The sequence below is a fragment of the Electrona antarctica genome, assembly GCF_951216825.1.
Source record: "Electrona antarctica genome assembly, chromosome: 15".
NCBI lineage: Eukaryota > Metazoa > Chordata > Actinopteri > Myctophiformes > Myctophidae > Electrona > Electrona antarctica.
In genome coordinates, this window is record NC_136796.1 from 22,554,480 (window position 1) to 22,607,246 (window position 52,767).

The 52,767-nt window shown below is 43.0% G+C and overlaps 1 protein-coding gene across 3 annotated transcripts; it reads right to left on the minus strand.

Annotated features, from left to right (window-relative positions):
• Positions 1-1,185: 1,185 nt before the first annotated feature.
• On the minus strand, positions 1,186-51,053 carry cnot3b (CCR4-NOT transcription complex, subunit 3b). Of its 3 annotated transcripts, none has more exons than XM_079522825.1 (24): positions 50,743-51,039; positions 45,357-45,419; positions 39,441-39,508; positions 38,823-38,897; positions 37,428-37,517; positions 30,843-30,971; positions 30,555-30,650; positions 28,218-28,346; positions 27,907-27,997; positions 27,333-27,469; positions 24,519-24,575; positions 23,627-23,922; positions 23,201-23,339; positions 22,578-22,870; positions 21,485-21,696; positions 20,122-20,295; positions 18,113-18,224; positions 17,717-17,864; positions 16,626-16,722; positions 13,045-13,246; positions 12,335-12,383; positions 12,130-12,213; positions 9,211-9,336; positions 1,186-6,160 (listed from the first exon to the last, which is right to left on the minus strand). In XM_079522825.1, exons 2-24 carry the CDS (start codon positions 45,379-45,381, stop codon positions 6,062-6,064), a joined length of 2,928 nt encoding a protein of 975 aa, XP_079378951.1. In that variant the 5' UTR covers positions 45,382-45,419; positions 50,743-51,039; the 3' UTR covers positions 1,186-6,061. The 3 variants fall into 3 exon arrangements, with proteins under 3 accessions (XP_079378951.1, XP_079378952.1, XP_079378953.1); XM_079522826.1 differs by having other exon boundaries at positions 28,218-28,340; positions 50,743-51,036; XM_079522827.1 differs by lacking the exon at positions 20,122-20,295 and having other exon boundaries at positions 50,743-51,053.
• Positions 51,054-52,767: the final 1,714 nt, after the last annotated feature.

Consider the following 52,767-nt stretch of genomic DNA (forward strand, 5'->3'; position numbering starts at 1 on the left):
CTCCAGATCATGTCAGCATTCATATGAACGGTAGCTGGTCTCAGTTGCATCCCAGCCTGTCTGCTGTCTGTCTCCCTCTCCTTGTCTGTCTCATGGCTCTCTCTCTAAAACACTGACTCAGGGATGCAAACAGGTAAGGGCTAAAAAAAAAGGTGACAACATTGCATGGAAACAGCAAACCTACCACAACTACTTTGTATTTCTGTAGTATCTTGTTTTATTGTTACTTGTCAGGGACTGAGGAGGATGAAGATTTGAATTCTTGCTACTGTAACTCCTAGATAATTACGCTCAATATAACTTATACAATTGGGGTGGTTGAATTTAGTCTCCCTGCTCTTCTTAGATTGTGCCAAAGGTCACCTAGACACAGGATCTGACCTGAAGGTCAAGATTTAATTTAACCCGAGCAAGCAGGCCTGAATATAAGACTATGTTTTTTTCCAATGGAAATATCCTAAAAAACAGGGTTGTATTATAATCGGGGACTAGACTATTTGGCATTCAATGTTCGTTTTCCACAAATGAGTCTTGAAAAATAGGGATCGTCTTACTCTTATAATCCGAGTCGTCTTAGATTCGGGACAATACGGTAGTAGTTCAATGGTAAATCAATTCAACACTTGCACAGGTAAAAGAGGAAAGTTACATAGTTAAGTGAAACATCTGTGTGTTCTTCTCCCCCCACTGCTGTGTCTCCCTACAGAAGCAGGATCGCATCGAGGAGCTGAAGAGGTTCGTGAGCATCAACGAAAGTTACATAGTGCAGTTTATATATTATATATCAATAAATGAAAATAAATGGTCATTTATTTTCTGAAAAGTAATTATTTTATTAATATCTTACAATCTTTTATTCATGGTTATGTCAATATGTACTTTTCTTCGTCTCCCCCCCGCCCCTCCCCCCAGCTCCACTTTGCAAGTGTCAATTTAGTCACGCTGTCCCCGATGACGATGACAAATGAAAGAATGAGAGAGAGAGGGAGAGAGAGAGCGGAGAGGAGGGGATTGGTTTGAAAAACAAAACAAAAACAAAACAAAAAAACTGTACAACACTTTGTAAAAAGTTGGGCAGAGAGAGAGAGAGACATTCACATTTCGGCTTCTCCGGTGCCCTCTCGCCACCTTTCAGCTTCACCAAAATATGCTCAATGAAAATGAGAAAGAAAAGAAAAGCTGGACTGTCTTGTCAATGTGGAAAAGAGCTATTTTTTCATCACCATCATAGCAGAAACATTGTATATTCGTACTTCAAATTATGTTTTTTTTTGTAAATTATTGTCCTAGCGAAAATAACTGATCTACAAATTAATTTCCACCGTTTAATTATACAAGGTTTCCACCCGACAGCAAAGATTTGTCTGTCTGTCTGACTATCAAAACGCCACCTCCGACACCCCCACATTTTTTAAGAAAGAGTCAAACTCCTCAATGTGTTTTTCTCTTAAGAAAAAAATAATACACAAACACGTGTTCAAAAAACAACGAAATACAAAGTCTCTTCCGCGGTTGACGCTCCAAATGTTGGAGGATAAGACGTATTTGTTTTTTGTTTTTTTCTTACAAATAATAAGAACCTTATTTATGAAGGGCCATTGGGAATTATCAGATTTGATTGAATTGAGAAAAAAGAAATTAAGCATAAAAATAATTAATGGTAGTTTTGCTGTGAGTCTGCTTAATCTGAATGGGGGGGGGGGGGGGGGGGTATGTAATGATGATAAGTGTGGCTTTATTTCCTGGCTTTAAAATGGCCAATGAAACACTTCCTGAGAAAACGAAAAAAGAAATTAAGAAAACATAACTGTACAGGGAGGAGAATGGCGCTGGCTAGCTCGTTGCTTGAGAGAAGAGTGCCAAAGAAAGAGGAAGGGATGTAACGATTATTGTGACATTATCGTATCGTGACTTTTTTGGTATCGTTACACCCCTAGTAGAGGGAAGAGAGATGAGGAGGGTTACGACAGGGGAGCTACCCAGCTAGCTGCTCTATGCCAGTGGCTGTCAAAAGTCTCAAAGAGAGGGTTCCAGGGGGTCCCCAGACGGACCCTTTACAGGTCTGTAACTCAAGAGTTATGGTGGTACGTGGCCTTGCATACAAAACAGGAGATGCTTGTCTGAAATATTACACAAAGGAAGTTTAGAGAACCACTGTTTTCATGCAACACTTTGAAGGCAGGGGGGGGTAAAGCTAAGATCACAACATAATATCAACAATAACAATAGGGATATTTACTTAGGCAGTGAGTTAATTGTGGGCCCCCTGTTCGTTCTGGCTGGTTCAAGCCCTCTTTCATGTAAACATCCAGTGTTGAGAAGTAGAGACCAAAGAGGGGTCGGAGGAGGGGGGGGGGGGGGGGGCAGTGCTGGTAAGATGTCACTTGGTTCCTGCTGTTTCAGTACAACCAGAAGAGCGGAAGGAGGGCCCAAGAGGAGGAATGATGAAGGGTTCAAAGAAAGATTTTGTCGATTCAACTGCCGAAACAGCCTCACTTTTGTCAGGGCAGAAACCGCCTATCTCCATATTTTCTCCAACTTTTTTTTTTGGTAAATGAACGCCCTGCTTAACCATACTACAGCGTCACACACAAAAGCATAAGCTAACAGATCTGCACACTCGAAACTCAGAGATTGTGAGGTTTGCACCCGAATTCAGTTCAGATTGTAAAACCCTGAGTGGTTGGCGTGTATGGTTCTTTAGTGTTTTTTAAAGGAATGGGATTGTCACCTATGGTAGTGAGTGACGCTCAGCCCTGGTCCTTAGACCCAAGATGGCTGGCTTCTTTCCAAACGATACAAGGCCAGGCACTCATTTCATTATACCTGGGGGAAAAAACGTCAATATATCTGATAATAGTACCTAGCAGTCTGGGTCCTTGAGAAACCTAGGGTTTTATTGCAGTGGTTCTCAAATGTTTTAATTTCAAAGGACTCCCATAACTGTCAAGAGTTACAGGTCATTTGAGGGTTAAGGGTCCATTCGGGACACTCTCACCCCCCTCCTCAACCCTGAGGGTCCCTGATAAACACTGGTTTATTGGAATCTTCCTGAGAACTTCAGGGCCTTGAAACCAACAACTAAAAAGGCAGGGCTAGTGGTGAAATCCCATTTCCTTAAATAGGGCTTCCAAATATTCAACCAAGGTGGCTGGTGAGTTGGGTATAGTGATTGGTGATGAGGACAAAATGTAGCTGGCTGATTGATGGCTGCGTGTGCGGTTGGAAGGAAGGGTTTCTAAGGCCTATTAAATAACGGTCTTAGTTTTCTATAAGCCCTTGTGGCATGAAGCGACCTGGTGGCTCTCTAAGGAACAGGGTAGCGCATTTAGTGCAATACCGTACAATGGCTTCATTTTCATATGTTAACCAGTGTGTTAACCTGGAAAGTTATATACATTTAGAATTTGTATGGGCATTTATCTGACACTGTTAACGTAGAAGTGCAACTGTACGACATGTCCTTCAATTTCTGGAAGGTCAAGAGTGAAATGTCACATTATTGCATTATGAGGAAATTATTTTTGCAACTACATCGAAGTATGCATTACTTTGAATGTCGTCTCTGTCAGGCGGAAATGTCTTTACAAATTCCAAAATATCAAAAGTAGCAGATCGACGAGCTCAAAACGCGTCGCTTTGCACCGCGTTTCAAGCTGCCGGATCTGCTACTTTTGAGGCTTTCGTGTGACGTATGTAATATGATCAGGTAGGGCGTAAATTTACCTAAAAAATAAGTAAAATTAAACAATATGGAGATATGAGGTTTCTGGCCGACAGCAATTATATCATGCATTTGTCCTTGTGTATGTACTGTTAGGAGGTTAACTCACTGGTACTGTGTGTATGAGGCAACTGTAAACTGTAAAGCCAAGCCAAACCTTTAGGCCCACCCGCCACCAGCGACTGGCTCATCCCAAAATGTCGTCAGACACAGTGTATTACCAGCCAGCTGGATTTTATGAAAACAACAGGACCTCCAAAACAATGGTTGGTTTAGCTGCCAAAGGGGCTGGTAGTAGAGTAGACACTATCTTTACCAGCAACAGACAAAAGATTCACCAGGACACAACTGGTGGCTTGGTGGCCATTTGGCACCCTGCTCCTTTTTAGTGTTGCGCGTACAACCCCCGCTTTGGTGGCAACGAGTCCATTTGTAAGGAGTGAGATGATGATTTAAGGTCTAGAGTGTAGACCTTAAAACGCATACAAAGGGAACTTTTCACCCAATACTTGATCAGCCAGCGCCTAAGTCAGAACACTTTGGATTATACCGTCGGCGTATGATCAGAAAATGAACGTTTTGATACTCCTACTGGCAATTAAAAACATCTTATCAGAACTAAAATTTGCAATGTCATGATTTATGTCCAGGCATGTCATAATAAAGCCTGGCCAAAGTCTCAGTTAATTAAAGTCTTAATTGCAAGTACAAAAAGGTCTGATCAACACGCACAACAAGTGTGGCTTAAGAGACAATGGATGATGAGAGCGTCTCGTATTACGCGTGTACGCAACTTTGGATCTTCTGCCACGCAACCCAGGCGTGCAGAAGCTTTCTTTGATTATAGATTCATTCCACGTCTTCCGTTGCATTTCTGACGGCAGCGTGGCCACATGACGATGATTGTGCTGGCTAGTAGGCGGGGCTTGTACGCTGGCTACCACCATAATTCGTTCTCATTGCACTGCAACGCTGCCACTCAATATACAGCAGTATGACGACAACCAAACGTCTTTGGCTCGGAGAGTGGGGGATGAGGAAGGGGCAACGTGTGGGTTTAAAACACTGGTTCTCAATGTCGGGTCCAGGGGCTCACCAGTGGTTAAAATTGACCCTTTACGGGCCTGTAACTCTGAGAGTGTACATTAAAATGGAATCATCTTTGGGACCAAAGTCTACACTATAAAATTCTCCGGGGTAATTTTAATCTGAGAGTGTACCAAATTCGGTTTGGTTCCATTTGTACATTCTCAGAGTTAGAGACTCCTAACGGTCCTTGTGGACACCATGGTTTCTGATGAAATCATAAGCTGCTTGCTGTGCAGTTTGGAACTGTGACGGTGATGTTTCCTACTCCAATGATATAGCTTTGATCCCGCAGTGTGTCTTGTGTAGTTTGACATCTAATGCGGATGAGAACATTCTGGATGTCAAAGGTCACATTTCCGAACATACCTGAAACGGCTCTAGTCCGTTCAGAGAAAACATTAAGTAGTCAGCGATAATGTCATCACCAACTAAAATGGAAAGTATAGTTCACTTCAAATAAAGCTAGCTTCATGCCAGCCTCAACATTCTTTAGGTCGGAGGCAGCACTCCAGGTTTGTCCCAAAAGGTCTGACATAGGTTATATTTGGTTCACGGCCCACTCCCCGAACCAGACATTGAGAACCAGCGCTTTCAAACATAACAGAGAAAACTGAGCTTTTGATAGTCAGGATGTTGTGTGATTAAGTTATTCCTTTTTGTTTACATGATATTCCGCCAAAAGAAAAGAGAGAAAGAGTTGATGTCTTTAAAAGAGAGTTCCAGTTCTAATAAGAGAATAAAAACAGCTTCATTTGAAAAGAGAAAGAAAAGAAGGCATTGTTAGTGATGGAGGGATGGAGAGGACATGAAAGGAGAAGAGGAGAGGAAACACAGAAGGAAAAGGAGGGAATGGAAGGAGTCAAGTGTTGGAACGGTATTGGGGGGGTGGACACATGGGAGGTCAAGAGGGAGGAGCTTGGTTTGAAGTGCTTCGCCAGACGCTGCATCCGTGGACTTCCTTCGAACGCCCTCGGGGGGGTTCCCCATCTCTTTCCTTGGCTCCTTCCCTCTTCGCAAGTCAAGTGTCAAATCCAGGAATGTAAAGGGCCTTTTTTAAACGTCCACCCTTCTTTTGTTACTTTCCGTCGAAATCCCTCTCCTTTTTGCTTGTCTTTTTCACCTGCGCCTGCACCTCGCCCCTGCTCTCGTTGTTTCCTCCGTCAGTCCATCCGTCCGTCTGTCCATCCGTCAGTCAGTGTGTGTACGTGTGTGTGTGAGTCAGTTTTCTGCGTGTTGTGTCTATGCGTGTCACTGGAGGTCTCGATCTTCCAGGTACCTGTACTCGAATGTGAATCCTTCCTTCTTGCGCTGGCCCCATTTCTCATAGTCAAAGTAAATGTATGTTCCCTGAGGGAGAGAGAGAGAGAGGGGGCAGGTCAGTTGGACAACAATTTTCACAAACTGAGTGCAAACAAGGAACAAAAACAATGATTCATTCATTGGTTCTCAAACGTTTTCAAGTCAAGGAACCCGAAATTGATATGCATTTGGTCGTGGACCTCTGAAAATGTTTTGTGCCAGGAACCCCCTAAAGAGAAGAGATTTATGTTAAAAAAAACATTTTATATTTTTCAAAAATAGCAGATATACAAGATGGCAGCGCAGCACAAAGTGGCGCACTGTTAAATAATCTTAACAGTCTTATCGTGAACATGAGTGAATGAGGACCAATTATGTGAAGATACGGTTGAAAGTGGGTGAGGGGCAGCGAAAATATAGCCGACAGTTGAATTTTGAAAGACTTTGGCTGTAATACCGTGCCAAAAAATAGGTACAACACTACACCACTTATTGCGATTAAAACCCTCAAAATACCAAAATGTGTCACCTGCCATTAAAAAAAAAAAGGGTAGACATTTTGAGGACTGACTTCAACAAGATAAAACTCCTGCACATTTTTATTGTACTTGTCAAAATGATTCTAGTTGTGCCAGTGACCATTCAGACTCAGACACGCACACACACTAAATGACCTTAATTGCTCACTCAGTGTTGCACTGGATAAGAACGTCCACTAAATTACTTGAAAGTGAAACGTGAACTGAAACGTACACGCTCCAGTGAACCAGTGTTCCCTTCTAGAGCTTAAAGGAGCACTCCACTGTTTCCCAGCCTCGTGTACAGTACATGCCCTGTGGGCAGTAGGAGTAATGATCAATACATGGTGTCGAGTTTGGTCAGTTGCTCTCGGTATCGTCGAAACGAAAGCAGCTCAGATTGCAGGGATTAAAGCAGGGATTGTTGGGTCGTCCGAAACCTGTGAATTGTGAAACGGCGTCAAAGGAGTCCTCCACACTAGAGCTGTGTTTCCTAAACCAACAGTTGGTTGGGATCCAATTGTGGGTCGCAGACAGATCTTTTCTTTTTTAAATGTTTTTTTTGTGGCTTTTGCCTTTATTTTATATATTTTTATGGAGGGACAGACAGTAGGCTGACAGAAAATGGGGAGAGAGATGGGTGGGAAGACATGCAGTAAAGGCCGTCGGGATCAGGAGTCGAACCCGCGGCACACTGCCAGACTGGATTACCAGCCAAGGTGCCTGGACCACTGAGCCATGGCCCAGGCCGGTCGCAGACAGATTGTTGTGGGTCGCAAGTGAATATCCCTCTCCATTTTCATATATTAAAAAGATATTAAATAAAAACATTTCAAAAGAATTCCATAAATCCAAATTCCAAAGTGAAAATAGACGATCTAAAAGCCAAGATTATAGTTACAACTAAAATAAAATAAAACATATTCGTTAACTGAACTAGAAACCTCACGACGTGGTGCGAAGACTTTTGCGAAAGACTTTTCTTTTTTGGGTTACGGGCTAAAAAGTCTGGGAACCACTGTCTTAAACAACACAGCGTTAGTGTGTAACGGCACACAACACTTACAGCACACAACCGTAACAAGCAGGTCCTCCAAGGCTGTTCCAAAGCCTGGAGGCGGTGCGGCCTCAGCAAAAGCTTGGTCACTTATATATTTTTTTTACCTGGTCTTAGGTACGACCAGCAGCAGCCGGTCGGCTGACCTGAGAACTCTGGATAGGATGACGTTTGGATTCCAAACTTTAGAAGATCTACGAGGAAGGGGGAGCTCACCCATTTTTAACAAACATTAAGAAGCTTAAAATGGACCCCCAGGGGTCCTTTCCAGAGGGTCCCACTCCCCAGCAAAAGTAATTAATATAGCATTAAACTCATTTTATTTACTCTATCCATTTATATGTTAGAACTCAACTAATTGCTCTACGGCCTCTGAGCGAGGCCAGAACAGGAGAAATGTGAGCCCGCCTTCTTTTGCCAGTAAGGAGGCGGGCAGCTGCGTTCTGGATGAGCTGCAGACGCCTAAGCAACGACTGATCTATGCCGACGTACAGGGAGTTACAACAGTGGAGTCTGGTTGAGATGAAGACGTGGATAATCCTCTCTAGATCTATGGGGGAGAGAATTAGGCCTCGACCTTAGCTAATACTCGCATCTGGAAAAAGATACTTCCAACCACACTGCTGACTTGTTTGATCTGAAACTGGCATCAAAGGTGACTACAAGGTTTTATTTTATACGGTAGGGGTGGATGACAACCCAAAAAGATCACTTCCGTCTTACTTTAATTAGAAATGACGACTGACAATTTTAACCATGAGCTACTTTGTCCGTGCAGAGAAGACATAAAACACTACAGACATAAAACACTACTACCAAACTGTGGAAATCTGGGAATTGTAGGACAGCTAAACTCCATGTGCAGAACGGGACAGAAAAACAGAGTTTTCTCATTATAATGTTTTTTGCATTGATGAGTTATTGAGACAAATTGACTAAATGTCAACATATTTGATAGTGGGGTGTTCTCCTTCAACCTCTCGAAAAAATACGATCTACAATCTTACAATTTGTGAGCTTGTAGATTGGCTATTTTATAGCCAAAGGGATTTATCGTGGAGGTAAAAAAAAAAAAGGAGGGGGTCAAATAATTCCCTGGGAGAAGCCGGTCAACAAAGTATGTCGTCTCTGTCGGGTGGAAACCTCATATATCCAACCTTAACTTTTCGTGATAAAAAAAAATAACTGAACTGAGTGGTTCAACTCCAAATTTGCCCCTACTGGTACTCTAAACATAGGGACGGACATAGGGACAAACATAGGGACAGGTACGTGGACATAGGGACATAGCTGTTCCTTGGAGTGGTTGCACCACTAAAAAAAAGAACATATGCAGCAATGCTACAAGCTCAAACTGGAGCTTGTGGATGTGTTACATTTGATGCTTTTGTGTGACGCTGTAATAGTAGGGCGTTCATTTATGAAAAAAAACACAAAAAGTTAGAAGATGGAGATAGGAGGTTTATGCCCAACAGCAACGATATGGGGCTTCGAAGAGTAGTTAAGGAGGCAAAGTGACTGACCTGCTCAAACTCGTCAGTGATGGTCTTAGGCTCTTCGTGTCTCTGGAACCACATCATGTACTTGGTGTGGAACCTCCATGACTGCTTCTTCAACGCTTTGGCTGCCAGATACTGAGCTTTAGTGCCCTGCAGAGGAGAGGAGAGGAGGATGTGATGGTGGAAACGAGGAGAAGAGAAGGAGGGAAATGGCAGGAGACGAGGAGAGAAAAATCTTGTTAGATCAGAAGATGGCACTACAAAATTGGACGGTAGTTTTACAATCTTACTATCTTTGATTTTACTGTGGGAGGAGTATCGTTTCCAAAAAAAGGTTACTCTAGAAAGAATGGATGGGAATGTCCCTGGCAGTCAAAAAACTATTTTAACGTAAACTGCTGGTTCAATCAAACCTAAACACATAAAAACATATACCGTGGGACAGAAGTCATGAGCCGAGTGTGCTCTACTGTCAATTTATTAAGAGAAGGAAAGACGGGTCCAGACTGCAAAGTAACTAGTAACTAAAAGCTAGTGGAAAAAAGCACATTTTACTCTGAGATGCAGTTGAGTAATTGAAAGATGATTCAACACACTCAAGTAAAGTAAAACCTCTCGAAATTATACTTGGGTACAGTACTCGGGTACTCGGGCAAAAGTAGCTGATCAACAAGCTCTGCAAACGTTGTTGATGAAAAAACACAAAAAGTTACTTAAAAATATGGAGATAAGAGGTTTGTGCCTGACAGCAACAACATGTAATTAGTTTACGTTCCACCGCTGCACACAGAGAGACACACACACACACACAGACACAATGTGGCGTTCTGCGCCCTTAAGTGTTACCGCTACGTCACACGTTCCTTCCCACGCTCTACAGGAACTGAATGAATGGAACGGTGACGCGTGCTACGGGCGGCTGCTGTCAAACTGCCTGGTGGCGTCCGTGATCATTGTTGCTCTCGCCCCGCTAGCTACAGTAGCCTACCCCTGGCTCGCAGAAAACAGTCCGTGTTTGTAGCCCCGCTGCTGTGTAGTCGACGCGATCAGAGAATTGGATTGTGGTCGTTTCCCCGACGGAGCATGGCTGCTCGTTCTTCGCCCTGTTCCAGTCCTTGTTATGGAGGGTAACACCGCTTTAGGACAGCAGAGCTGTCAACGCTGTGTGGGTCCTCCTGGAGAGTTTTGATGAGGAAACGTCTAACCTGCACCAACTTTCCGTGAGGGGATTTACAGCGTCCTGACCGTGAGTGACTGACTGGTTTTGACTAGGGTTTAATGCCGGGATCCCGGGATTTCGGGCCTCCCGGGAATAGGGCACGCAATTTCCCGCCCGGAAATTTCTTCGGGACCCGTTGTCCCGGAGTTTTTTTTTTTCTTGTAGGGAAATTACACTAAAGGAGTTTTCACACAGTGCGCGTTCTTTCCCCTTATCTATGAGTGATCAAATGTCCAATCTGAACCCTCCCATCATTTTCAAACATGTTTGATGATATTTATATGGAATTATGGATTACACTCGAGGGCTGCAAGCCTGCAACAGGAACTGGAGCCAGCGGGACCCAACGTAAATGTTGGCGGCGCGGGCGGTATTTAAATAGCCTACCTGCGGGCGGGCAGGCACGGCCGCCGGCCGGTCAAGATGAAATCAGTGGGACCCCGCGAATCCTGCATCCTCCCGCAATTAATCAGATAGGCCTACAGAGTTTATACTTTAGCAAAATATGAATGTCTGACAGACATCTTCAGGCACGCTCCCAAAGCTGCTGCACCTGTCAATCATTAGCCTAATCAGTCACTCTGAGAATTGTGTGTATTACGGACGGAGCGAGGAGTTTCCTTTCCCTGTGATGGACATTGTCACTTCTAAACCCCTTTTTGCTTTTGCCTGCATGTGTGCAGCAATAACGTGAAACGGAACACAAACAAAGATGAGTAGGCTACAATTTGTTTTATAATAACCACCAGCACGCAGCGTCTCTCTCTCTCTCTCTCTCTCTCTCTCTCCCTCTCTCGCTCTCTCTCTCTAATAATCAGTGTGCTGTGCACTGGACGTGCAGGCTAATTTAACACCCAATCGGACTTTTCATAAAGTACAAAGCGGGATGATCACATTCTCTGCAGCGGAGAAGGGGACCCACTGCATGCTCAAAGGGTGAAAGACCATGGCTAAGGTATCTATGTGAAAGACGTGAGGTCGTTTTTTCCCCGTGGTTCGACAGTCACATTAGTGCAAACTCCTGTGTCCCTTTTTCTGAATAGCGTAGTAGGCCTATAACATTATTAATATTTTAATTTAATACTTTTATTGTAGGCTATATGTTCATATTTCGTTCAAATAAAACGTTTTAAACCAAAAAATATCACTATTCTATTGAACATATGAAGTATCTATACATATAAATGCATTTTGGTGGGCACTTATTTTCTTTTTTTTCTGACGGGAATTCCCGCGGGAGCCCGGGAAAAGGTCCGCAAATTCCCGGGAATTAAAATGAGCCAAATCCGGGAAAATATTAAACCCTAGTTTTGACTGACTGTTTTTTTTTTTTTTTTTTGCGGTGGGGATTATTTATAAATTGCTTTTGCTATTGTGTTACTGAATATTCATTGCATGCGTCATATTGATTGAACATTGTTGACCACTCTGAGTGACACTCTGGAACTGTGCAAAACATATGAACATTTATTTCATTTTGGGTTTGGTTTTCACTTCTGAATATAATACACTGCTGGTAAATTCTGTCTGTGTGTATTTTCTTTATGATTTTCTATGGCATTGTGTGTGTATTGTTTGCTTCAAGGATTGATATCATTATATGTCAATCCTGTGTACGGTGGTTGGGGGTATTATTATTGAACCCTATTTGTCAGACCCCGACACTTGCCCCAACAAACCGCACTCACTCACACACTCACACACTCACACACACACATACACACCTCCAGGTAGTAGAAGATGAAGAACAGGGTCTCTGTGGACAGTCTCTGGTAGAACTCTACAGAGTCTGAGTGAGGAGGGGGCACCTGGTGGGAGGGGAGAGTCTTTGTCAGCGTCACCAATGACATTTCACTGGATGATGATTCATGGTCATCATGCAAACAATAGAGATAATTGTGGTCAGTCAGGCCGTTACATAATCATTACCTGGTGGTGGAAAGGCAGCGTGGGGCACGGGTTCCGCATCAGGTACTGCCTAGTGTAGGGCACGCACACACACACACACACACACACACACACACACACACTTCAATATCCGTAACATATTTTTAAAATGAAAAATGTGTCATCTATATATATAAATAAAATACACACACTATATAACTTGGGGTGGTTGTATTTTGTCTTCCTGCTCTTCTATTGAGGCATATATATCGTGTCAAGCCTAGACAGGATCTAATCTGATACAAATTTTGACAAGATCTTTATCTTTTCACCTCATAATGACATGCCCTAAATAATGACATGACCTAAATCAGTGGTTCTCAAACCTAAGTGGGTAAATGCATGTTTTCTAATAAAAAATAATAATCTAAATCTAGAAAGTAACATCGAAAATTGACAAGCTTGTGGATTTGCTTCCTTTGATGCTTTTGTGTGACACTGCAGTATGATCAAGTAGGGTATTAATTTAGGAAAAAAACAATACAAGATAAGAGGTTTTCGGCCTCACGACAACAAAATATACTTTATTTACTTTCCACCACAGACTGTTTTGTCCAGGTGGGCGTGGTTATATGCCTAAACCCTAACCTCACAAACACTATGCCTAAACCGAACGTCAAAACCCCACCCACCTGGGCGAAACACCAGGAAAAGAGTGTGTCCGGTGGTTGTACTGGGAGTCTGGGACGTACCTGATCCTCTCAGAGTCGGAGGGGTGGGGCATGTGCGTCCAGGCTGACTCCTGCATGGCCGCCTGGTACAGCTGGTCTTTGGAGAGGGGCACCGGGCCCAGGGGACACACCCCCAGCGACGGGGGGATGCTCACCTCCGACAGGGAGTGCTGCTGGGGGAGCGACGGGGGCCCCGAGGGGACCGTAGTGCTAGGGAAGATGTCTGGAGAGTGAGAGTTAAATTAATCATTTTCAAAAAAAAAAAAAATCCTAGCATCGCACCGCCATTTCCTTCCTCTGATTGGCTACCGCAGATCACGTGACACGCGTGTCACGCGCGTATATCTTTTCTACGTCCGAGCATAGACATGGTAACGACCCGCCTGCCTCTGATTAGCCCACCGACACTGCCAGCCTTACCAGAGTTTCCTCCGAGGTGGAAGATACATGGTGGTCCTGGTGGATAGTCTGCCGCGAGGTTACTCCGTGGTGGGAAATAAATAAATAATACAAGTACGATATAAGAGAATGACAGCTTGGCACGCGCAACAGTAACTTAAGAGGCAAACTAATATTGTTCATGCCGTTGGCCTGTTTATTTGTATACATGTGTAAACTTGAAACATTATTGTACTGTACTGTCTCTTTTCCCTTGATCTTTATCCTTTTTAGTATAATAGTATTAGTTTACTATAATTAGATTAATACCTTGATCTTTATCTTTTTTAGTATAATAGTATTAGTTTACTATAATTAGATTAATACACGGTAATCAACACTAACACTTTAATTTAGAACCCAGCAAAATAAAATCATAGTACATCAATCAATTATTCAATCAAAGCAAACGGCACAAACAATATTAGTTTGCCTCTAATTAAAGTTAAAATGTACTGTCGCCGTCGCGTGTTGCCATTCTCTTGTACTTCTTGTTCCCACCACGGAGTACCCTTGCATGATTTGCATCTCGGAGGACAGGCAAGACAGGCAGTGTTGGTAGGCCAATCAGGCGGGGCGTTACCATGTCTATGCTCGGATGTAGAATAGGTATACGCGTGTCAAGCAGTGAAATGCACGTTGGGATACAGATGCATGATGGGAAGCAAGTAACTCATTTAATGGGTCACAGCTTTCTGTGAAACATCGCCAACATGTTATCACCAGCTAATTCTGCTGTCAGTAGTCAGTTCCCGCCTGATGTCGTGTGGGAGTTCCGACTGCTCCAGACCGTACTGAATAACTGCCAGCTTACATAACATCTTCAGACTAGGACTAAAGTCTAAGATGTACAGTCCATTGAGTGTTTCGGATCCTCCACAGAGGATGACACATGTGCGAGTATTGTGCATTGATGTTGTGGATGTTGTCTCCCTTGCTAGTCCCTAATATAGCGAACTGATCGTCGGCACAATCACGGTCCAGCCCAGGTTCTGGTAATCTCTGGTTTGGCCAATCGAGGAAGCCTATGACTGTTGATTTCCCTAATAATATAGCGATAAATTGAACGCCGGGCCAGAACCAGGCAGGTTTCTGGTAATCTCCCACGCTAGGCAACACAACAGGCAGTCTTGCAGGCAGTCAGTGTGTGTTGATGAATAATCTGAGTCAGTAATTTGCTCGTTTACATATGACGTACATTTTCCCTTCAATGTCAATGGCGTTTAATGTTTTGATGTTTAATTTATGTCATATTTAGCGGAATTCTGACATAATTTCTCCGTTCATCGCCAATGGCAAAACTTGAGGCGGGCGGGGACAAAATTTAGCGGACATTTGACCGGAATTCTCTTACCGTGGTCAATGGCAAATCATGAGACGTGTTTATGAGCTGTTTATAGAAGGGGCTAGCGTCCCTTAAAAATCACACTATGAAGTGAGGGGGGGCTCTTATCATCATACATCATCACATTCCGTGCTCAGCCAATCAAATCATCACATTCCGTAGTATACACAAACACACAACGCTGGGAATAGGAGGGGCTAGCGCCCCTCAAAAATATGTTATGGCGATTCAGGTCTGGTGACTTGGTCTATGGCGGGCCTAGTCTCGATCGAAAATCTGATCGCAGCAGCTGATTGGCCATTAGCACAGTCACTCGATGACATCAAACAACAAACATGTTGGCACAGTTGGTAGTGCTGTCGCCTCACAACTAGAAGGTCCTGGGTTGGCCATGTTCTCTCCTCCACGTCATCAGTGCCCATACCCAAGGAGGGGTTGGTGAAAAGGCCTTTAGTGAGCTATGATAAATAGTTTATTTACAGAAACGACAGGTTTTAGAAACATCATCATCCACCATATTTTACCGTGTTTGTTTACATGCTAGTATTGCACGTTGACTGTGTTTGTTTAGTTAGCAACCGTGTTAGCCACAATGATTGACAACGACATCATCTGCTTTGCTACTACCGGTATTTTGATTGGTTGGTGTGAACCAATCGGCAAAGACTGCAACTTTTGCAACACCCATCCCAGAAACCGCTGCCGTGGGAAGGGCTTTCAGTCTGAATAACGAAGTTAAACGAAATTTAAATTGTGCCAGACTATCTACCTTTTTGGCTTTTTGGCTGCACAATATGTGTGGAGCTCAACCGAGCGAGGGACAGCCAATGGACAGAAGAGCCGAGCACATCTGGCCGTTTGCCAATGAATGAAAGCCTGAGGGGATAGTGAGCTTGTAGAGCTGCTGATTTCCGGTATGCAAAACGAACACACAACGGAGTATATAAATACACAAGCATATAAGCGAAAGCGTTACAAGTCAGGGCTGAAAGTCAGTAATCAGCAGCTCTTGTACAGAAGGTGGTAGAGTGTAGGTGGTGACACCGTGCTCCATTATGCTGCTGCTCTTCTATTTCTGCTCTGCCTGGCAGCAAAGTGGGGCCACACAGTACCTTTTATCAAACACACTGAACTGGGCTGTGTGTGTGACTGTGTGTGTGTGTGTGTGTGTGTGTGTGTGTGTGTGTGTGTGTGTGTGTGTGTGTGTGTGTGTGTGTGTGTGTGTGTGTGTGTGTGTGTGTGTGTGTGAGACTGTGTGTGTGCGCGCGCGCGTGCGTGCGTGCGTGTGTGTGTGTGTGTGTGTGTGTGTCTGTGCGCGCGTGACTGTGCGTGCATGAGATCTCCACATGCATGCACTTTCCTTATCGTTGAAACGTCTTTACCTACACACACTCACTGCCTGAGTTTGTGCACAGTTAACAGCCTTAGCGCTCATTTGAATTAACACAGGATTTTCACCATCTGTATGTGGGCACTGGGCACGTTGTCAATTGCATGGGTGTTATGTGTGTACACAACATGTTGTTGGTGATTTTGCACGGCGGGCATTGAGTATTGTGGAGAGAGGGGCTCTGTGCTTCAACTGTAGCCCCCAGGTTTCCTGTTTCCTGTTCCACTACAACTTCCCATAGCTTCCTTTGATTGGCTCAGCCGCAGATTTGAACTGGAAATACATGTGGTGGCGTCAATGTTATGTTTCCGGTTCAAATCTGCTGCTGGGCCAACAACTATGTGTGTGTGTGTGTGTGTGTGTGTGTGTGTGTGTGTGTGCGTGCTAGAAGGAAGCATATGAATGATGACGAAATGATGAAATGTGTACCTGTGGTTAGATGCAGGGAGGACATGTCCCCCTCCATCCCTGAGCTTAGTGCTGCTCTCTCAGCCATGGACTTGAGGCTGCTCAGTGGCTCCTGTGGCTGGACAAGACCACAGGGAACCATGAGAAAACTGTTCTCCATAAGGTCTCATGAATGATGCGTTCACACTGGCAGCTTACTAAAGACACAAAGCTGCAAAGCAAGGCAGCCTTTCTGCAGGCCTGACGTCGAAATTAAAAAAAAGTCTTCTGAAAGAATATATATTCAAAGATTTGTGCCGCATTATCACGATTTTTCAAAAATAGCAGACCTACAAGCTCGTAGATCTGCTATTTTTCAATAGCTAAAGTATAACATAATGCTTAGTTAAAACACCAAAAGGGGTTCCCGCCCAGAATGGGTTAAGTCAGGGATTCCCATACTGTGGTGCGTGCACCCCTTATGGTGCGCGAACGCCCTCTAGGGGGTGCATGACATGAAAGGAGTAATGGCGGTTTTATGGTGTTATTTAACACAAACAGCAAAAAATCTGGTAAAACACTGTTGTAAGGAGATGTATAGAGCAGCTGCGGGAGTATACAGCAGCTGCATGTCTCTCAGTGCAGTGACATTCTGTGATTATTTTATCAAATAAATAACGGTAATGGGTCGATTATTTGCCATAATCATAAAAAATATATAATTTTCGGCCAAATACAACAAGACCGAGCGTTGGGGGTGCGTCAGCTAGGTCAGGAGGTAACAGGGGGTGCACGGCCAAAAACGTTTGGGGACCGCTGATTTAAGTCGTTAATCAATTTGTATATCGATATGTATATCAAAAAATAAAATGTATATTATTTATTTAAAGTATTACCGTAGATTATAAATATATTAATAGTTAGACTTCGTTAGAGACTTCCAAAAGTTCTAGGAAATAGGTGTTTGTTCACCACAAAGCGAGTCAAGCAACCAATATTCTGTGTAGCTTTGCATCTGCCAATGTGAATTGTGAACGCACCATTAACACTTTTGAAGCATGAATTCATGATTTTTAGACCTTATTTTTTACATAATGTTTTACATATTTTTACCCGCAGAAATCCCGTCTCACCTTGAGGCTGTCGGAGGCCAGCGTGTAGGAGAGCGGTCCGTTGAGAAGGCTGCCGCCGCCTGCAGGCTTCACCTCGCTGAAGGAGACCGGACAAGGCGAGCTGGGGGGTAGACACATGGACCCCAGTAAACTGGGACCACTCTCCTTGCTGGGGAGGGGAAAATATACTTTAATATTGTTGTATTGTTTGTGGTTTCTTCTATGATTGTTACATGTCAGGGAAATACATCTGTTTATTTCTGTAACATCTTGCGTAACTGTTACATGTCAGCGACTACAGATACAAATTTACCTATTGCTAAATCCGACATAATTTACATTGTGTCCTTAAAGGAGTAGCTCACATTAGTTCAGCATTAGCCATTGTGGTGAGCACATGTACAGTAGCATACTCACGGCTGAGGCTGATTGGCTGTGGACGTCAGAGATGAGGATTGGCTGCTTTGTGACTGGCTGGCACTGTTGGGGGCGGAGTCTGGCGTGCTGTCCGCTAACACAGCACTGTAACCTGAGGCAGAAAACATGTCAAGTCCCATTTTATTATACAGTACAGCTCAATATCACAAATAACATCCCAAAGGGCTCCACATAAAATAGAATATTAAAAGCAAAAAGATAAAAAGGATGTACAGTATACTGTACAAGTGCAATGTACATACACATAAAACACTGTAAACAAAAACATCAAAATGGCACACTGGTTAAGCGTGTGGTGTAGTACTTGGTACAGATTAAAATATGCCAAATGCTGACTGCTCTAAATGGAGGGTCCTGTCTTGGTAGTAGAATGTCCTGTAACCTACCGATGTTGTATTTATTTGGGGACACAGACCGAGAGAACAGCAAATTAAGGGGAATTGAGGCTTAACTGCGTTCAGCAAAACAAAACTTGTTTGAGAGGCTGCACAATTTAAAATACATAGATTTACATTCTTCACTATGCTGAATCGGCCCTTAGGCAGCTTCCACTCTTTTCAAACCCTGTAAAATAGAGGAGTCATAAGTTGCAACTTGCATTTTGACTGCAACATTCAGCCAGAAGTGACGACAACCCCACCACCCCCGCACGTCAATAACACCCCTAGTGCACAATAACCAGCTTTCTTAAAGTAATAACATGCAATGAATGATTTGTTGCTTCATGTTCTTGAGTTCAAGATGGAACCATTCCCAACATGTTTCACAACCTTTCTTTCCAATTAGTTTTACCTTCAATTCAACTAAGGGAGCTCTGGTTCACTTCAAACACAAAAATCCTGTGAGCATTTTCAAATCAGCACAAATGTTTTTTGGGGAAAAGGAATACAAATTCTAAAATAGAAAATGATAAAATTATTTAAAACTATGACTAAAGCTTTGATTACAATTAATGAAGATTTGTAATTATTTTGGGAAAATAGCAGATCTACAAGCTTGGCAATTTTTTGCTAATTTTGTACGCCACCATTTTAGAACAAATGACAATAGAGGTTTAAGTAGTTGATCAGGCTAATTGATTTAGTCGATCATAAAAAAATATATATATTGAGAGTTTATTTGTGTGGATTTGTTGATATAATTTGTGTGACTCTGTAGTAGCCCGACAACAACAATATTGTAGACTCAAGATGCCACTTCATGTTAAGCGGGTTACCACCTGACAATTATGGTTATGAGTCGAGTACAGGTTGTGACTCTGACGTAAAGTCCGCCCTATGTGTATAATTATGGTCTGCCTTGAGCACAGAACTATGGACCACTGACCTGGCTGTTCCCAGGACTTTAGTGAGAGCTCATGCAAGTAAAGGGGTTATTTCACTTGACTTTACAGCACTTCCGTCTTCTGAGTTTTAGTTTTTTTTTATGTCTGGCTTTTGTGTGCGCAGCCCAGACTGATTTTAAAGTTGCTCGATTAATTAATTAGAATATTTGATATTGATTTCATTCCCATTGTAAATAAATTTTCTGAAAACTAAGATTTAGAATTCTTTTGATTGCAGATATACAAGCTTACAGCGTGTCACTTCGCGCAACGCTGCAATCTTGTACATCTGCTATTTTCGATCATCTTAGGAAAATCTTGAACGTGTGAGAACTACTGATTCAGAAGGCCTTTGTAGAATCAGGTCTTTAATGGGTTAACCCATTTTGGGCGGGAACCCCTTTTGGTGTTTTAAACATTGTTATAATTTAGCTATTGAAAAATAGCAGATCTACAAGCTCATAGCGCGCTACGAGCTTGTAGGTCTGCTATTTTTGAAAAATCGTGAAAATATTTATTTCAGAAAACTGGAGGATTTAGAAGATTTTTTTTTAATTTCGACGTCAGGCCTAATTAATGAGGCGTTTTTTGTTGTGGTTTTCTTTTTAAATAAATAAAATAATTTAAATGAAATCAAATGCACAGAAACACAGCTGATGCTTACTGGAGCTGCCGTTCTGCTTCTGTGTGCTGGGTGACCTGGTGGAGAGAGCTCCGAGGCCCAGCAGTCCGTTGCTCCCTACGCCTCCTAATCCCCCTGCTGATGTGGAGGAGCTGCTCCCCACAGCGCTCCCTATGACTCCCACTCCACCTCCCTGCTGCTCCCTGAGTACACCTCCTATAGTATTCACGGGAGCAACGATCCATTTCATCCATTATAAAACACATGGATTATATTAAAGTAAAACTGTAACCTTACGACGGAAAATGCTTGTACGACCAAGTCCTAATGTGCGATTTGTGAAGCATTATGAAGGGAGCCCCCCCCCAACACACACACTAGCGCTGATTCCTAAACAATTACACTATGTGTAAAATGATGTTTTATTAATATTGTTCCTGCCGTTCTACACACTGCCAACCAGGTGAGAGGCTTTAACTTTAACCTTTACTTTTATATGAAATATCTTTACGCTGCAAATGCTCCAATCTTAAAATAATAACCGAAAATAGCCTATCTACAAGCCTGTAGAATATAGATCGGCAATTTTCACTGTGCAACATGCTGCCATAGAAGACATGCTGACTTCTATGGAATCCAAATGACTGTAATCAATCGTGGCAACTGATAACTTTAATCCACGTTATCGCTAATGAAAATGTAATAAAATATAATGAATGAATAATCAATCGATTCATTGATATATAAAACAATAATAAAATACAAAATAAAACATGATTATTCTAGAAAGCAATAGATTTTACTTGACGATTAACTGTTGCGATTTAAGTTTCCATCATTGTACATTGGAACATTATGAATATTAAAAATACAATTTCCGTTTTGCTTTTAGACTTCAGACGTAAGCAAAAGTTGCACATGGCAGATACTGTATGACAAACATACATAATTAATAACTTTAAAAGTTTCGTGAAAATTATTTCCACTAATTTTTTTAATGACATTTTTCAACATGGACATGATTATGATGATTATGCAAAGGAATAATTGCGATTATCTCAAATGACTGCGATTAGGCGATTATGTAACAATGGGCTCTATGCACACACGCTATTTTGGAAAGAACTTGGGCCCCTTCCCTACTTCCTTCACAGGTGTTACCGCTGATACTAATAAAGGCTCTGTTCCATTCTGATCAAACAGAGTCAGGGTGCTGCTATTGTGCATGTTGGCTCACTGGAAACATAGGCCCTTAAAGTGTCAAAGTGTACAAATGGAACCATTTAAGAACCATTGCACGCTAAATGGAACAGAGCCTTAGTTACAATCATCTGCAACACCTGTGAAGGAAGTAGGGAAGCAGCCCTGAAGTAGGAAGTTATTCTGTATAGCCCATTGTGCCTACCTCCTATGGGGCTGGGTGCGACCAGAGGAGGCCCTCCTCCTTGCATCATCATCCCTGACTGAGTGGAGCCCAGCCCACCCAGCATGGTGGCTGCCATGCCCCCCATACCGCTCATCCCCGGGGCCGCGCCCAGGAGACCCCCCGATGTCAGCCCGCCGATCACCGCTGCTCCGCCGCTTCCATCGTGGGAACGCATGATGCTCCCCGGGGAGCTGTTGATCAGAAGAAGAAAAAAGTTTCTATATATGATAGTTTATTTGATTTTACCTTTTGTGTCAAGACAAAAGAAAACGGCAGTGCACAACAGGACGATAACAAAACAAAACAGACAGATGATAATAATAACCAGTAAGACGGCCTGAGGGCGAGAAGCGACCTCGCCCTTCTGGGCGACGGCAGACTGCTGGGCTGCCGCTTTGGCACTGGGTTGCTAGCTGATAAACAGCAACGGAGCGCGTCAGAGCCACAGAGTAAGACAGAATTACGACATTGAGGGGGCCGAAAACAGCCTGGTCATGTGGTTCATGTACTCGCACGAGCCCATAGACTCCAATGCATTCCGTAAACGTTCGGTTGTCCCTTTTCAATATAAGTCTATGTAGAAGAGCCTGGCCCCATGAAGTGAACGGAGTTGTCCTAACTCCGTCTTACTCTATGGCTCTGGAGCGCGCCATCTTGAAGTGCACGCGCACCCGCGCCCACTTTATCTGTTTCTTTCAATCGCCAATTCATTGTCAATGGATGGAATTTCTGGTCAAAACATGCTTTATTGGTCTATAGCCAACGCTGTAAGTAATGGCTTTCTCATCGCCGATCAGGAGACCGGATGTGGATTCGATAACACACACAGTGTAAGTAACATTTGTAACATCCAGTCGTGGGATTTGGCTCTTCAAAATAAGGGTTGAATGGGGAGACATCTTGGCAGTACGAGGTGAATTAATTAATTAATCCTGGCGGGTAATGGGTTAAGAAGTAGTGAAAATAGCTGATACCGCGTGGTGTGCTTGTACATCTGTTATTTTTGCTATGTTTGGGTTCCGTTGCTATCGTCTAATCTCTATTTCGGGTCTCGACCTTGAACTAACAGTACCTGTTGGAGGACATGGCGCCAATCCCACCCAGGGGTCCCCCCGACAGGCCCGAGCCGATGGCGCCTGCGGCCGCCGCCTGAGCGTAGGGGGCCGGGGTGGAGCCTCCCAGCAGGCCTGCCATGGAGCTCAGGGACGCCGGCATCCCTGACAGACCCAGGCTGCTGGTGGATGTGAGGGAGCTGGAAGCTTTCCCCATGGAGAGGCCCAGGCCCAGCCCTAGGCCCAGGCTGTTGGAGGTGGATGTGGGCCCTGACAGCGACAGCAGCTGGGAGCTGGAGGTCATCATGGGGCCCTGCGTGGATGGGTAACGGTTAATCATTTTTTTAGACCTTCTTCAGGCATCTAACAAACGAAAGCTTGCCATGTTTAAAATAAAATAAAAATCACATTTTGCACAGATCTGTGAGTGCGCAGCCTCCCTGTATTTTTCATCTATACTTTATTATGACTCCAGCACCTCACCCAAGTCTACTGTTAGAAGAGCAGTGTTTGTTTTTGTGTCAATTTGTTTATATAAAAAAACAATCTAACAAATATGTTGATCAATCCAATATTCTACTATTAATCAAAAAAGTATTGGATATAGAACAATGGCTGATAAAACGCTGTGTAGTTGCAGTACCTGTGTGCTGACGTTAGGGGGCGAGCAGGCGGAGGAGGAGGTAGGCAGGAGGCTGTTGGAGGAGGCGGGGTTGCTGATGGAAGGGGGGGGGCCCAATGGGCCCATGGAGATTTTGGCCTGCTGCTGCTGCTGTGACGGGCTGAAACCATCAGGACGTTTTAGATCAGCGTTTCCCAAACAGGACACATTTTTATGTGTAAAACAAATCCCATTTATTTTTCCTACATTTAAAACAAATCTAAATCAAAATATGTTTTTATTTTTATTTTTTAATAATGTTTAAAACAAACAACTCGGAAAACTGCTATTTTTAACATTTTGAAAATGTAAGATCCCCCCCCCCCCCCACACACACACACACACACACACACTGTAGTAACTCTGAGGACCCCCTAGGGGTTGTAAATAATTAGCGATGTGGCTTACTAGGGCGTTGACGTGTTGAGCAACTGCTGCTGGGTGGCATTGCTGTAGCTGCCAGCGGACGTGTTGGACAGCAGTCCACCCATGTTGCCCAGGAGACTGTTGCCTGCGGTGATGCCCGCCGCGATACCCATGCCGCCGCTGCTGGTCCCAGGCGCGCCCAAGCCAATGGAGGTCACCATGGAGATCATGGAGGACAGCTGCTGCGGCCCTGAGGAAGAGGAGCAGGACGAGGAAGAGGAGGAGGAGGAGGAGGAGGAAGACAACGACGAGGAAGGGTTGCCGTTCTTCACAGGCGACTGGAGCGGGAAGGGAGAGAAAAGTGAGAGATTACTAAGTAACATAATTCCTACATACAATTTACCGGTATATAGCGCTTTTCTAAGTACTCAAAGTCGCTTAAAACAGAATCAAAATAAAATAAAATGCAATTATGTAATTGCATAATTTACAGGATAATCAGCCAAATGGCACAGATTATGCATGGATCAATGTTTTTCAAAAAGGGCGCATAATCGCAAAAAACGCATATTTCGCAACTTCCCGCATATTTCACCGCATAAAATCACATAAAACCCCACACATTTTGCATGTTTCGCATTTCAAATATTTCCGCATATTTTGCAACTTTTCGCAATTTCACAGCATAATCTGCTGAAAAACAAAATCACAAAAAATCCACATATTTCATGGCAATGATTTTAGCCCGCAAAATCAAGGATTTTCGCCCGAGTTTTTCTGGAGGGGTCTAGAATGGATCTCAACCCTACACAGCAGGGCTTGATGCTGGAAGTCTGATTTGTTATATGATGGTGTCCAGCACAGAACATAGCAACATTTACAGTACTTCTTCCACCACTATATCACCACTACATCTGAGACGCTTCACACTCACCTGACAAACTTCACTGTCTGTCGATCGTCCCCTCTTCTTGTCGTCTTCCGAGTTCTCCTGGAGAAAACCATTCAAACATTTCACATTACAGGGAAACACGCAAACAAAAATACATTGAAATATATATTAAAAAATACAACTATGCACTAAGATTATTACAAACAGCACTTACGACATAACAAGGCCTTGGATTAGTCAATGGCATAGTGGCTAATGGAGACCAGCGGTTGGCGGTTTAAGCCGCGGATGCCGCAGTTAACCGCAGTTTAGGTTGGATTTGGGTCATTCAAATATATTATAAATTAATATTGGATAAACCGCGGGTGAAATAATGCCGGAAATAAATTAATGGAATCTATGTATAGGCTTATTATAGCTTTTAAAATGCACAAAATATCGGCATGCGTGCATTAGTAGTATTTTAATGTTGTTGTTTTTTATCTGGCACAAACTAGCCGCCATATACACGTTGCCTCTGGATTCAAGGACCCAAAACAATAACACAGTGGGCTACAGGCTAACAGGCAGTCTGAGACTGAGAGAAAGTTAAAACTAAATAAAAAAAAAGAGGGCGGCTAGTTGTTGCCATGGAAATGGACATATACAACCACTTCGTAACATGGTGAACTGTCAACTCAAGGCTCTCGAGAGTGGTGAGTGACATTATTGTTTGTACAAGTACTATAAATCACGCTGCGACGCGTTGATTAATGGCTGAATTATGTATTATGGATTGTGCTGTGTGCAGAATGGGTACATTTTATATGAAAGCACAACTCAATACAAAGACTGTTACTGTGGACGACACACTGATAAAGCATTACACTTGTTTACAACAGGGTCCACCTTTTTCAATTCATCAGAGAACGGATGGTTGCGGATTTATAAATTGGATTAATTAATTAATGCGGTCGAATAACGGGCGGATAATTAATATGCACGCGCGGATTCGGGTGACAAAAAAGCTCTCTAGTGGCTAAGATGCTATTAAAAAACACTGATTTGCATAAACAATAGTGAGCGAATAGTGAATTACAATTTAGGCATTTAGCAAACGCTCTTAATCCAGAGCGATTTGCAGTAAGCAAGAACAAAACCATGGTAATGCATCAAATACATAAAAATAATATTATTTTGGATCAATTGGAGAGGCTTACGCCTTGCAATGCGACATGTTGTGAGCTTGCAGAGTCTGCAGACTGGCTATTTTCACTATTTTTGCCTGCCACCATTGTAGTTGTACACTGAAGTATAACACAGGACTAAAGTGATTAATTGTTGATATATACAGTATGGTATTAAAGCTAAATGCTTCTCAATTGCTCAGTTAACCTACAGTACAATGTCAGTACATGCAACATTAAGTCCCAAGAGGTTCTAAATGTCGGTTTTGATATATTTTCAGTTCCTTGTGGCACCCTGATCAACGTCCTTTAACCCTGTTACGCTGGTTTTGAGCAGAGTTTCTCACGGCTCTATACTAGTCCCTTTTCTGTTTCGCTCTACATTAAATATCTTCACAGAAAACAGCAGATCGACAAGCTCACAAATGAATCGCAGCGCAACGTGTCGTGAGCTTGTCGACCTGCTATTTTCTGTAAAAAGCTTTCCCCGGAACACAGATGGCTGGCTGGGATTTGCGTCGTGTCTACAGCATTATGCTGGAGGAACCCTCATACAGGCCCCTACAGTACCAACACAAAGACACACTATTCACACTTGCGTCAAAACCCTAATAGCCAGCCTCACTATGGGACTGGAGGCGGGCTAGATGGGAGATAAGACTGCTATAATGGCACGAAATCTCAGTGGTACAACCACCACAATGGCTTGTAGAACTACGCCCCCACCTTCAACTGAATGGCAGTTATTATACCAAATTACATTATGGGCTTTTAGCCCTTACATTAACTTTCAAACTTCATAGACTGCCAATGCATAATATTGATGTCTCCCATCTCAGAGTTAGTATATTAAATTGTATATAAAAACAAATTGCAACTGCACTTCTCATTTATTCGATTAATCAAAAACGTAATTGATAGACTTGCTAGAAGGCCCAGGGATTAAAGCAAATTCAAATCTCACAACTGAAAAATGATTTGTGAAACGGACTACAGTTAACACAATATGTAAAATGATGATGTTTTAGTAATATTGTTCCTGCTGTTCATACTGCCAACTGGGGGAAGAAATCACAGATTGAGGCTTTTACATTTGATTTTATGAAATATCCCAGACCATTAGCATTTTATGGAAGATCATTGCTTCTGCACATATTGCTAGTTTGACCATCACAATATTAACCGAAAGGAGACGCATTGAGAGCTTGTAGATTGACCATTTTCTACGCAACATGCTTCCGTATAAGACATGCTTGGCTTCTATGGAAGCCAAATGACTGACTGAGAACCTACAATATCCATGAAGGCTAAATCGTAATAGACAGAAGAGCAGAAGTGAGACACACATGCGACACACAGCTGGGAATCAAACTGCCGACAACAAACTGCCGGCAACGGACTCCATCACTCTAAGCCAGAACGGCTGATGGAGCCACTACGGGTGGGTGGTGGCCTCCAAAGGTGCAGCTCGTCCTCTTACCGTAGTGCAAGTGGCGGGCAAGGGGGGGATGGGCGAGGAGGTGGTGGTCTTACCGTAGTGCAAGTGGTGGGCGAGGGGGGATGGGCAAGGAGGTGGTGTTCTTACCGTAGTGCAAGTGGCGGGCGAGGGGGGGATGGGCGAGGAGGTGGTGGTCTTACCGTAGTGCAAGTGGTGGGCAAGGGGGGATGGGCTAGGAGGTGGTGGTCTTACCGTAGTGCAAGTGGCGGGCGAGGGGGGGATGGGCGAGGAGGAGGTGGTGGAGGTGGGAGTACCGCTGGAGTTCTGGAAGATCTCATCATCCAGGTGAGACGGTCCTCCTGGCGGAGACGTGGCTACCAGGTTCAGAGCTGAGGAGGGGGAGAGGGAGGGAGGGAGAGAGAGAGAGAGAGAGAGAGAGAGAGAGAGAGAGAGAGACACACAGAGGAGCAGGGAAGAAGAGAGAGGGGGGAGGGAGTGAGTGTGAGAGAGAGTTTAAATTCTAATAGCAATGGAGCAGTAGAAGGATTTTATTATGCATCAGCAGCATTCATCATTATTCTGTTGGTGAATCCCTCTGCACAATTCCTTTACTGGATGTTTATTTTCCAAAACAGAAATAAAGATGAATTTATGTTTTGCTCTCATTTATGCTTTGATCCACAAGATGGTTAGTGGTTTTACATTCACGACCTGTAAGGTGTGTGTGTGTGTGTGTGTGTGTGTGTGTGTGTGTGTGTGTGTGTGTGTGTGTGTGTGTGTGTGTGTGTGTGTGTGCGGAATGTCTCTTTAAAAAGTACAAACGTACGAATGTCCTCCATATCGATGTCGTCGTAGAGGAACTCGTTCTCTTCAAAGTCTGGATCCTGTGACGAGTCCATGTAGTACTCCACGTCGTCCTATAGGCGGCCGTAAATATATATATATATCGTCAGGGTGTTAAGGATGAACAATTCATCTGGGTCATCATATCGGTATCGAATCAATATCAAAATAATACATTGGTTTTGGCCGATATTTTATTTTATAATAATTATGTTTGAATGTGAAGCTTGCAATATCCTCGCGGCCCACAGGCTGACAATTTGCTGTTTTTAAGTAGACTTTTAGACAACGAACCTTGATCTTCCTGATGGAGTCCACCTGGATGGAGTCGTTGTCCAGCATCCTCAGTATGGTCTCCAGCATCTTGATATGAAACCGATGCTTCTCCACAAACCTCTTCAGCTCCTCGATGCGATCCTGTTTCTAGTATAGAGTCACAAAGCAGTAGGGGGAAGAAAAACTCTGATGTTATACTTAAGCATATGTGGCAACACGTCAATGTTGAAGTACTCAATTGCAAGTAAAAGGCCTGTGATCAACCTTTTACTTGAGTAAGAGCAATTGTTTGCATTAAAATATACTTAAAGTACTAGACCTGAAATAGCAGATCTACAAGTTCAAAACTTTGGTTTTGAACTTGTACCTTTTTTCTCCCCTAAACTAGATCTATAAAATCAAAAGAGATCTGCGAATGAACATGAAACAAACTCAACTCGGTAGAAAGTTCCTTATGTCAGCTGAAATGGTGCCAAGTTCACACTCTTTCTGTAGCGGGAACATCTTCATGTGCACACAGAAACCCATGGGACCTAATTAATTCATTATGTTTAAAACTTTTATGCTAAAAAGTGCTCCTCTATCCACTTTTGGCCTCCCCTCCAAGACAAGCTGCAAAAGAAGGTTACCGTTAACCCCGTCGTCCCTATTTAGGGCATGTAATTATAGTCTAAAGTTTCCAAAATCTTTTCCAAATATATATATTTTTAATAACTGATCCACAACCTTGGCTAATGTGCTTTTAGATCTGCTATTTTCCCTGAATGTTCGCCTACTATGAAATGCCTAGTATTTGGATGCTATGGTTCAGAGGTCTAACTAATATTAAACTACTTGATGGAGCCATGCATCCGATAAGTGAATTACTAGCTGACGAGTGCTTGCATTCTAACTAATGTTAACTATTGTCCAAAATCGTGCCCAGTTCCTTCCAATGCCTTCCTGGTTCTCAACTTGTTCGGGGGACCACCAGCAGCCCAAATGGACCCTTATGGCATCTGTAACTCTGAGAGTGTACAAAATGGAACCACCAGATGTCCAACTGGTGCCATTCTTCTGCAGACCCAAGTACTGTGTGGGCGTTTTGCAGAAACCAAACATGTGGAAGAGCCAATCAGCTGTGCTGATTGCATATAAAATTGGGCGTCCTTGAAATTAAAATAGTTGAGAATCACTGATCTAAAAACTACACTAACATTCCAACCTACATTGCAAAAGTCCTCAGCGCTTATTTAACTCTCAGCGTTACAGCCCCGTAAGGGTTCAGTTGGGACCCCTGGTGGTCCCCGAACCTGATGTCGAGAAGCAGTTTTCTCATTCACAGTAGGTCAAGTGTTGAGGGCGGAGGCACGTAGGATGGATGCTGCTTTTTAAATATTAACCCACTTCTACAGCTGAGTGACATGATGTAAAAATGATAGCACAAACTGTATGGTCCAAAAACATTAATATTTGATTCATTTCTCTCATGAACATGTAATATAATTTAAAAACGTTGGCGTTGTGCTGCTTCTCATTATTATTTGATATCTGATAGTGATGATGACATATATTAACGCTAGGACATTTATCATATATCAAAACCTCAGCAAATTGTTTGAATCGTGTTGCAAACAGCAGAGAACGCGTAATAAAAGAGAAGAAAATTACAGGATCTAAGTCTTAGACAATCAATTCTCTTAGATTCTAAGAATTGATAAAAAATTGTTTATTGATAAGAGGATAAGAAAATTAAAAGAGAAAGAAAATACTGGATTTGTGTAAGAGACATAAAGAGACAAAAAAATACTTTTGGGTCATTGGACTGGAAAATAATTTGGTTTAAAAAAGAAATGTAAAAAATGGTATCTTGTTTCGAATCGCATTGTGAGTTTAGTGAACAAAATAAAATGTTTTTTTTGCAGTAGGATAGCAGATCTACAAGTTTGCAACACATCACATCCTGACTAGAGATGCTCCGATCACGTTTTTGGGGGGGCGATACCGATCACCGATTTTTTAATAATTAATCTTATTTAATTATTATTATGTTTTTATTATTATTATTATTATTTTTTATTTTTTTTACTTTTTGCTGTGAATCAATCGGAGCATCTCTAATCCTGACGCATTGTAAGCTTGTAGATCAGCTATATAAAATTACTAAATATGTCAGCAATGCAATTTATTTGTAATATCTGCCCACGGAAAATGTTAATTACGAAGCTTAAAAGGCCAAACCTTTTTTATTCATATGTTCAATGGTAGAAACACAATTAAATCGTTAAGCGCAATTATTTGAACGACAATTAATCGTCAACTTAAACGTTTGTAATGGTTATACAGCCCCTAGGTGCAAATGGGTCGGGCACTGACCTCCTTGTCTCCTTTCTTTTTCCGCGTTTGGACTGAGAGCGACTCCACCTCACTCTCAAACTGGTCCACCTGCATGTTCAACGTGTCTATTGTGTTCTGCATCGGGGGGAAGAAGAGACAAAACAAAGCATTGTTAAAACCGTACACCTGAGATCCCACTGGCTGGCCTCCTCGGGTTCCCCGGGCATTTCCACCAGACGTCACATTTACATAAGACTTAAGCTTGTAGCTGGACTATTTCAGACATGCATTTGTTGGATTGAGCAGATAAGTTCCATGGTCTCTCACCGTTAGCCACAGCCCGACTTCCTCTTTCTCGCGCTGGGCGGGGTCGACCTTCTGTGCAAGACCCAGTCCTTCTTTAGAGTACGCCTTGGTCTTCGTCTCCCTCTCCACGATCTTAAACCGCTCCATTTGCTGTGGGGAAAAAATACACATTTCAGTACTGAAAATCTTTGTTTCTCTTTGTTGACCAAGTCTCAGTCTTTGATTCATGAGACAGTGTGTGAAAGGAGTTCTTTCTGTTGTGCTGTGTTTCCTAAATAATTTGTTCTACATACAGCCAACCAATTGAAGAAAGTGCAAATTGAGGTTCAGCCTTTGCTTTTATGAAATTTCCGAGACCATTTTTGCTTTTATGGAAGATGCTTCTGAACATCAATTTACCTTATGAGCAATTTGAATGGGTATTTTTATTTCTGGTTTGTCCCTGGAAATCTTTTTGGATGGGGGTCCTCAGTCAAATTCATATCAGTTTGTTATCAGACATGAAAAGGTTTGGGAACGACTTCTGTAGATAAGACAGAATATTTCATATTTAACGGAAACCTGGAATCTGTTATAGGAGGTTAGTGCTCAGTTTCCCCAAACCTTTTCAGCTCCACAGCCAAAAGATCTTCTATGTCTTCTAAAGTGTTCTAAACTAAGCAAGTACTATTGGATTCGCACACTTATTTTGATATTTGATATTCTTGACTTTCCCTTGAGCCATTATCAGATTATGGTGGTGGAAATGCCAGCACTGACAGACATGCAGATGTGGTGATAAAGACGGCAGGTGGTGTTATGTGTGAAAGTGTGTGGTGTGTTCAGCTTGATGCCGTTTAAAGATTGATAGGCAACACTGACTGGAGGCCACACCAGGTCAAATACAGTAGGATGTGTGCATGATGCATGTCGGTGGTGGAAATAACTAAGTACATTTACTCAAGTACTGTCTGTAATTAACCCATTCGGCAATTACATGCCGCGATATGGTGGCTAAACTCTGCGGTGGTGCCAGATTCCAGCTCCAAACTACAAAACTTGGACAGCTGTGAACTCTTTCGTTGAACCAGAAGTAGTTGTGTGATGAGTCATAGCTTAACTCGGTGAAGTCTTCTCTCAGTGTAAACAATGATTTTCTACTGGCGAGGTCGGATTAAAGTATTATTAAGGTCTAAACATCGTCCATTAGCTCAATCTGAGCCCTATAAATGCTTTAGATCACGTGCGTGCATGTGGAGATTTTGGATATTCGATGACGTCACACCATGGGAGCTACCGGAGGCTAGCGGCGGATGCTAAAAACAGCTAACAGATGGTAAATAAAATACAGCTAACAGATGGTAAATAAATAATTGTATTTAAATCCATTAAATAAAATATTTAATGGATTTATTTAATCCATTAAATCATAGCGCCCAGCGATTTATAGCAGCGGAGCACTTTTACCGACGGACTGGATGTTATCCCGGATGTGGATGTAGCAGCTAAATGTAGCCAAAACACTCTAGAGCCGATCGACAACAACGGGAGGTATGATTAAATCTAACGCGACTAGCGACGGGACCGCGGTGGGCCGTCTAGCACATGAATTTCTTAGAATTGGACAGGATGATTTAGATGCTATCACAGAATGCTATCACATTCTGTGTTTATCTGGGCAGAGCAGGGGGGGTGGGGGGGGGGGGTGGACCTGGCACATGGCCTGCCCCGTAGAGGCCTCTCTGAAACACAGCTAAATAAAAGATACATTTGGTGTCTCCCAGGCATGCAAACATACAGACGAATTACATGGATCACACTACAGTCAGCATCATACAAAGCAAAGATCATACAAATCGGCAAGCGACGCGTTTTGAGGAGCTTGCAGATTTGCTACTTTTGCTATATTTGAATTTGAATCCTGAAAAGTAACAGTAGAGGTTTCCACCCGACAGAGGATAGGAATCAACATTTTTATACTTTTATTACCACGAGAACTCTGGCTTCCATCATTCATTAATAGCAGGCTAACTTTCCGGGAATAGAAAGTCTGCAGTTTCTATTAGTTTGGATTCACCATCGATGATGGTGATGGTAGGAGAGTTTCTGAACTGTTCACAGCCCTCCTCTGAGACACAGACAGAGTCAACAAAATAAATCTTATAATGATCATTAGTAAGGACAAATTATATGAAAATGTGTGAAATGCTCCTTTAAAGGAGCATTCAGTGATTTGGGTGATTTGGAAAAAAACCCGGTCCACCCGGTAACAAGATGTGCACATGCACACGCTCTACAGTGGGGGAAGTACAACAGACCAACAGCACGTGCACCAATGCCCGCCCCACTCGATCATGATTGGAAGAAGGCCCCTCTCATCCTGATTGGATGAAGGCTTTGCCACCCAAAGCCCAAACCGAAACTAGGGTTTTTTGACCCCAGGGGCTCACTGGGGACAGGGAGGAACTCCTTATATGGTCAGCACACTTCATAGTAGGGAGGATTATCCAAAAAATAAGAACAAATAAGTGATATTTGAATTAAGTGAAATCACTGAATATACCTTTAAGTAATTAATCAGACTAATCAACACATTGATTAGTAGATATTATATAACAATATTAGAAATCGTTAAAATAAAGAAAATTGTTAGAATAACGGCCAACAAAATAATTAACAGATGACTTCAAAGGAGTGAGAGTGAAGGCAACATGACAGTTAGCCTGGGCCCCTGCCCTGCTGCATTGCATGTCATTGCCCAGCTATTTCCAAGCCAGCCCACTTCCTGCAGTAATGTGTGTTGCTTGTAAAGCAAATAGTCTGTCCGGTGGAAACCTCCAATGTCCAAAAAAAAGTGTTTTCAGGATTCAAATCCAAAAGCAGCAAAAGGAGCAGATCTACAAGCTCAGAAGGTGTCGTTTTGCGGCGTATTTCGAGCTTGTGGATCTGATACTTTTGATGCTTTTTTGTGACGCTGTGGTATGTGTATGCTCAAGTAGGGGCAACCATTTACGGGGGGAAAAGAATATGGAGATAGGAGGTTTCTGCCCCGAACAGCCACGAAATGTTTCATTTCAGGTCAACCACGAAACCCTCCTGTGAGGGAGAGAAAAAGGCAAGTTGAATAGCGGAGCGGGGAATGAAAGCCGCTCATCAGGATGAGAGCAAAGCGCCAGGTGGCTGGCTTGGAAAGAGATTTCAATAGCTCTCATCAAAGTGTTTCTGTGGAGACTGCGTGACCTCAGGGAACTTGGGAAGTACGCTAAAGACCAGGTGTCTTGTTTAGTGGATCGGGCCTGATACTGGCTCACTGAAACCAGAAGAGCCATAATGAACATGTGCTGGGTGGGTTTGTGAGGAGGAGGAGGAGGGGGGGCACGTTAGTTAGGTCTATATCAAGGCAAGGACCCCTAAATTGATATTTATTCAAAAAAACAAAACATGGGTGGGTCCAAAATGACCCTTATAGGATCATAACTTCTGAGAGTGTACAAAAAGCTGCTATAATTTAATGAAATATAACCCAATTGGCTGAATTCAAAGCCCTGGGCTATGGAAACACAACGTTTGTGCGTTAACAGTGGACAGTTCCGGTTTGGGAAATTAAACTACAAGCAACAGTTAAAACAAAGGATTAAAGAAAAATAAAAAATGTAACGTATGGCCATTGGCCAAGTCCTAATGTGCAATGCCCCCTCCCCCTCCCTAATAATGCATAAACAATTAACACCAGGGCAGGAATTTCACGGCGGCCACGGCGGCCATGGCCGTCGTTGCCCCTCTCTTTGGCCTTGTGCCCCTCGAAAAAGTATATGCCCAGACGGCCACAGTGGCCGCGGTGCCCATGTGCCCCGACCGGCGCCCACAGCAGTTCATTTTACCGTTTTTCCTCTGCGCAATTTTCCAGTCATTACGGTAACCTTCCCCAAACGTCTCGCGCAGACTTGTATTGTCTGTAGGCTATTGTAGTTGTGTTGCCATTTGCCAAGTGGTTTGATTATTTTGCGTTACTTTGCCTCCTCCCTCCTCCTCCTCCGCTCCATGCACGCATACACGCACTGACAGCTCTCACTCACACTGACACTCAGTGCTTCAGGATTATTATCACACAGAGCCCGTGTGTTAAGACCAACGTGACTCGTCTTCATGGACATATAAACTCACAAAACAACACCACGCAACAGCATAGACTGCAGGACTCCTCCACCATTTACCACGCTATTGTCTGCTACGTTAGTTGACAGAGTAAATTGTTTAAACAGCCAACGCTGGCCACTACACGGCTAATATCGCTAGCCAAACGCTAGTAGCCAAGCACCAGAGCGCGCTCACTGTACACCACGCGTCGCTCGCTTAATAATCATTCATTTCTGTATCAATGCGGTCCATGCGGACATAACGTGGTAAATGTTCATAAGCACACAATTGTACAAAATGCTTTTTACACTTGACTTATCTCCAGAGTCCTCAGTCCTGCAGCCCCACAATGCCATATGCCAGTCTAGCCTTAAAATCTACATGTATATGTTAATCAATATATTACTTTAGCACAAAATATAGGCTTTTCTAAACCAAGCCCTCATTCAAATCAAAAGTTATGTAAGTAATTAAGTAAATGTTATTTATAAAGCACCTTTTGAAACAAAGTTAGAAGGTGCTGAATAATTTGCACAGTATAAACAATAGAAGAAAATTAAAAACAAGGAACATATCACACAGTTGTGACTATAGCAGAAGAAAAACAAACAAGGCAGAACAGAAACATAGGGCTATAAAAATGAATGTAGCCTATTTAAGAAGAACTATTCTGAACCAATGTTCATCTTTAAATTAAAAAAAATGTAATCATCCTTAACCTTTAAGCTAAAATAATGATGACCGGGGAGTCGGGGACTTAAAATCATTGTTTTAATTGATGGCCTTCATGCCCTGGCACTTGGCCTTGTGCCCTCAAAAAGTTGACCACACTAAAGGCCAAGTGGCCTTGCCCCTAAAAGGATGAAATTCCAGGCCTGATTAACACTATGTTTTAGTTATAGTTCCTGCTGTTCTACATACTTCCAACAAACCACAGACGGTGGAAGATGCTTCTGAACATATTGCTGGTTTCACCACTTCAAGTGCTCAAATCTTAAAATAATGACCAAAGATCTCAATGCGTCGTCAGTAGAGATGCTCCGATAGGGGTTTTTGGTTTTTGATATCCGATATTTTATTAATTAATCGGCCGATACCGATTGATTCTTTTTTTTTTTTTTTTATACCGCTGACCTGAGCAGGGCTCCCTAGCCTGGTGAAACCACTCCCCCTGCTGGAGGGGCTCCCACCCTCGAGAAAAAAAAAGGAAAAAAGCCTACCCAATTTTGAGCTTGATCTCCTCGTCCTCCTTTCCCCAATAAATCCAAAAGTAGTGTGAATACTTCCACAGCCTAGTTGCGCTGCCCGACCGACAGAGTGATATACTTCTAGTCACCTCTAGTCGTCAGGGAGATGTCACGAGTGTGTCACCGGTTCAGTGGGGATGCAAAGAAGCTACCATTATCTCTAAGATTAGAACCTTCAAGATCATTGACCAGCTTACACCAGGAGAGAGTCCTGTACTAACCAGGACATTTGTCCTTACGACCCAAATACCTCGGCACTTTACAGGGCTCTTTAGATCCATACTCATTCATAATCACCAGGGTTGACTTCGCTATTTAAATACGCAACATGCTCACGAACCGGCCCACATTTCCACCAGCTTTAAGCAGAACCATTGTAATTGGGCCAGCCCCAGGGGGCAGACTATCTAACCATTCACAGATGAATGGTTAGATAGTCTGCCTGTGGAGCAGGATCTCCAGTTGTCCCAGGTTCGATTCCAGGCCTGGCTTGCAATGTGTCGATTAAGACGGGTCAAAGTGTCCATTTCACGGGGGAAATTAATTTGTTAATGACTGTTACAGTTTTCCTTTTGCTTGCTTTTGCCACTGCTTATATATCACATCTGCATCTTACAACCAATAGAATAGTAACACCTGCAGAGAGCAGTGGAGCTAGCAGGAGCAAGAGGCTCACAGCAGTGCTTGTAGCACCTGTGCACAAGTCCCCTTCACAGCAGTGCTTGTAGCACCTGTGCACAAGTCCCCTTCACAGCAGTGCTTGTAGCACCTGTGCACAAGTCCCCTTCACAGCAGGTCAATGGCACTTCTGACCTTTATATGTTGCTTTTATGTCGACGAGATATGTTGAGACATTTATGAGGCGCTGACTGTGATGGACACCATTTGTTTTTACCTCTGTTTTAAGGTTGCTTTGTATTGTTGATGCTTCCTTTTTTTCTCTTTTGCCTTGTATTGCACAACAGTGCTTTTTATGTTTTTTACTATTTACCTATAACTTTGTAACCTTAACTGCTTTGCCGGCTCTAGGCGACTGATTTCCCCCAGCAGGATAATAAATCAGTCTATCCATTTTTGCCAGCAAAAGTGTTTTCACTTCAGGTTCCCTGACAAAAATAGTCTGATAAGGGGCCAAAACGTTTGCGGACCACTGAGCGACACAACCTGTGGCGTCATCATCAAGTCACCTGGCTGGGAGGAAGTCGACAACAAACGTGCCAACATGCGTTTTGCGTCTACTTACCGTCTCGATGAGTTTGCGGTTCTCTACAAGCTGCCGTTTGTCTTTGATCTCATTGGACGCCACCCATGTCTTGATCTGATCTCGAAGACGCTGGGGAATGACAGGAAGTGCAAGAACACCACCGACATGAGGAGAGAGAGGGAGAAAGACAGAGAGAGTGAGTCGAGTTAAAAGGTTTCAGCATGCAGGGACTGGTCATGTGCAGTCAGGGATGGCATGCGTGTGCATGCACGCGCGCGTGCCTATGTGGGAGAGAGAGAGCTTGGCTTGGGGTAGTGTTTGGTGTTCATGGTAACACTCCAACATACATGTTTTGGCTGACTGCTATGATATTGAATATATTGCGCATTAACAATCATGTTGGCGACTGTGTACACATACACAACCTACCAACTGCATCACTTAACATGAATAAGCACACATTGTCATGCTATGTGCACACAAACACACACACTGCTAGTCCAGACACAAAAGAACACAAAGAAGATGAGCTTTTGTGTGTATGCGTGTGTGAGTGAGTGAGTGAGTGAGTGGTGTGTGTGTGTGTGTGTGTGTGTGTGTGTGTGTGTGTGTGTGTGTGTGTGTGTGTGTGTGTGTGTGTGTGTGTGTGTGCATGCATTATGAAATATATATATTTTTTTAAATCACACCCATGTGAAGTGAGGAGCGCTCCTTATGATCATACATCATCTCATTCCGGCCAATCACAATTTGCGTCCTCACCTTCGTCTTCAATGTTTGTGTTTACACAAACACTCAAAGCTGGCCATTCATTGTCAATGGCATTCAATGTTTGTGTACAATGTTTGTGTGTGCACAAACCCTCAAAGCTGGACATAGGAGGGGCCTAGCCCCTCAAAGAAGTGCTGTGGAAACTGAAGCACTTGATTTGGTTCTCAGTGGGTGAACCCAGTGGTTTTCAAAGTGGGGGCCGGGGGTCCTCGGCAAAAGTAGTTAACATCCATTTATACGTTGGCTATTGAAAACTAGCAGATCTACAAGCTCACAGTGTGTCACTGCGAGCTTGTACATATCTTCCCGTACCCCTTATCCCCCTACTTTTTTAAATTGTTCAAATAGCCGATCTACAAGCTCACATCATGTCGATGTAGATCGGCTAGTTGAACTGAACACCCCTGCTATGTGTCATTTTCTGAAAAATCCCAAAATGTTTTAATAATTTTGTATTTTTTTTAACACAAATCTTCTATTCTGTACGGGTCCCTGGCAAAACATATTTTCAGATGGGGGGGGTCCATTTAATCCTGTCAATTTGGGGGTCCTTGGCACAAATACGTTTGAGAACCAATGCTTTTAACCTCTCAACTCATTCCAACTCAACTCAAACACAAATAACTCAAACATAAAATGAATGCCCCAGTGAAACCTCCTCACCTGTAGCTTTTTAATCTCTTTCTTGAGGTCGGCTTCATACTTCTCCTTCTGGTTGGCGTTGGCTGCATTGTGAAGCTGCGTGGGGGGCAGACGAGGTGCAGGAGAAAGGAACAGGCGGCTTCAGACACAATGTGCACCCAACACCCACAATGACAACTGTGTGGATGTTGCGTAATAAGGATTTTCTTTTTTTTTAAGAAATATTGATTCTTTGCTGCGGAATTTTGCAACTGGCGATATGAATTACACCGACCAAACTCATATCGGCAGTTGCAGAATTCTGCATGCTGGTGACAGCAATATGAGAACCAGAAGGGCTGTGCGTGCCAGTGCCTAACAGTTGAGTCAGTTTGAATGTGAACATTTTTTGACTTATTTTTCTTTTTTGACAAAATACGCCCAAAATGGGGACAAACCTGGTTGAAAGTGTGAGGAACTCTAATCTTGGGATTCGAACAGTGCAGCATCGATCAACGCCAAAACAGCCGCACATATGTTTGGCAAGTCAAAAACAGGAACAGGATATCACATGGAAAAAGGCAAAACAGCTTAGGCTACAATAGAACAGTCGCGCCCCTGTTTCCCCAATATCCCCAGGTCTTCTCTCTTATCCTTTACCTTCTGCCAGATGTCCTCAAACTGCTCCACCCCTTCCGCTACTTTTTTCAGACATCGATCTATTTCACCTGGATGTAGAGGGCAAGAGAAGAACACAGAGCAAACGTCAAACTGAGGCCTACCGGTAATTCATACCTCATCACACCACCGAGATGGGGAAAAATACAACATGTTCTGTACTATTTATGCAGGGGGTCAGGTGGCGTGCATTTACAATTTACAATGTAGGCGTTTGGCAGACACTCTTAATTCAGAGCAATTTACAGTTAAACAAGGCAAACACAAGGTAATACATCAAGTAATCTAGGATCATAGGTAAGAACCTGGCATCAGTAAACATTTATAATATAAAAAATGATAAATAATATTAAAACTATACACACTATAGGATGCCAGGTCAACAAATGAACATGGCCTCTGCCCATAACATGCTATTCTAAATGACATTTTAACTTTTTGCATAATCCTGCAAGGTCGTCACTAAACTCCCAGCATCTGAAAACCTCTCGCAGAAAATAGCCAATCTACAAGCACACAACACATTGCGATGCAATGCATTGTGAGTTTGTAGATCGGCTATTTTCAGTTAAGAAGAAATAATTTAGAGGAAAAAAACTGAAAAGCCACTAGTGTAGGGCCCTGTGGGAAGTAATAAAGGGTGTAAGTGTTTACAGTAAGTGCCTTCAGAACCAATCACATCATGTGTACACACCTGGACTACCTGCACGGAGTGCACGCACACACAGTATAATACAGGATACACTGACAGTATATGATGCATTAAGTCACCAATGTATTTATTATTTAGTCACAAGCTCTTGCTAATATTTTTCATTGGTTAAATAATAACCAATTTGCACACACACACACACACACACACACACACACACACACACACACACACACACACACACACACACACACACACACACACACACACACACACACACACACACACACACACACACACACACACACACCCCCCCCCCCCCCCCCCCCCCCCTCCCCCCAGTATTTCCGGAACATGGCTGGCATCTCATCAAAGATGCATGGCGTAAAAGCTGCACATTCTTGTAAGCAAGCGGGAGAACACCCAACCCAACCCCCCCTCCCCCCACCACCCTCATCCCAGGCGGGAATGATGTGTCACCGTGAACGAACGGACGTGGTTAAAAATGCACCGTCGGCGTCGTCACGGCGACAGGCGGGTGAGCGGGAACCAGGGACAGAAGGACGATGGAGGTTGGACGATGAGAGTTGCCAGATTTTGCGCGAGAAATAAGCAGCCAGGTCTTTGAAAACAACAAGCCCAAAAGAGGCGACTAATATAGGCCACATGAGCACTTTAAACCTATATATACATTGGCTATATCACCGATGTGCGACACGTTGTGAGCTTGTAGATCTGCAGTTTTTTTTCTCTTGACTACGGGCCTGTCACAATTATTACATAATCAGACATCTAGTCGCAAGTAAATCTCGCAATTATTCGAGATAATCGCAATCATTTTACATAATCGTCATTTTTTTCACACATAAAAAAGCAGAAATAGCAGATATACAAGATTATAGATCATCAAGTATAACATTATTACTGTATATATATGTATTTGTATACTTAAAGTTATTTGTCATATCTGCCCTGTGCAATGTTATATTATGATTATCTGGATAATTTTTTAAATTTGTATTCATGTGTTCCAATGTTTCCAAAAATGTAATCGTTAATCGCAATTATTATTTGTATGACAATTAATCATCAACTACAATGTTGTAATTCTAGATGGGCGTCCACGGACAAATAGATATTAATTTGGGATTTTGGGGATCCTTGACATGAAAATGTTTGAGCAAGCTCAAATAAGCAACTACATTTTTTTAGCCCCAAAAATATATACATATATTTACAAGCAACGTTACAGAAAAGGTTGCTCATAATAAGCCGAAATGGCAACACTGGTTGGAGGAGGAGAAACTGGGACAGATTGGAGGGGGGGGGGGGGGGGGGGGGGGGGGGGTCGAGGAGTCTGAGGGATGTGTTGAGGGAGCAGTAGTGAAAGTAACTAAGTACTCAAGTAAGTACTGTACTTAACTACAATTTTGAGATATATTAATTTTACTAGTATTGGAGTATTTCCATTTTTGATACTTTTTTAAACATCAGTTCGTTTTTAAACTCCACTAGATCTCAGAGGCAAATATTGTGTTTTTACACTACCACACAACAGCTTTAGTTATTGCTAGATTTTCAAGCCTTCAAATCAAGTCCTGAATTGCACTGACCACCAGCGCAATGGTCAGGTGACCACATTATGGCCATCTGAAACACACTGCTCTCTAACCCTGCTGTGCACTGCTGTGGTGTGATAATTCTCATGACAGACGTCTGTGTTCATGGCAAGTTTAGTGCAGAATGGAGGCCCATGGGGGGGATACAAGAACGCTCGCCGCCACCAGGTATTCCTAAGCGTAACCTAGCTTTAGCTTCGGAAAACCGATGGAGAAACGCCGCTAAAAATCCGAATTCACATCCGATTCGCGCCCGGTGTGTGAAGACCTTAACCCTGAATTTATTTCTAACCTTAACCTCAGTAAAACTATGCCTAACCCTGAACTTATTCCTAACCTTAACCTCAGTAAAACTATGCCTAAGCCTGAACCTATTCCTAACCTTGAACTTAGAATCCAAGAACAGTTATGGGCAAGCGGGCCACAAAATAAATGGGGGCGCGTGCGTTTTGGGACGAGCGTTCCAGTTAGACCTGGGGGCCCCTGGCAGCAGTAAGCTGGGTTGTACAACATGGCCCCTGGTGTGACTATCCTCATGACAGACCCCTGAACAGTGTCAAGTTCGGTGCAGTCCGGACGTTATGATTGTGACGTCCACAGTCCATGTGTCCACCCACCCTCTAGGCAATTTTAATATAGGAAAATGATTGGAAAACATACAATAACCACTTAAGCCCAATTGTATACACACGCTATTCTAAAACAGCCGATTAACAAACTCACGGCTCGTCGCGGGGCGATGGCATCAAGTATATGCAGTATATATGCAGTATATATTTAATACTTTTATTCTCAAAGTAAACATTTTAATACACTTTCTTGTAACAGCGAGTGACTGAGAGTGGCACAGCTGAGGCAGGTTGGGGGTTGGGGGGTGTTGCAGAGTGAAGGAGGCCAGACATCAGTGACTTGTTGAGAGGCAGAGAGCGGGGGGAGGGAGGATGATCAGAAATGACAGACAGATGGAGGAGAGGGGGGGAGGAGGCGTACAGAGGAGGTGGAGAGGTAGAGCACCAGGGAAAACTCCAGGAGAGACAGACCGAGAGAGAGACAATATGTAACTGTTTTTAGATCGTTTTGAAATTTGTCTTCGCTTCTATTTGTAACCCATGTAATTCACATGTATACCGTTTGTTTTCCTTTTCCTGATCTTCTGATGTATTGTGATGGGGTTCTTTTAGAATCAATAAAACTTGAATGAAAAGGTGGTCTACAGTAGTTTCTGTGGGCACACTCAGTGCCCACAGAATGTGACAGTAACAGTTTTCTGAGAGGAGAAAATGATAAGAGACTACAAGCAGAGAGGAAAACAAGCAGGATAGACGAGTATGAACAAATAAGATTAGTTCTGATAAGAGAGAGAGAGATATGAGACAATGGCAGTGATTCTAGAAGTAGGTTAGGGGGATGACGTAGACAGGAGAGACAGACTGATTCTTACTTTAGGGCAGCGATTCACAACCTGTGGGCCATGAGGATATTGCAAGTGGGCTCCAAATAATTAAGAATAATTAAATAATTCAACCCGGGCGGGTACCAGGTAACCTGACTCCGCCAGCTGGTGGCAGCAGTGAGTTCCTCCAACTGCTCCCATCTGGTCCCTCTCGGGCAGAGACGATGTACTCCGAGCCATTTCTGACCGGAGAGATATGCGGCCGTATGCGGCCGCTAGAGGCAGGATCAATGCGATACTGATGACGTATTGAAGCGCTGCCACATTGCAAATGACTGGCGGAGTCAGGTTAGGTACCAGGGGGTCTCCAGCAAAATTTGCTTATATTGCGTCACAATCATTTTAACAACTTTGACTTTAACCATATTTTTTTTTCTTTTTTCAAGCAAACATTTTTAACTCAAATCTTTGCGCCTGGCACAAAAAAATGTTTAGATGATGGGGGTCCGCAGCCAAATACATATCATGTTGGGGTCCTTGACATGAAAAGGTTTGAGAACCACTTTCCTATTGCATGTGTCTTTTAGCGCACAAAATCTCTCTCGCGGTCTCTCCCCCCTCCGTGTGATCTCTGTGACACAGGCTGCTGGACTGCACACAGTGAGTGCTTGGTGCCACTGTTTGCATAACATTGTTATCGTTCATCTTTTTGAAAGCTCACATAATTATCGTTATTTATCATGCTTGGTGAGCGGACATCTCTTGTCATGATGGGGGCCGGGGGAACGAGGATGGGGCTGAGAAAGAAATGGAGAGAAAGGGGGGGTCTAATGATGAAGATATAAAGAGGAAGAGCAAGAATGTGAGAGGTGTCACTGAGGAGAGACAGCAAGTGAAATGAAAAAATACTTCTCTAGGAGGACCATTCAATAAAGTCTTACCGTAAACGTCTTTAGCCTTTTACAGCTTTACAAGCTCACAGCAAGTCGCAATCTTGTAGATCGGATATTTTAGGCATACGAGGACAGCGGGCAGGCACGTGACCAAAGTATAAACCATGGCATTAGATGCGGTCTTCTTGGTGATATTTTTAGCAGGAGGCAGCCAACCTCCTCTGTAATAATACATTACTATCTGTCACAGCTGCTGAAGTGCTAATGCCTCATGTTTTCCTGTGGGGTAAAGGTCCAGCGCTATAGGGGATTGCTGGCTGGCTGGAGGTTCCATTTAGCATCAAGGTGATGCACACTGTGCTACAGGTAAAGCTGACAGTCCCAGCAAAGGTCCAACAAGTTGTCCACTGGATTAAAGCAAAATAAAATCTCACGGTTTGAAAATGTTTGTATGACCCCAAGTCCTTCCTAATGTGAGATTTGTGAAACATGGCACTAGCGCTGATTCATATACAGTTACCACAATATGTAATGTAACATTATGATATTTAGTAATATTGTTCCTGCTGTCCGAGACAGTGCCAACTGCCAACCAGGTGAAGAAGTGAGACTTAACCTTTGCTTTTATACAAAAGATGTCTGAGAGACCAAGACTATTAAGATTTTATGGAAAATGCTTTTGAACACATTGCTAGTTTGACCACTACAAATCCTTAAAATAATAACCAAAAACAGCCCATCTACAAGTAGATAGACATGAACAGAACAGTCTTCCATAGAAGACTTCTATGGAATTCAAATGACTGAAATCAGTCATGGCGACTGAGAACTTTAATCCATGTATCCAATCTCGAATACTGCTGTTACTGTCTCAACTTTCTACTTTGTGCTGTACCTTCCAAACCTCTACCCACTGCAAACATCCAAATAATGGGATAAACACAACAGCACTGCTTTCACATTCATGTTATGGGTCTCATTATTCACTCCTTCTGTTAATTCTGTGCATCTCAGAATGAATACCCAAAACTTGGCACAAAATGAAAACCAACCAGCAGAGCACTGATTTCGCATTGGGCCTATACATTCTTGCTAAAAGATTAACACATCAAATGTTAACTAATTGGACAATCAATCATGGTAATTTATTTGTGCGAAGCCAAAATCGTGATCACGATTAAAATTTGATTAATTGTGAAAACGACTTGCAAAATGCTACGGCTATTTGGCTCTACTCGCAAACAGACAGAACACGTCACGTGATGCCGCTGACAGACAGACATGTCGCACACACGCACACGCAGTAATGCACACACACAAAGAGAGAGAAATTCATCTCACCTTGTAGTTTTCGTTTATCGGCCATGGCTGAAAACTAGGATGCTGTCTTCATGCCTTCTTTCACTGTGGGTGGACAAAAACAAAGAAAGATAGCTTAGCTTTAAGACAGTGCTGTATCCACAAGGATACAGCACCAGTATTGATATGAAACCTGCACCTAAGGGCAATATTTGAAGAAATGTACAGAAAACAAAATACTGTATTTGTTTTTACTAGGCCTAACCTCGATTAGTCGAAGTAATCGATTGACCTAGTCTGATTCGACTGCAAATCTCTTTCGAATCATGCAAAAAATTATGAAAATAAATCATGATTCGACTGAGATTTACCTACTTTGTGGAATTAATAACTAATAGTGCTAAAATAGGATATGTGTCATGATTTATTGGGAGAAACCAAGCAAGTATGTAAAATCAGATATTAAGCACCTCCACAGCCCAAATGGAATGATCCTCTGTTAATTGGCAGTCGAATCAGACAGACAATCTCTCAGTGGATTTTTTTTGTTTGTTTTTTAATGATTCGACTACCAGTCGACTATAGGCAACATTTGACAGATTCGACTATATAAATTCTTAGTCGGGAACAGGCTTAGTTTCGTAAAAAGCCTAATTATAGGCTACTGGTGGCTAAGAGTTGCTAATAATACACCGGCAGATACAATAATGCACTGGTGCAAACAGTCTTGGCAGAAATAGATGAAGCCTTTTCATCCAGCCAAGGTGAACTCGACATGCCATAAATGCTCTTTTTACAGCGGTTCTGCACGTAAGCACCAGCACACAGTCTATCAGTCTTCTGTTGTGGGCATTGAGCAGCTCAAAATGGCATCATGTTGTGCACTGCAGCAGTGTATCTTTGCTAACCATGGCATGTACTTTGGAAAAGCCTTAAGTGAACTGATAATGTTCTCAGCAAATTGATATTATGCTAATTAAACTTTAGGTACACTACTTTAGGTACACTACATACAGTATACAGTAGTATGTATTTCAATTACATTTCCTAACAAATTAATGCAGTCTGGCACAAGACATTTAATCACACCACCAGCCTGTCTAGGATAGAATCTACATTTGTGTGCAGGATTCAATGCCTTGCTCAAGTAGCCTGGCTAATAAGCCAGACTCAAATCACACCTTCCGGCAGGCAATTCTTTTTTGCCAACGGCTGATTCGGTCTGGCTTGCACTGACAAGCCAGAAGATATCGTTGCTGTCGGGCACAAACTTATCTTATTTCCATATTGTGTTTTCCTCAAATTAACACCCTAACCCCCTACTTGATAATACTACTACAGCATGACACAAAACGAGAAAAGTATTAAAAATAGCTCGAAATGCGGCACAAACTAATCGACGTGTTTAGAGCTTGCCGATCTGCCGAAATTTTGAATTTGTAAGTAAAGATGGCCTTACACTAGCCGATAATCGGGCATTTTTGACGCTCGGGGGGTGCCCGACTCAATCGGGCACCCCCCGCGCGCGATCGGGATCGGCCCGATCAACATCAAGAATGTTTGATATTTGCTCGGCCCCCGCTCCGATTATCCTGTAGTGTGTGGTGCTGTCAGATTTCAAATGCCCGATTATCGGCTAGTGTAAGGCCACCTTAAGTAACAGTATTGGACATTCCACAGAGTCGATATGCGGCTTCCGTCGGTCACATCGTCTCTTAACAAACCTGGGACTCACTGTCCCTCTAACCACTAAAGAAGACATCCCACTTAAATTTTCCTTTCTTTTTTTTAAGTCCAAGCCTTCCGCAGTCCATGCATGTTGTTAACTCACTACCACAACAACTTCAGCACACATTACTTTTTCATTGCATTTCAGATTGTGGTGGCGAACCCTCTGAGCTCTGTTGATTTGAGCTAACGAAGTTAAGGACAGGTGGCGCGAGGACAAACACGGTGTGAAGGGGAAAGCCTGCTCTGTCGCATGCAGCGAGGCCACAAGGAACAAGCTTTTCACATTAGCTCAGGAAAGGCTTCTAGTTCCGGCTACAGGTAGACCTGTCACAATTATTATATAATCACTTTTATTCGTAACTTGGTTTCACATTTTCTACTAAACAGATCAATCTTTGCTGTTTCAGACTTTGTCAAAAAAACAATTGCACAGGGCAGATATGACATAACTTTAATATACAAAGAAATGACTGAACAATGACCGGTAGTCCGGTACCAATAATAGAAAATGACCAAAACAGGCCAGCTCAAATGTCACGATGATGAGTTGTAGAGCTTGCAGATCAGGTATTTAGCATTTTTCCAACAGATGAATATATTCAGGTGATTGAAGTGATTCTGACAATTTTGTTGAATAATTCAATAGTTTAAATGAACGTGAAATTATTTTGGAAGTCTAGATGGAAAGAGAGGTCTGTGTTTATTGTTGTGAGCACACAGATTAGAAGCAATCTAAACAGCATTGTAGATAGGACATGTGAAATGTTACTATAATAATAGTATAATGATAGTATACTATAATAATAGTAATACTATATGTTTGTTACTATAATGATAAACAACTGAATCTGGGGAGCCTGCTGGCCTAGAGGTCCAAGCGCATGCCACATAATAGGCTCTGGCCTGACAGTGCGTCGCGTGTTAAGAGTCCCGTTCATGACAACCTTTGCTGCATGTCTCTCCCCTTCTCTCTCTCTCCCTCTTTCTTCACTATCAATAAAAAGGCACAAAAGCGTAAAATGAATCTGGAGAAACTTTTGCCTGACGCTATCCTTACATAGGACCTGTAAGTTTAATCATTTTTTATTTCTGACCATTCCAAAGCATGAAAAATGCTTTTGAATACTTCAAAAACAAAAAGGTTTAATATCCCAGATCTGACCCAGAGCAACATGATGGAGCAGAGTTATACATCTTTCTAATATATATTTTGGAGGAGACAGGAAAAAGGAGAGAGACGGACTGAGAGAGTGTCACGCAGGAAACATCACTGTGCTTGGGCATCGAACCTGCGACCCGCCGTCAGGCTGCATTAGAGCCTAATACGGTATGTGGCATGTGCCTTAACCACTCAGCCATCGGCGCCCCATGGAGCAGAGTTATGAACACCTCTGCTACTCTGTCCATAGACTCCATACTATATACAGCAGAATGGTCCCCTAGGCTAGCTGCATCCCAGCCAGTCCACATCATTATCGACAGTCGGTGTCCATTTCAATAACGTCGTTACAGTCATCATCAGCCAGGCGTGCGCGCATGCACGCACGCACGCACACACGCACGCACACAGACACACAAAGGAATTGGATCTAACAGGCGAGGAGCCCACCAGCCAACATCAAAGTCTGCATACATCAAAAGTCTGCTAAAAGACTTCTCTCTGCATGTTCCAACACTGAACCCATGTTAACACACTGCAACAAAGCAGCTCATTAGCTTGAGTATCAATTATTATTTTTTGCAAACAGTGTGTTTCACGCATCACAGCCCAGGGGTAACCGGAACGCTCACCCCAAAACACGCTCGCCCCCGGCAGTCCTCGCATTCTTCTATTTGTTTTACTGTGGCATAGTTTTGGAATAAGTTTAGGTTTTAGGCATAGTTTTACTGAGGTTACTATTTGGAATAGCTGGTGGAAGAGCCATCTAATAGAAGAGTTGTGATATTGAGGGGGCAGAAAACAGCCCGGTCACGTGGTTCATGTACTCGCGCGAGCCCATAGACTCCAATGCATTCCGTAAACTTCCGGTTGTCCCCATTCGTTGTCCCCATTCAATAGAAGTCTATGTAGAGTGAGGAGCCGCCATTGGACTGGCCCCATGAAGTGAACGGAGTTTGCCTAACTCCGAGGTCGCCGGATTTGACCCGGGGCGAGCGCGTTCTCTCTAGTCACCCGGTTTGGTCGACTCCAAATTAAGACAGACTACTGTGAATGTGTGGTCAGCATTATAACAGAAAGAGAGAGATCATTCACATGGAGTGTTTATAAACAACACAGGCATCATCATCATCATTATCACCACCACTACAACAACTGTAGGGTTGGGGACTAGAACCGGAGGAATCGAGGATCCAACATTGAGTTACCGGAATCGGTTCCATCATTCACACTTGGAAGTTGGAACCGTTTCCGGAAACGGTTTTGTCACACTGTCAGAGCTGGTAATTTATGTGGACTTTACGTCTGCTACCCAATCCAGTGGTTTTCACTTTAATTTCAAGTACCACCATAGCTCTGAGGGTGTACAAAATACAAATGGAACCAAATTGTCCTTTACTGGTTCCATTTGTACTCTGTGTGGAACTGGAATCTTAAAATCCTAGAGAATCCCAACCAATAAACAACTGGAAATAAGTTTTTTTCTCCTTTTAATAGATAGCCTGATGTTTAGACAGATGCAAGGTTAATCGTTTGCCTGGTATGTGGTATCTTAGAGTTGTATCGAATATGATTTAAATAAATAGCAAGCCATTTACTAGACAGATGCTACTGTAGGTTCATGGTTTACACCTGGTATCCGAATAGTTTTAATGTACAAAACACAATTTAGATATCATCATGTTGTTTAGATACTAGGTTCATTGTTCACGTGGTATCCCATTAGTTTCAATGTATGTACAGAATGTAGAGATGCCATGTTGTTGAGACAAAATGCTAGGTTCATTGTTTACCTGGTATCCCATAGTTTAAATGTACAGAATGCTATTTTGATAGCATGTCTAGACAGATGCTAAGTTCGTGGTTTTGCCTGGTGATAACCTAGTTTCTTTCAGGCACTGTTCTCTCTGCCATCTATTAAAGTGATCATTTACCTTGCTTATTTATTGAGCGTCTGATAAGAATGCCTAAATTGTAAAATGCAACAAGATAAGACTGGTCTTGATCTGCACCCAAAACTATGTGCCACATAAGTGTGTGTGGACAGTGTGGCACTTCCACAAGAACTCACTCCTCCTCAGCCAAAGTTATAGCAGCCACGTTGGCACAAAGAAAGTTCAGCATCTCCTATTAAAAGATCAACAAGCAACTTGACCCGTGAATGCGGAGATCACATCTACAACCGGGCTATACTCTGCCTCTGACAGTGACACTGGCTCTCACAAAGTGGGGAATCCATCGGGGATATTCTCTGGGTTCCTTGAGAGGGGGGGTTCCAATCCAAATGGACCCCTTTACAGGTCTGTAACTGAGAGAGTATATACAAATGGAACCAAATGGACCCTACGTTCCATTCGTATACTCTCAGAGTTATGGGGGGACCTGGGGAAAAAAATTAAGTTTGAGAAGCAATGGGTCCTATCTTATGTGATGTGCTGTGGAAAGATGAGAGACAGAGACACACACACACAGGGGGAGAGAGAGAGAGGCAAAAAAAAGGTAAATAAATAACCGTCTCTGGTTTGTTTTTTAGTTTACCTGGGTCTTCCCGGGTTAATTTCTCGTTTCCTGGGCGCTCCACTCTGCTAAAACGTGAGCCTCTCCCGTGCAACGGTGCTTTCTCAGTTTTTATTTTTTATTTTATTTTTTATTAAATTCCCTTCGCTAAACAATCACTCTGAACATCCAAGATGGCTGCCAGGAACACCTCCTCCTCTTTCGGATGCCCTGGTGGACGCGCGGTCCCGCCTCCCGCGGGGGCCCATTGGCCGCTCGCGGCCGTCCCCGTCGCGCCATTGGCTGGTCTCGGTTGTCACCACTCGCGGCGGACGGAGTTTGCTACTTCCTTCCGCGCAAGTATCGCGGTGATTGGACGGATTGGAGAGGTGAAAGGTAAAACATGAGTTTTTTGGAGAGGAGCACACCCCCCTCTGTTGGCACAATTATTTTATTTAATAGATGTGTACTGCATTATTTATTGTCTCCTGATACCAGTGGTGGAAGAAGTACTGTTTGTTTGTTTTTTTACTTATGGAAAAGTAGCAATTCCATAATATAAAAATATATTCAATCAAACATATTCAGAATGTTATTAAAATAACAGGGAGGGAAAAGTAGCCTACAATATTTGCCTGTCTGAGGTGTAGTGAAGTAGCCTGGTGTTCCACTGTTCCAGTCTTCTCCATGTATGGCTTTGCCTATCCTGGGTGAGTGCTGTCGCTTTGGCATGGGATCAACTTTGACCAAAAAATGCACAATGAAAAAAAAGTATGGCCAGGGTTATATAGCGTGTCTTGAGGGTAGAGGGTGATGATGTCAGATTGACATATGGAGCGTGTCACAAGGCATGATGTCACGAGGCGTGATGGACTGACAACCATATATGGACATCTAAGGGTCTCTATGGAACAGATGAACCTGTCCTGGGGAGAGGCGCACCATGCTGCCAGGGATCGGATGAAATGGAGAGCGCTCATTGAAGCCTTATGTCCCATAGGGGACGAAGAGGAGTAAGTAAGTAAGTAAAGGGTCTCTATGTCATGTGATGTCACGAGGCGTGACCATATATGGAGACGTGATGTCACAAGGCGTGACTATATGGAGGCTCAGGCGTGGGTGAATAACACTGACGGATGGGAGATGTAGGTTTTCATAGTAGGCTAAATGCCAAATGCGACCTATGGTCACAATAATAATAATAATAGCTTGAATTTATATAGTGCCTTTTGTGCAACCCAACCCAAGAATGCTTTACATCAAGATAGAAAGACAATGATGAATGATTAACAAACAAAACAAACAGCTTTGCCATAAGCCTAGTAAATATACCTCAAAGTTGTACTTACGTATACTTACCGTTACCGGTAGTTACTTTCCACCACTGAGGGTTAGCATTCTCCATTTGAGTCAACTCACTCAACTGTGAGGTTGTGTGAGATAATGCTACCGCCTACCGGACCAATAGGGATGGCTGGGCACAGTCAGTTGCCATTACAATTACCCAATATAATGTTCAGACCAGGGATTGTGGCTACTGGGTTAGGTATAAACCTCAGTTATTCAAACCACAGAAATGCCTGGCTCAAAGGCCCTCCAAACCTTCAAAACCGCCCACCTCTTCAATATGGCTCCCCTAGCCATGAATAGAACCACTGAGACCTCCTGGCAGTTCCCTAATATGATTAAACACACACATGGATAGCAAATAGTATTAGTGATGAAATCATAATGCAAACGAAAATAAAAGCCTGGGTACCGAGGAACATTATGGAAAAGATGAGGAGCATAGAGCAAATAAGTGCAGGGCTGATACAAAATAAATCACCCAAGGAGCTCATGACCAATATGTCCCCAGTGGATTGATAAAGTTTGATCATATCTTATCAAATATAAAACATCCATATTTATTAGTCAGTCAGGCCCTCAAAAGCAAAATGTGTAGTATCTGGAGCGTAGTACTCCATTCTGCCACTGAGTAGCAGTATAAGGCTTGATTTCACACAGCATCACTTTCAGCCTATTTCAGCCCATCAAACTCAGCTCCTTTTTGTTTCAGAAGTGTGG

Excerpts from the sequence above, each read along its gene's own strand:
- cnot3b (XM_079522825.1), bottom strand. The coding sequence starts at position 45,381 with ATGGCCGATAAACGAAAACTACAAG. Across the intron at positions 17,865-18,112 it reads ACAGCCAATCAGCCTCAGCC|CAAGGAGAGTGGTCCCAGTT; the intron begins GTGAGTATGCTA and ends TCCCCTCCCCAG. Across the intron at positions 12,214-12,334 it reads CGCTGCCTTTCCACCACCAG|GTGCCCCCTCCTCACTCAGA; the intron begins GTAATGATTATG and ends CCCTCCCACCAG.